Below are 72,089 nucleotides of genomic sequence, written 5' to 3'. Positions count from 1 at the left end.
TAAAAGTTTTGGGAATCGAGCGACAAAGATTGGATTAACTTTTTAGTGCATTCCAGGTCCATAGGATGGACTATCTTCATCCTCTGCAAACTCCTCCTCCAGCTTCCTCTTGTTCCTCCTCCTGTTTACTCTTGCTTGTATTTCTAGACTCTTTACAGCCCTGTCTGCAGCCCGAAGGCGTTCCTTGTCTAAAGCAAGCATCGCTCGTACCATGTTAGAACCTATCTTCATTCCCATATTTCTAAATACCTTGCACCTTACAATGTTGCCATCATTGAAAGTCGCAACAGCATCATACACACCAAAGTGAAGTGTTTCTATTCCAACAAATACAGTCTTGGGGATTCTCGACCATATAACACTATTTACACTTTTATTGGGGTTTTGAGTTTTTCCGTGAATACACTTTTTCAACAGTTCAGGTGCTGCTAAGTCTCTGAAAATAGGTTTTATCACCTCCATTATTGCATGAGGCAGACTATGCTTATGAGTGTACACTTCACCAGTTAGCAATCCTTTGTTATATTTACACCAACTGTCTTCTTCTTTGGGACACAAGCTATGTTGGGGATTTTCATCGTCTTTATTGTTTACAGTAATAACACATACCTTTGGCTTTCCAACATTTCTCCGTTTCTTAAAAGCCTTCAGAGGATCTAATAACTTTACTTTTACTCATTATTATACTTCAACAAAACAGAGACTCAAGAAACAGAATTAATTACGAATATTTTCGAGATAACGACAGAGTAAATAAACATGAAACAATCGACAGTCACACCAGCGATATATACTGAACCATCACAGGTTAGCCACAACACGTACTTTATCTCACATCACTAAAATGTACCTGATGAACACGGACGTTAATAATAACACCATTTGACAGCAGTTTAACAGCGCCACAGTGGGTCACGCCCATGTAGAACACATTTCAAAAAAAATTTAAAAATAGTTGTAGTCTTCGGAATTGAATAAATTATATATCTATTAAAAGGTAATAGCTTGCAGATTCAGAAAAAGAAAAAAAGTAAAAATTGAACTTTTCATGATTTTGAGCCTTTCCGGAGCCCCTTAACTAGAAAAACATTCACGGATTTTAACTAAAACACTGCAAAAGCTAAATACGTAACTAGCCGTTTTCTGTAGATGTACAGAGGCGACGGCCGAGGGTGTCCGTATGGACGACATTGGGACTTCGCGCTGGGCGGAAGAATAGCGATAAATGCAAGCTAAGTAAGGGGGCAATGCCATAGAGTACTCTTCGTGAAATCGAATTGGGATACCACCTAGACCTGCCAAATTATCTGTTTTCGACTCTTTCGCGTGTTTCTCTACGCCAGCGGGTCCTGTAGCGACGCTTCATTAGTCCGGTAGCCCATTTTCACTAGTATTTCTCTTTCTTTTCCTAGTTTATTTTTTCTCTTACATCTCATAGTGGTGTCACTGAATGAATGTGGTTGTGTGTCACGTTGCTAGACGGTGGTGTAGTCAGCTGCAGGAAGTCTGCGATTGCCATACAGATTCAGCAGCAGTTGTACAGAATAGCCAACTCTCGTAGTGGTCAAGTAGGCAAAGAGGTTTGCGCTACTTGTGAGAAATCCAACTGCGTTAGGTTGGTGGCGGAAGTGGCATCTTTGCGTTTTCCAGGTTACGAGGAGCGCGGAAGAGGCTGGAGAAGAAAAAGGGAGGTAATCGTCGCCGCCGCATGGTGATGATTTTACCAATCGATTTTCATCGACTATTTAGCCGTTCCTAACAGATTCTTTTTAACAGACAAGCATGTCAAGCTTCGTACCTCCCTCTTCTTCTTTTCCAGCCTCTTCCACGCTCCTCGTGGCGCGGAAAACCCAAAGATGCCATTTCCGCCACCAACCTAACGCAGGTCGATTTCTCACAAGTAGTGCAAACCTGTTTGCCTACTTGACCACTACGAGAGTTGGCTATTCTGTACAACTGCTGCTGAATCTGTATGACTATCGCAGACATTCTGCAGCAGACTACGCCACCGTCTAGCAACGTGACACACAACCACATTCATTCAATCACACCACTATGAGAGTTATGAGAAAAAATAAACAAGGAAAAGAAAGAGAAATGCTAGTGAAAATGGGCTACCGGACTAATGAAAGGTGGCTACAGGACCCTTTCACCACCTGCATCCCTTTATTCTTGATGTCTTCCCCGACGCCGTTGTCATCTTTCAGTGGAATATCTGTCCATGTCTCGGAGCCAGAACCGTGCTACAGCGGTTTGAGGAGCATTATGGTGAACTCACACTGATGTCTCGGCGACCAAATTCACCTGATGTAAATCCTACTGAACCCATATGCAGTGCTATCGGGCGCCAAAACCACAAACGCAAAACAGTGGCCCTTTATTTACATGACCTGTGCGTAGACAGCTGATGCCATATACCTCCAAAAACCTACCAACAACGTGTGGGATCGCTGATACGCAGAATCAGTAATGCATTTCGTTCCAAACTCGGACAAAGAAGCTATCAACCAGGTGGTCATAGTGTTTTGGCTCATTAGTGTATAAAAGGCAAACTTGGAAACTACATGGACAGACCAGAATTCGATCCCGCCACCTTCCGGTTTGGAAGCACGCACTTCATGAACTCTGGCACTGAACTGAAGCAGTATGGTATGACGTGGTCAAATTTATTGCCCAGGCTCAGTTCTAGTAGAGGCGCATCCGTGTTAGCGCCGTTGTTGCTACCACAGTTGGCAGCGCTGTGTAGTAAATTTCGCATCCTGGGTATCTCGAAATCGTCAACAAAGGTACCGTGTGCTCTCAATGAGTACTCTTTCTTCCTTTGCCATCTGTCTGATTGTGAGAGAGAAATAAAATCCGTCGTTAAACGACGAGTGCGTGGCTAGACCTGAGGCAGGGGCGTACCCCCAGTAGCTCCTCGGCGCCTGCGCTTGCCACGCCACGCAACCCGCGTGACCCAGCTGCAGTGCCCGCACGTGCTCCCTGGGGCGTCCCCCGCCTCAAAGCCAGATTAATGAGCCCGATAACGCGGAACGCTCTCTCTTGTTGTGAGCGCGTGTGAGCCGAGCCGCTACCTGTAACAGCGGGGACGCTCCTCTAATTAGTCGCGGCAACCACTTTCTCCTCTTATGCCTCCCTTTGCGCTGAATACTGTACTTCGTAAAAGATACAGAGCCTGCAGAGCAGGCATCTTTGTGATGTAAGAGAAAACACCAAAATTAGACTACCCCAGCTGAGGAGCATTAATAACATCCGTATGTCCGATGCTACCCGATACTGATAAAGGTTTCCTAAAGTATTTCGCCATTGTATCACAGGTAATTATTCTTTACTTTCCACTTAAAACAATAGGTCAGCAGCGGTGGAACTGCCTTTTTGAAATCATCTATACGGGGATGTAGGTTAAAATCCCAGGAATCATACCCCACAATCATTCATCCTGGTGGGTCTTCGGAGGAGAAATCGGAATTTCATGTGACGTGACACGTTAGAAACTGTGTGTGGTGTGACTGATAGAGTAAGACCTTTACATGCAGAAGGTTGTCATTTCGGAACTCGTTGAATGCTTTGCATCGTTTTAATTTCTAAATCTTTATCGAAATGACTTTGATCACTGTTTTCATTCATTTAACTGGTTCAAATACAAATTTTGTTTCTGTTCCTTTGTCACGTCATTTTAATCATCGCATGAAGATTTTCATTCGTTTTCATTTTTCTTTACATAATTTTTTTGCACTTGGAATTTTTGTAAATCCGAATTTCATTATATTTATCTATTATAATACTATAATAAAACGAAAGAAGCTAAACCGAAATCAGTATATAATATTAATTAAAATTACACAAACAGAGATTTCAAGTGGAAAAAGATTGATAAGAATTAAAGTGAGAGCGAATGAAGGAGTTGACATGATAATTAAAGCGATGTGACAAAGGACACAAATAAAAAATTACATTTAAATCAATTAATTAAATAAAAATAATAATCAAAGTCATTTCGATAAAATTTCAAAAATATAAATATTAATCTACGTGATTAGATTCTAACTCACGACCGTCTGCATGTGAAAGCCTTAACTGCTCTATTACACGATGCAACCAATCATATGCTACTGCTGTTTTAATGCTGTTGAGCGTTACGCAAAATTTTGGATGGTTTTTCGTCGGTTACTTGCGGACGAGAGCCCACCAGGGTGAACGGCTGCAGGGGGTAACATGTGGGATGTTAACCTACATCACCGTATACACTGTTTCAAAAAGTTCATTCCACTGCTGGGGACCTCTCCTTCAGATGAGTTAATAGTAACTTTTTAATTCGATGTGACTCATTTTTGGAGATGAATCCTTAGGGACATTCAATAAACATCATTAATATACTGTTCTCGGTTAATCCATGAAGCTTTTTAAGATGGTATTCTATTCATATGATCGATTCTAAATGTATACAATTATACTTCGAAAGATTAAATTATATAATTTCGAAATTGATCGTGTGTATTAACTTCCATCAACAAATCACTTATATGGATTCTCCAACAAGAGTACATTAACTCAAAGTAATTCAATATGTAAAGTAGCCAAGCAGGAAAGGGAACCCAGAATAAATTGAAAAGGAAATTAAAGTACAGGAGTAGAAACAAAAAGAGTAAGATTTGGTGATGACACACTGATTTTGTCAGAGACGGCAAAGAACTTGGAAGAGCAGTCGAAAAGAGTGGATTGTGTCTTGAGAAGTTCGTTGTAGACGCGGCTACGCAGCCTGGACGATTGACTCATACCACCCCCATCCCCAAGTTTTTACTGTACCTATTCATGATAATGCTATTTTAAACTACTAGGTTAATCTGAAGATACCACACAGGGGCGAAAAGCATCATTGCCGATAAATATTTTCCAAACAAGACTGCCTTATTTGAAGAAATTGATAACCGGTTGCTGTACCAGGCGCCCATCATGAAACCGAATGAATTTTAGTTGTAATGGCAACAGGTTAAAATATGAACCTCAGATAAAGCAAAACTACGACAGTAGAATGTACTCGAATTGAATCAGGTGATGCTGTAGCAGCTCAATTAACGAATGAGCCAGTAAAAAAAGTAGAGAAGTTTTAATGTTTGGGCTACATAAAATACATACTGGCAGTAGAAAACAAAATTTCCGAAAAAGAGGAATCTGTTAACATCGAATGAAAAGTTAACAGTTACCAATTTGTTTCTGAATGTGTTTTTCGATAGCGTAGTCTTGTACGGCAACGTGGACGTTAAACAGTTTTGACAAGAACTCAATGAAAGATTTTGAAATTTGGTGCTGCATAGGAGTTCTGAAGACTAGATGGGTACATCGAATAACCAACGAACAGGTACTGAACCGAATTTCGGCGAAAATAATTTCGGAACTTGATTAAAAGAAGAGACCGGTTGACAGCACATTTACTCAGGCACCGAAGAATTGTAAACTGATGTGACAAAAGCCGTGAAGGAAGTCATTCTGCTCGGGGCAGTGCAGCAATTCGACTTGGCATGGACTCAACAACACATTGAAAATCCTCTTCAGGAATATTGAGCCATTTTGTCGCTACAGCAGTTCATAATTGCGAAAGTATTCCTGGTGCAGCATCTTGTGCATGGACTGACCACTCTATTATGTCCCATAAATGTGCAATCGGATTCATGTCGGGCGATCTGGTTGGTCAAATATTTCGCTCGGCTTGTCCAGAATGGTCTTCAAACCAATGGCGATCAATTGTGGCCCACTGACATGGCGCAGTGGCATCCATAAAAGCCGGCTGGTGTGACAGAACGGTTCTAGGCGCTTCCGTCTGGAACCGCTTGACCGCTACGGTCGCTGGTTCGAATCCTGCCTCGGGCACTGATGTGTGTGATGTCCTTAGGTTAGTTAATGTTTAAGTAGTTGTAAGTTCTAGGGGACTGATGACCTCAGATGTTACGTCCCACAGTGCTCAGTGCCATTTGAACCATCCATAAAAATGAAGGCAATGAACATATGCAAATGGTCTTCAAGTATCCAAACGTAATGTCTTCCAGCAAATGACCGGTTAAGTTGGATCAGAGCACACAGTCAATTCCATGTAACCACAGCCGACAATTTTTGGATCTGCAGCTCTTGTCCTTTCTTTCCGAAATCACACTGGTTTTTTTTTCGTTATTACCCACTGTGTCATCATCATTGGGTTTTTGTTTATTGAAAACGGTAAAAAGTGAATATTCTAGGTTACAACTGATTTAACAAAATGAGTTCAGGTTGCAACTGATTCAATAATATGAGGTCAAAGTTTTTGTTCGTTTAGCTTCATATCATGATCTTACATTATATAGGTTTGCAGGACCAACTGAAGAGTGTCCTACACTGTCAACCTGTCATCTGCATACCAAACGACATAAATGTAAATTTCATCATCGATTTAACATAGCCCTTGGTTTTTAAAACACACACGACACACACGAGGTAGAGAAAGTATACAAAATTCAAATTCGCCACTAAATTGCCTCGGGAATAAATGAACGCCGACAGGCTTAGCAAACACAATAAAATAGTATTCACCGCGTTCTGCGAAGTAAAAAGGCGTTTATAGAGACAGAAATATATGTGTGCGGAGTCCTTGGGACCTAGAATAAGAAGGATCAGTCGCAACAAAACGTAAGTAGTAACAGTTATATACGCAAAGCATTATGACACGCCAAAATCACGTTTCTTGAATATCAAAGAATGCGCTAACCCGTCGAAGAAATTTATATTTAAATTGTTTGATAATAAATGAAAAGCACCAGTTTGCTTTTGTTCTACAATATTATTTTTATTGCTAACCGGTTTTCGGCTTACAAGGCCATCTTCAGACATTTACTGAGTATTATCACCAAAGAAGTTAAATGTTAGCAGACAACATTGGAAGAGAATTAACACATCTAGAGTGAAGTAGAAACATACAGTGAGTAACATCTTTGCAATGAAATAGTAAAAACTGAACAGCACATAAATAACAACGGAGTTGAGCCGGCCGAAGTGGCCGTGCGGTTAAAGGCGCTGCAGTCTGGAACCGCAAGACCGCTACGGTCGCAGGTTCGAATCCTGCCTCGGGCATGGATGTTTGTGATGTCCTTAGGTTAGTTAGGTTTAACTAGTTCTAAGTTCTAGGGGACTAATGACCTCAGCAGTTGAGTCCCATAGTGCTCAGAGCCATTTGAACCATTTTTGAACAACGGAGTTGACAGGAAAACCTTTAGCACAAAATAGGAATAGCATGCCTACATAACAGTTTCTATTAATAAACAAAACTAATGAAATAAGATAAAATTAGTACTAGGCAAGGCTGCATCAAGAGGTATGAAACATGGAGAGTGATACACAAACAATTAAAAAAAGAAGAGACAGTTGTCAATGTAAATACAGAGTACACGAGGAACTTAAACAATATCAATAAGATAAACAGAAATTAGTAAATGCAGGAAAATTGAGGTGTTTGAGGGAACCTACAGTTTGAGAGTGTGGTGGTACTGCATTTTAACATTAACACTATAATCAAAGCAGTGGCTGTATACCAGTTTACATTAAATAAATGAGCACAGTAAAATATGAACAATATTTGATGAGACAACTACAAGGGGAGTTAAACATGGACAGTAATACAAGTTAAAAGCAAACCCTTAACTAATGAAACAACAGCATATGTGGAATACAAAGACAACTGCAACAAATAAAACAACCTAATGACTACAGGAAAATGAAGATATGTAGGAAGAGAGAGTGTGGGAAGTAATGAACAACAAAGATGATTATACGAAGTTTAGGAGAGGGGAAGTGTTGAGTTGTGTCTGGTCATTTAGGATGAGATCTGGACTGTGAGCAAGATGTTTGTTAATTTCCAAGGCTTCCAGCAGGTTGAGTTTATGGCCTTTGTTTGCTAAGTGAAGTACATGGGACACTGGCTGGTAGTTGTGAACCTCACTCAGTACATGCTCAGCAAATGCAGAGCCTGAATTCTGCAACCTCCAGCTACGTTCATGTTCAGCCAGCCTTGTTGATATGTCTCTGCCTGACTGACCAATGTAAAATTTGTCACAATCAGAACAGGTGATTTTGTATACCCCACTGTTGGCTAATAACTGGATCTTGTCTTTGCTATTAAAAACACACTGGGCTGTAGTGTTCCTGACATAGTAGGAAACCCTATACTTGCAGGATTTCAGTGCTTTGGCTACAGTCTGTGATACCTGACCTAGAAATGGTAGAGTACACCATTTTTTGCTGACAGTGGATGGGGAAGCAGGTGGGGCATAGACGAGGGGTATAATTTTCTGCCAGTAAACTTGATGTCCTAATTAAGAGTAAGACTAAATTCAAACCAAAGCATGGTATTTCAAACTCTGTGGACCTGGTAAACAAGTTAAAAGGTATATCTGCCTCACACAGTGATAAATTAGTATCCTTTGATGTCAGCAGTTTGTTTTCTAACATACCAGTAGTAGAATGTATTGACATTTTGACAGAGCTGATGCACAAGTCTAATGTCAATCCTGTGGAATTGAATGACTTGAGACTGGCCACACAGACCTGCCTTGTACATAACTATTTCCAGTTCCAAGGAACTCTTTATAAACAATTAGATGGCTTAGCTATGGGTTCCCCTCTTAGTCCACTGTTGGCTGAAATATTTATGGACCATTTTGAACAAAATTTTTTAAAAACAGAACCTTTGAGTGCAAACATCAAATACTGGTTTAGATATGTAGATGATGTCCTGTGTATGTGGACTGGTACTACAAGACAACTCAACACATTCTTGAAAAACCTAAACAGTCAACATAAAAATATCCAGTTCACTATGGAAATTGGCAACAAATCCATAAACTCCTTAGATCTCACCATTGACATCAGTACACACACACATTGTTTCAAAATTTACAGTAAAACAACAACTACAGACACAGTAATACCTTCTTGCTCACAACACCCCATAACTCACAAACATGCAGCTTTCCACTCAATGGTACACCGTCTCATATCTATCCCCATGTCCATAGATGATTTTAAAACAGAGTTAGATACAATAAAATTTATTGCCTCAGCCAATGGCTACAATCCAGTTCTTATTGACCACATCTTGCACATGAAACTAAAACAGAAAATTATACCCCTCCTCTATGCCCCACCTGCTTCCCCATCCACTGTCAGCAAAAAATGGTGTACTCTACCATTTCTAGGTCAGGTATCACAGACTGTAGCCAAAGCACTGAAATCCTGCAAGTATAGGGTTTCCTACTATGTCAGGAACACTACAGCCCAGTGTGTTTTTAATAGCAAAGACAAGATCCAGTTATTAGCCAACAGTGGGGTATACAAAATCACCTGTTCTGATTGTGACAAATTTTACATTGGTCAGTCAGGCAGAGACATATCAACTAGGCTGGCTGAACATGAACGCAGCTGGAGGTTGCAGAATTCAGACTCTGCATTTGCTGAGCATGTACTGAGTGAGGTTCACAACTACCAGCCAGTGTCCCATGTACTTCACTTAGCAAACAAAGGCCATAAACTCAACCTGCTGGAAGCCTTGGAAATTAACAAACATCTTGCTCACAGTCCAGATCTCATCCTAAATGACCAGACACAACTCAACACTTCCCCTCTCCTAAACTTCATATAATCATCTTTGTTGTTCATTACTTCCCACACTCTCTCTTCCTACATATCTTCATTTTCCTGTAGTCATTAGGTTGTTTTATTTGTTGCAGTTGTCTTTGTATTCCACATATGCTGTTGTTTCATTAGTTAAGGGTTTGCTTTTAACTTGTACTTGTATTACTGTCCATGTTTAACTCCCCTTGTAGTTGTCTCATCAAATATTGTTCATATTTTACTGTGCTCATTTATTTAATGTAAACTGGTATACAGCCACTGCTTTGATTATAGTGTTAATGTTAAAATGCAGTACCACCACACTCTCAAACTGTAGGTTCCCTCAAACACCTCAATTTTCCTGCATTTACTAATTTCTGTTTATCTTATTGATATTGTTTAAGTTCCTCGTGTACTCTGTATTTACATTGACAACTGTCTCTTCTTTTTTAATTGTTTGTGTATCACTCTCCATGTTTCATACCTCTTGATGCAGCCTTGCCTAGTACTAATTTTATCTTATTTCATTAGTTTTGTTTATTAATAGAAACTGTTACGTAGGCATGCTATTCCTATTTTGTGCTAAAGGTTTTCCTGTCAACTCCGTTGTTATTTATGTGCTGTTCAGTTTTTACTATTTCATTGCAAAGATGTTACTCACTGTATGTTTCTACTTCACTCTAGATGTGTTACTTCTCTTCCAATGTTGTCTGCTAACATTTAACTTCTTTGGTGATAATACTCAGTAAATGTCTGAAGATGGCCTTGTAAGCCGAAAACCGGTTAGCAATAAAAATAATATTGTAGAACAAAAGCAAACTGGTGCTTTTCATTTATTATTATAATGTTGTTCTACCAAGAACCGACGGAAGATTCTGTTAATATGTTAAATTGTTTGGTTTGAAGATGACGAGCTATCAGAGCAGGACACCGTACAGTTGATCCTCCAAAACCAAAGAATGTAAGATCAAGGCAAGAACAAAAACCAACAAAAATTTCCTTTAGGCCTCACTTTGTTAAATGAGTTGTAAACCAAAATATTCACTTTTTACCGTTTTTAATAAACAAAAACCCACTGATGATGGCACAGAGGTGCTGAAACATGAGTAAAAAGAAAAAAGTGTCATTTCAAAAACAGGCGGAACCCATCTCCAGTAACAGCCGACACCGTTACGGAGCCCCAACCAGCTTGCCCAGCGCCTCGTTGACAATACTGCCAACAGGTCTTATCAACTGAAATTCTGCCACCTTCTCTTCAGATGTGGATGTGGGTGGTCTTCCTGATTTTGGAGGATTGTGAATGCTTCCGGTCTTTAGAAACTTGGTGATGAGGTTCCGAACAGCATAGCGATTTGGCATATTCACTCCTGGGAACTTTGTTGTAAATGCAGCTTCTACTGATGAGGTAAACTTGTCTCCATTGCGGAACCCATGCTCCACAAAAATGCTCTTTGTTCAAATGGTTCAAATGGCTCTGAACACTATGGGACTTAACATCTGAGGTCATCAGTCCCCTAGAACTTAGAACTACTTAAAGCCAACTAACCTAAGGACATCACACACATCCATGCCCGAGGCTGGATTCGAACCTGAGATCGTAGGAGTAGCGCGCTTCCAGACTGAAGCGCCTAGAACCGCTGGACGACAGCGGCCGGCGCTCTTTGTTCAATCGTCAGCATTATGACTTGGATCATAATGATGTCACACAAGACGTTGGTCTTCAATCAAACTCGACCTACGAACAAATACAAATACCTGGTCAAATATAGTTCAAATATGTTAAAAAATGGAAAATATTGTATTAATAACTGACAATCACATCACTCATTACATAGCAGACCACAATACGACACTGCATAGTTACTTTCAGAGCACCCGTTATGAGAATGAAATATAAGAAGATGAGAATTTAAAAAGTTTGTTATCCCTGAAAATACCATACACACGTATATTACACAACAAATATCCGACATTGTAAAACTCAATTTTAATTTTTCAATGAATAACAGCGCTCTAATATCCCATAGTTTCATTAAGGAAATCCACTGCAAAATTTTGATGTTGAGCAAACATTGGGTACTGTATAATAGAATATAGACACATGAAATAAAAACATTTAACGTCTCTTAGCAAAACACATACTATATGTGGTAAAAAAGGGAGAAAAGAATAATTTAACTGGATGATTGTAATTGCGTGGACAACGATTGTGTGAACTTTATGTAATAGAGAGAAAGCATTATGTGTCATGTTTTGTTCTTGTATAGAATTATGTACCGATTTTTTAAAGATAATATCTGTGTCGGCGAGTACTGAAACCGCCACAGACGCTACTTATTAAATATCAAACAAGGATGAGAATATGTCACAACAGGTATAAATAGTAGTGACCTAACATTAATTTCTCTGTCGTCTTCTTGAAGTTACGTGAGTAGGAAGAGCCTGTAACGTTATATTGTACGCTTGCATAGCATTCTTTTGTCAAGATTGAGAGACGTACGCCATTAGGTACTGACTTGTAAAGGTGTGCAATAATTTAATCTGCTTAAATGTCTTGAATAGAGCTACTTAGTGAAAACTTTTGATTTGTAATAAGCTTGCCTGGTATTTTATCCCATCCTTTTAAGACATTTTCAGCTATTTAAATATTATTCGTGGTGCAGAGCTGCGCTACGAACGAACGAGTCGCTGCCGCGGTGCATTCAAACTGCATTAAATGAAACCAATCATACCGCAAAGAAGCGGACAGGTAATAGTGAACTAAAATTATTTCTTTCAGCTTTCGGAATTGCAGGGCACAGCAGCAGATTTTATGATTTGTTTTCATCTACATCTACATCTACATTCATACTCCGCAAGCCACCCAACGGTGTGTGGCGGAGGGCACTTTACGTGCCTCTGTCATTACCTCCCTTTCCTGTTCCAGTCGCGTATGGTTCGCGGGAAGAACGACTGTCTGAAAGCCTCCGTGCGCGCTCTAATCTCTCTAATTTTACATTCGTGATCTCCTCGGGAGGTATAAGTAGGGGGAAGCAATATACTCGATACCTCATCCAGAAACGCACCCTCTCGAAACCTGGCGAGCAAGCTACACCGCGATGCAGAGCGCCTCTCTTGCAGAGTCTGCCACTTGAGTTTGTTAAACATCTCCGTAACGCTATCACGGTTACCAAATAACCCTGTGACGAAACGCGCCGCTCTTCTTTGGATCTTCTCTATCTCCTCCGTCAACCCGATCTGGTACGGATCCCACACTGATGAGTAATACTCAAGTTTTACAGGTGGACGCGGGCTGCCGATGATATATTATTAACTGTGCAAAAAGATAATTTACCTTCATAACCTAAAAGAAATCTTGCTGTGCGTAGTTCTGGTCTGGCAAAACATTATAGTAAAAACAGCTTTTTCTTTGATAATAATCTCATGTTCTCATGTTATTCGTGGTACTTATTGGTGTTTTAGTGTTAACAAAAATCCACTGCAAAATTTTGATGTTGAACAAACATTGCGTACTGTAACATCAGTTTTGATAACGAAATAATTTTCAGTATCCTTTTCAATAACTGTAAAGGAAGGAAGATATGTTGCACTTTGTGGCGAGTTACAGTAACGAAAAAATGTTCCTTTAATAGAAAGCCAGATCCAGAATAATAAAAACGTAATATATTTTGTTTTGTTGAAAATTAATGATCCAAAGAAAGTCACAGCACAGTACCACTAAAAAGTATTTCGTTGCTCTTTTCGTAGCAACATATTTTATCTCATACAGGGTGAGTCACCTAACATTACCGCTGGATATATTTCGTAAACCACATAAAATACTGACGAATCGATTCCACAGACCGAACGTGAGGAGAGGGGCTAGTGTAACTGGTTAATACAAACCATAAAAAAAAATGCACGGAAGTATGTTTTTTAACACAAACCTACGTTTTTTTAAATGGAACCCCGTTAGTTTTGTTAGCACATCTGAACATATAAACAAATACGTAATCAGTGCCGTTTGTTGCATTGTAAAATGTTGATTACATCCGGAGATATTGTAACCTAAAGTTGACGCTTGAGTACCACTCCTCCGCTGTTCGATCGTGTGTATCGGAGAGCACCGAATTACGTAGGGATCCAAAGAGAACGGTGATGGACCTTAGGTACAGAAGAGACTGGAACAGCACATTACGTCCACATGCTAACACATTTTTATTGGTCTTTTTCACTGACGCACATGTACATTACCATGAGGGGTGAGGTACACGTACACACGTGGTTTCCGTTTTCAATTACGGAGTGGAATAGAGTGTGTCCCGACATGTCAGACCAATAGATGTTCAATGTGGTGGCCATCATTTGCTGCACACATTGCAATCTCTGGCGTAATGAATGTCGTACACGCCGCAGTACATCTGGTGTAATGTCGCCGCAGGCTGCCACAATACGTTGTTTCATATCAAAATGGTTCAAATAGCTCTGAGCGCTATGGGACTTAACATCTGTGGTCATCAGTCCCCTAGAACTTAGAACTACTTAAACCTAACTAACCTAAGGGCATCATACACATCCATGCCCGAGGCAGGATTCGAACCTGCGACCGTAGCGGTCACGCGGTTCCAGACTGAAGCGCCTAGAACCGCACGGCCACACCGGCCGGCTGTTTCATATCCTCTGGGGTTGTAGGCACATCACGGTACACATTCTCCTTTAACGTACCCCACAGAACGAAGTCCAGAGGTGTAAGATCAGGAGAACGGGCTGGCCAATTTATGCGTCCTTCACGTTCTATGAAACGCCCGTCGAACATCCTGTCAAGGGTCAGCCTAGTGTTAATTGCGAAATGTGCAGGCGCACCATCATGCTGATACCACGTACGTCGACGCGTTTCCAATAGGACATTTTCGAGCAACGTTGGCAGATCATTCTGTAGAAACGCGATGTATGTTGCAGCTGTTTGGGCCCGTGTAATGAAGTGAGGACCAATGAGGTGGTCGCCAATGATTCCGCACCATACATTTACAGTCCACGGTCGTTGTCGCTCTACCTGTCTGAGCCAGCGAGGATTGTCCACGGACCAGTAATGCATGTTCCGTAGATTCACTGCCCCGTGGTTTGTGAAACCCGCTTCATCGGTAAACAGGTAGAACTGCAACGCATTCTCTGTTAATGCCCAATGACAGAATTGCACTCGATGATTAAAGTCATCACCATGTAATTGCTGATGTAGCGACACATGAAACGGGTGAAAGCGGTGACGATGCGGTATGCGCATGACACTACTTTGACTCAGTCCACCGGCTCTCGCAATGTCCCGTGTACTCATGTGTGGGTTCATGGCAACAGCAGCTAACACACCAACTGCACCCGCTTCTCCTGTGACGGGCCTGTTACGGACCCGTTTGCGTGCTACGACCATACCTGTTGCATACAGTTGGCGGTAGACGTTTTGCAATGTGCGGCACGTTGGATGCTCTCCGTCCGTGTACCGTTCTGCATACACCCTGCAGGCCGGCCGCTGTGGTCTCGCGGTTCTAGGCGCGCAGTCCGGAACCGTGCGACTGCTACGGTCGCAGGTTCGAATCCTGCCTTGGGAATGGATGTGTGTGATGTCCTTAGGTTAGTTAGGTTTAAGTAGTTCTAAGTTCTAGGGGACTGATGACCACAGCAGTTGAGTCCCATAGTGCTCAGAGCCATTTGAACCATTTGAACACCCTGCAGGCTTCAGCTGCATTTCGTCGACACTCGCCATAGATATCATCTCCGCCTTTTCAGAGTTCTAATACACCATGGCCACAGTTCATACAACACAACACTATCACAGACGTCTGGTAACACCGTGTACTACAGTTGGTCTGCGTGGGGGGGCGAATGCAGAATAACAATAGCAGAAGCGCTACATGCGGACACTGCGACAGCTAGACCAAACCACAACAGTGCACTACAGCCACACTCGTAAACACGGTCGTCATCGTAAACATGTCCCTGCAGATGCTGCTCGCCGACCGTGGCCCGTGTTTGTTACAACACGCAACTGAACGTCGGAGATTTCAAGCGTCAACTTTAGGTTACAATATCTCCGGATGTAATTAACATTTTACAATGCAACAAACGGCACTGATTACGTATTTATTTATATGTTCAGATGTGCTAACAAAACTAACGGGGTTCCATTTAAAAAACGAAGGTTTGTGTTAAAAAACATACTTCCGTGCAGTTTTGTATGGTTTGTATTAAACAATTACACAGCCCCTCTCCTCAGGTTCGGTCTGTGGAATCGGTTCGTCAGTATTTGATGTGGTTTACGAAATATATCCAACGGTAACGTTAGGTGATTCACCCTGCATATTAGTTGTTACGCGAGCATTAACAAAGCAGAGCCAGCGAAAAACAACATTCGGGTTTCGAACACGGGGCAGCGAAGTGTAAAGTTGTGCCGCTACCAACTGTCCCACAGCTTCGATTGACTTATCGTTTGCTAAAAGATGCATAAATTGTGGCGGAAACTGAACGTAAGTTTCTCAGAAAATATGGATAAGACGAGATAAATTTTGCTTATTTTGTCGCCTCTCCTTGGGAAGTAGGATGATGGCACTTGCCGTGTTGTCTTCGCAGGAGTATTGTTAAGGCACTGTTGCATCAGTGCTGTCCTTCATGGAGTAGGTGAAAAAGCTGCCTTTGCTAATTGGCATTTTCACGTAAGTGGATGGCTGTGGGTTAGAGTCCCACTGCTACTAGATGCGAGTGCAGTATGCTGTGGTATCGGCTGCGCCATCGATCTCGGTGCGCGATCTCTGGAACCATTGTGTAGGGTTTGTGTGCTGCGTGGAGACGGTCGAGTCAGGCGCGTCACGGATGAGGGCGCGGCTGTGCAGAGCGGGGCGGAATCTTAAAAATTAATAAGGGGAGGGTTGCACGCCGCTGGCGGACGGCCGGTTCTTTAAAATTCACTCGCGCACGCAGCCACTTCCGTGAGCGCTGGAAGGCGCGGCGCTGCACGGGGAAACTCATTAAAGCGGCCCCGCATAAAGGCGGTCATTTTAAAGTCAAATTTAAAGGCGCCGCCACCGCCGCCGCCGCCGCCGCTGCACCTGCCGGATCGTCCGTTCCAGGGGGCGTGGCGCCCTAGCTGCACGTCTTCCGCTCCAGTTACTCGACTCCTGGATCCAATCCTAGATGCCTGGTGCGCCACTCACCGACTGCGCCAACTGATACCTCATAGCAGAGTACCGCCACAACTCGTTCTCAAGTTTCAAGGCAGAAGGCTTTCACTGGATACGCTTTTCCAACAGCTCTGTAAACAGAAATGGATGCGTTTGGAGTGGTGCCGTAATCGAGAAGCTTGGACTACTGAAGAAAGACACCGAATTTTTTTCGGTGACGAATCGTTGTTCTGCATTATCCCGGATGCCTATTGTCGGGTGATGCTGAGGGAATTAGATTAGGAAATGAGACACTTAAAGTAGTAAAGGAATTTTGCTATTTGGGGAGCAAAATAACTGATGATGGTCGAAGTAGAGAGGTTATAAAATGTAGACTGGCAATGGCAAGGAAAGCGTTTCTGAAGAAGAGAAATTTATTAACATCGAGTACAGATTTAAGTGTCAGGAAGTCATGTCTGAAAGTATTTGTATGATGTGTAGCCATGTATGGAAGTGAAACATGGATGATAAATAGTTTGGACAAGAAGAGAATAGAAGCTTTCGAAATGTGGTGCTGCAGAAGAATGCTGAAGATTAGATGGGTAGATCACATAACTAATGAGGAAGTATTGAATAGGATTGGGGAGAAGAGAAGTTTGTGGCACAACTTGACTAGAAGAAGGGATCTGTTGGTAGGACATGTGTTGAGGCATCAAGGGATCACCAATTTAGTATTGGAGGGCAGCGTGGAGCGTAAAAATCGTAGAGGGAGACCAAGAGATGAATACACTAAGCAGATTCAGAAGGATGTAGGTTGCAGTAGGTACTGGGAGATGAAAAAGCTTGCACAGGATAGAGTAGCATGGAGAGCTGCATCAAAACAGTCTCAGGACTGAAGACCACAACAACAACAATGGCGGCGGAAGCCACAATGGTTTCACTCCTGGCCCCATGTTGTGGAGTGCCATCGGATATGACTTGAGGTCACGACTCCTACAGCGGAACGGTACTTTTTGCTCGCGTATCTGTCATTTCTGGAAACCCAGAATCTACTCTGTAGCAATCAACATGGATTCTGGAAACAGCGGTCGTGTGAGACCCAACTCGCTTTATTTGTTCATGAGACCCAGAAAATATTAGATACAGGCTCCCAGGCAGATGCCATTTTCCTTGACTTCCGGAAGGCTTTCGACACAGTTCCGCACTGACACCTGATAAACAGAGTAAGAGCCTACGGAATATCAGACCAGCTGTGTGGCTGGATTGAAGAGTTTTAAGTAAACAGAACACAGCATGTTGCTCTCAATGGAGGGACGTCTACAGATGTTAAAGTAACCTCTGGCGTGCGACAGGGGAGTGTTATGGGACCATTGCTTTTCACAATACATATAAATGACCTAGTAGATGGTGTCGGAAGTTCCTTGCGGCTTTTCGTGTATGATGCTGTAGTATACAGAGAAGTTGCAGCATTAGAATTTTGCAGCAAAATGCAGGAAGATCTGCAGCGTATAGGCACTTGGTGCATTGAGTGGCAACTGACCCTTAACATAGGCTACAGTAACAACGTACGAACTGCCGATCCAGCTGCCGTATCTACCACACGGATAACATCTCAGTCTCTCTCTGAATCTGTTTCTACATCGCTAGAGTGGGAGGTATTATGGTATCTCTGATCATGTGCCTGAAATGTATTGCGAATACATAGAAAGATGGATGCTTTATTGTATGATTATACGATAGAGGAACGAACACTGGTAGCAGTTACTTCTGTAAAATATCTGGAAGTATGCGTACGAAACGATTTGAATTGGAATGATCATATAAAATTAATAGTTGGTAAGGTGGGTGCCAGGTTGAGATTCATTGGGAGAGTGCTTAGAAAATGTAGTCCATCAATAAAGGAGATGGCTTACAAAAAACTCGTTCGATCTATACTTGAGTATTGCTCATCAGTGTGGGATCCGTACCAGGTCGGGTTGACAGAGGAGATAAAGAAGATCCAAAGAAGAGCGGTGCGTTTCGTCACAGGTTTATTTGGTAAACGTGATAGCGTTACGGAGATGTTTAGCAAAGTGAAGTGGCAGACTCTGCAACTGAGGCGCTCTGCATCGCGGTGTAGCTTGCTGTCCAAGTTTCGAGAGGGTGCGTTTCTATCAAATATATTGCTTCCCCCTACTTATGCCTCCCGAGGAGATCACGAATGTAAAATTAGAGGGATTCGAGCGCGCACGGAGGCTTTCCAGCAGTCGTTCTTCCCGCGAACCATACGCGACTGGAACAAGAAAGGGAGGGCCCTCCGCTACACACGGTTGGGTGGCTTGCGGAGTATAAATGTAGACGTAGAGTCCTCATCAGTTCACTCTCGCGGGACAGTATGGTGCTGACATTTTCCAACAGTACAATGTTCGTCCACACATGGCATATGTCTCTACGAACAGTGTACGTGATGTTGGGGTAATCCAGTGGCCAGAAAGATCCCAAGATCTGTTCCCGACAGACCATCCGTGAGGCACGCTCGGGTGTTAACTTCGCCCCGCCAGAGAGTCAGCATACAGGACAGCCAGGCTGTGGAGAACTAGTTACAACAGCTTTGGGCGAGTTTGCCTCAGGAAAGTTACAACTCCTTCATGAGTGTTTCGCATCCGAATCAGCGTATCCATCCATGCCAGAGGGGATATACCGTCAAACTGGTAAGTGGGATCATACTGCCAAGTACTTTGTAAGTCTCGCTGGAATTTGTGGTCACTGAAATAACACACACGGTTACAAATCGGTGAAGTTTGTTTCCTCTTTCTCTTCTGGGTGCTTCACTTTTTTATCAGGCGATGTTGATGGATTATATTTTTCCACATAAGTTAATACTTGCTCAAAACGAAATCTTACTGACAACGGACATATTGTTTACCTACAGATTGCTATTAATCAGTGTTTTGACTCCAGTCCACTCAGTTGGATAGCATCTTTTCTTTACCACCAGGTAGGTAGATAAAATTTTGCCTAAGTTTTCATCGTAACCAAAATTAATAACAAATTGGTTAATGAGAACGAAACAGCAGAATCAAATGTCTTTCTTAAATGCAAATCATGAATCGGAAATAATTATAGGTATATTTCTCAGGTCAGAAGAATAAAAAGATCCTGTGTTTTATTTACATGTGAAGTAAAGTTTATGGTATTACTGCCATTAATTCACAACAAATATTCTGATCCTGTACCTGTAAACGTTTGTATTCATAGGATCATTGAGTATCGGACTCCTTGAGACATTTTCAGTCGGTGTCTTTTGGTTTCGCAGATTTTCAGTACACACTGAAGATTGTCTCTGAATTTAGGGATGTTTAATGCATAAACTGTTTTATGCGCAACTATAGATGATGTGTGATGTCGGGAAAATGTACAGGCCTTGGAAATGGTGCCTGCCTACTTATCCATCTCTCAAGATGGATTTTGTGTCGTAACCTGACTACATATTAGGTAACACTGCACTTGACGTGTAGAAACAAGATGATTGGTTTAGTCCACTGTGCAACCCTAAGAGCAGAGCGCACTATGCAATTTTTCCCCCACGATAGACTTTCAGATCAAATTTCAGATCGAAAAGGGGGATAACTGTTGTATTTGAGAACTGGAGCACAGAGGCTACAGTAACAACGCACGAACTGCCGATCCAGCTGCCGTATCTACCACACGGATAACATCTCAGTCTCTTTCTGAATCTGTTTCTACGTCGCTAGAGTGGGAGGTATTATGGTATCTCTGACCATGTGCCTGAAATGTATTACACGCCCTGTACCATAAACTTCATGAACCCTTGTATTTCCTTGAGTGCATCATACAGAAGGAGTTTGTTTAGAATTACTTCTTTGTTAATAGTGCTTGGAGAAAATTTACATTTACCTGACAGTCACCTGAAATTTCATGCACTCATTACTCATAAAGTTCTGGCCCGAACTGTAGGCGAGGATTTACATACATCCATACAGGGTTTGGAGAGTATGTGCGTACGTAGAGGCTTATGAAAATTGCTATTAGTCCTCGACTTAAGAAATCTGCAAAATATTTGTTCAATAACAGTTTAAAAACTATTTTCTGAGGTCTATCTGTGTGGACTTCTGTCCTTTTTTGATGTATGTGAGCAGCCCACACAGTTTGTGGAATTACATCTCAGCCTTCGTGATACCATATAACGAGGGAACGGGTTAACCACTGAGTCGCACGTGACCGCAGAGGCTATTGTTTATGAAAACAAGTATCTCGAAGTCGTCTTAGCTTGTGTTATTATGGAGGTTAATCAACAACAGTGAAGTTGACTGCTGAAGACAAAGCGATCGGAGTTAATAGGTCATCTAAAACCGTAGAAGAAGTTTAAAGTGTAGGAGAATAATATACACGACAATCTATGGAAAAAACTAATATATACGACAATGTGTGGAACGAGTGAGAGTAAGAGAATTTATTGTGCAGGCTTAGCTGGCGGCATTTAACTGACAACGTCACAGCCAGGTCGGTTACGTATCAGCGACCTCTGAACTCTGCCAACGGGTCTATAAATAGCGGATCGCCCGCGGAGTAACTACGGCGGAAAGAGAATCATCGGTCGCAAGCCGTCCGTTCTCAAATGTCGAAGTTTTGTTGCAAACGGAGAGAGCACAACAAACAGCTGAAGACTTACAGCACGGCATGAACGATGGGTTGACTGATTCTGGCGTGTGACACGACCCCTATTGAGCTCTTGCAAAATGATCTCTGTGCTCAGTGGACGGTCGTACAAGAGTTCTCCTGACTCGTCTGTGCTCTGTGTACCATCCAGATAAGAAACATAGGTATGATGTCCTGTACGAACTCCAATATGTGTATCGGCACAGGTAGAAATGTGTGTAGAAATATACATCCAACCAAGTTAAAAATACTTATCTCTATGCTCGATTACATAGGCCAGGTTGATTGTTACGTGTACAAATTATTATTCATCTCTTATGATGCAAAATGCATTGAACAGATGGAATTGATTGCTTCCAACAAGATAAGGTGAGCGGCCGAAAGGCGGTCCCATTTGAAGATATGATCTCTACGACACGTGAATGTACCGCCTCGACGTAATTTGTAATTATATCACATATTTTTTCCAGCCCTTTGTCTGTCCGTCTGTTAAGATCGTTTTTCCCCAGGAATAGTTGTAGCTATCAAGTTGAAATTTATGTCAGGTACTATGGTCTACTGTATCTTGTGGGTGTGAAAGATTTTGGCTTCTGAGTCAATGTAGTCTAAAGGTACGGCCTTTTATGCACACACTTTATCTCGTAAAACTCACTACTCAAAACCTATTGCATACTTCCCGTCGACTCAAAATCCTGAAATTTGGCAAGAAGCAAGGTTTGAAAGTACAAGTAATTTTAATTATGTCTCATAATTTCTCTTTTCTTTTTTTACATTTGTTGTCCGTCTGCCTGCTAGTACGTTTATTAAGACCTCTTTTTCTCAGGAATGGGTAGAGGAACTAAGTTGAAATTTATGTCAAGACTAAGATCTACGGTCCTTTGGCGGTAGAAAAAATTTAAGTTTCTGGTTCAATGCTGTCAAAAGATACGGCTGTCTTTGAATCCTTTTTCTAAAATTAGGGGCGAAAGTATATCAGTGATAAGCTTCATTGGTGACACTGTGATCCTCAGAGAGAGAGAGAGAGAGAGAGAGAGAGAGAGAGAGAGAGAGAGGGTGAGGGAGAGGGAGGGAGAAAGAATTACATGACTTGTTGAGTGGATCCACTGAACACTGAATGTGGATTGAGAGGAAACCAAAGAAAGGAGAAGGTAATAAGGAGTAGTAGAAATGGAGCGAGTGTAGATACGATACCTGAGCAACCTATTACGGACAGGTGTGTAATGAACGTAGCAAAACAGCTCGAATTAACAGACTGTCGACGTGAGGTGATAATCTGTGCATGACGCATGGGCCCATAGTGTAGCAGGGATTAGAGAAGGATTTGTATTTGCGACGGCAACAGCGTCTCCGGTGAATCTTCAACGTTGTGGAGACACTGCACAAACGTAAACCTCCGCACAGGGCGCCTGCAAGGTTTTGACCACAAGATGTCACATCGCTTCCTCAGAGCCATATGGAGCGATCAGCAGTTTACTGTGAGCTGCTCATTAGAATATAAGGTATCAGAAACCTATTTTCAGCGTTTCTGAAAGGGGACAAATGACGTACATAGGTTTCAGCAGCCAACGGCCAACTTCGCATCCGGTGGCTTTTCTTACCTTCAGTCACTCATTGTATAACGAGCAGAATAACTAATCGTGTCCCATGTTCTCCCAGTAAATGAAATCGAACGTCATTTAAAATGTTTGCACCTCGAAAAAAAGGGGATAAATTGGAAGTAGCTATCCACAGCAAGAAATTTGACAATGTTTCCAACGAGAAAATGGGAAACAACTGAAATACATTTTTAACCCTTTTATCGATAGTTTTTAATGTGCGAGATTAAATTTTCACTATGCAATGGAGTGTGCACTCATTTGAAACTTGCTTACAACTTAAAATTTTGCACCGGATCGGGGCTGTAGCTTGGGACCTTTTCCTTCCGTGGGCAAATGTTCCACCGTCTGAGCTGCCTAAGTGCGACTGATGACCCACTCTCACAGCTTTACTTTTCTGGCCAGATGAGTCCCGATTTCAGTTGGTAAGAGGTAATGATAGGGTTCGAGTGTAGCGCAGCCCCATGGAGGCGTGGACCCACGTTGTCAAATAGGCATTGCGGCAAGTCGGCGGTGGCTCCACAATGGTGCGGGCTGTGCTCACATGGAACTGAGTGCGTTCTCTGGTCCAACTCAGTGGAGATGATTATGTTCAGCTACTTGGAGACCACTTGCAGCCAATCTTGGTCTTCATGTCCCCAAACAATAATGCAATTTTTATGGGTGAGAATGCGCCATGTCACCGGGTCCGAACTGTTCGCAATTGGTTTGAAGAATATTCTGAACTGTTTGAGCGAATTATTTGCCCACACAGATCCCCCGAAATGAATCCTATCAAACATTTGTACATGTACGATCGTCCTGTGTCTTTTTTCGAGGCAGTGTTTTTTCAATATGTTCCTTTCGTCACTGATTCTGCATATTTCTTACCAGTTTCCAATGATTTTTGACATACTTCGGTAACTAAATCTCAAATGCTTCGATACTTTTCTTCTTCAGCTGTCTCACTGTCCTTCATTCAATTCCACACAACGCTGTGCTACAGATATATGCTCTCATAAATTTCTTCCTCAACTTTGCTCCTACGTTTAATCCTTATAGGCTTCTTTTCAGGGAAAAATGCCACCTTTGCGTGTGCTAGTCCGCTTGTATCATCCTTGCTTCCTCTATGTGTTACTTTGCCTCCTTTCAATTTGCTACTTCATGGCCCTTATTTTTGACGACCTCTAATCTCATTCTGCTACCCCCTTACTACTTTCACCTTTCTTTGGTTCACTCTCAATCCACATTCAGTGTCGAGTAGGTCTGCCATTCATTCAATAAGTCACGCAATGCTTCCTCATTTTCACCGAGGTTAGGAATCTCATCAACGAATCTTATCACAGATATAATTTCACTCTTAATTTTAATCCCAATCCATAACCTTTATTTTTTCCGGCCATTCCTTCTTCGATGGACTGGGGAGAAGTCGGCATCTGTTTTATCTTTTTTAATCCGAGAACATATCTCTTAGTCTTTTGTTCGAATACATCCAACAAATAACAGAGGGCGCTGGATGTGAGTGCTACTATCAGATGAAGGATTTGGGACAGGAGAGAAGGACTTGGAAAAAAGCAAACAAGTGTCAGTAGGACTCGCGATCTCAGCCGTACAACCCAAATTGCGTACGAAAGTGTTTCTTCTGGAAACCACTTCGGGAGCTGCGTGTCGCTAACCTAACCCAGATATGCAACTAGGGGAAGAGGCCGTACAGTTTAACGTAGAAAGCGAACCACGTATTGGTGACTCCTCATGTCAATGAGAAGGGAAGGCTAGGCGAAACGAAGACTGAAAGACTCGTTATCTGGTCGAGGTACAATGTCGCGACCCCCGTATTTCCCAGGCACGCGCATTACCTCTAACCCACCAGGCCAAAGATGTATGTCGACAGTTCATCTACAGCTGTTTGCGAGTATCAAGATATGTGATATATATGTTCATTGTGGTACCGATAGCTACGATGCCACGGCGTAGATTGGCACTACTACGAGACACCGACGACAGCGCCCTCTAGCCGGTGCTGTGGAGCTCTACGAGATCCGCTTCAGATTCCGCCATTTTCATCAAGAGCAGACGGCCTGGAAACATCGCTTCAACCTCAGCTTGCTGTTGAGACTATGTACTAACTACGACGGGAATACGGTTTTGCACCTACGAGCTCTTCAGTTGTAAAGTTACGTATGTCATTGACTAATAATTAAATGTGCTTTCACGTAAAAAGCTGTACCGAGAATCTTACCTCTCCTGCTCCTGCTCACTTCCTACATACGGCCTAACCTTCAGTTACAGGAGCAGCCCCATGCGCCGCCTTCCAGGCGGGATACAATATTAATATCTATGATTGAATTGACTTTGAAGTTTAAATTATTTACAACGCGAATGGACCGTGGAACTTCGCATCTGATATAAATTTCAACTTGATCCTCTACCCGTTCCTGAGAAAAAGGAATCCCTTCAGGTGGTCGTATCTTTTGACTGCACTTACTGAAAAGCTCAAATTTCTGACACCGTCAAGGGAACGTAGATTTTAGTACTGGACATAAATTTCAAATGGTTACCTGTACGTGCTGTTGAGAAAAAGTAATCTTAACAGTCGGACGGATAGATAGACGGACAGACGACGACAAGGTGATATTGTAAAGTTTCGGTTTTTACCGATTGAGGAACGGAACCCTAGAAAATCTATTCATCTTTCTTCTTCAACTTTGTGTACCAAAGGAGAAAATCTAACGGCAGTAATAAACACTATGAACGAAACCATCATTAGGGTGAATGAGTCTATTCTGTAGTGATATAATTGACCCAGTGAGCATTCTTCTGAAATCAGAAATAATGTTAAAAACTCCTCTTGTCCCGTATATGTAGTACTGTGAATTACGATGTGTGAAAATTTAAGTACGGAAGAGGAGGTGAGCCACTTAGATCCTGGACCGCGTGAAGTTACCCTTGCACTATAGCGTAATGCTGTCAGGGTTAAGTGTTCTGCGGCCGTAACGCGAGCAGAATGGGAACGATCTTACCTAACCATAAATGATGACAGGTGGTTGTGCAGGGCACTGTATAAGAATCGGGACATTAATAAACTTTTCAATGAAATAGGCAATGTGTCGCTCCGCGGACATTCAGAGTGAAAGATATTAAGTCGTGGCGTTCAGTCTGAGTTGTGATGGTGTTAGGAACTTGGAAGTCTTGCCGCCCGCTCCCACGTCCGACAAACTTTACGCGGGGTGTGGTCGCCCGTAACATGAATGTTTAATAAGGTTAGGGTGGAGAAGAGGGGGGCGGGGGTTCAGCAGGCGTCGGATGCCAGCAGATGCACTTTCATTACAGTAATGAGCCGGGCTCACAGCTAGACACGCGCACCATCTGGCGGCCAGCAGGGCCAACTAATTACGGGCCGATAGAAAACTGCGCGCCTAATTAAAGTCGGGAAGCCGTCTGGATGCAGGTAATTTACATCTCAATCAGTGCTCCCTAATTACTTTCCGAATGAGGCAATGACAACGGCCGCATCTCCCGCGAATGGCGCGGTATGGCCCATGTACGTGATTGGAATACCAGCGTGCTCGATGTAGCATAATAATGTACCTCACGTTATGCTTTAAGCGTTCTACGTGTTGTTCCCATAAATATCAGAACTGCCTTAACACACACACACACACACACACTGCTGCAGTCTTGTCTTAGTTTTCTGTGAAATTTCGATTCAATATTGAGGTTCTAATATGTCTTAGACAGCTGTCTAATGATGTATTGGTGTCTGGGAAGGTGTCAAAAAACCAGATCTCTTACATTGACAACTAATAATACATTCCAATCAAATATAAAATTTGAAACTTGTCATCAGTTTTGCACGATGTTGTATTAGCTTCAAGCAGTAAACGGCCGATTCTTTAAACAATGGAACTACCATGTATAAAACAGCTTTAAACGTTTGGTTATTTTACAGACAGCTGGCCGCTGTGGACGAGCGGTTCTAGGACTGATGACCTCAGATGCTAAGTCTCATAGTGCTCAGAGCCATTTGAACCATTTTACAGACGAATTAACGTTTAAGTAAGCAAGTAAGTGAGAGAAGCGTAGAAAAATTTTGAAATTATGCTTGAAGTTCTTGGTAGTCTCTAAGTACTCTAATTATGAAACATTGGACGAAAATAGCGTGAGTAATTCGCGCTCCATTTTAACCGAAAGCTAGTTTCCCAAATATCTAAATATTCAGGATGTCATACGTCCTGATCTGTGTGTGGTAGTAAAGTGATAAAATTTTGAAAGAACATATGCTGTGTAGGTACTGTCCGACAAACTGAACAGACAAACAAATAATTAAAATTTCACAAAATTTGGATGATTTATTAAAGAGAAAGAGCTTAGGAACTGAGCAACTAACACGTTGATCAACCTCTGACCCCGATGCAAGTTATTACTCGGCTCAGCGTCTGCTGACGTAGTTGCTGGATCCCCTCCTGATTGATATGCTGTCCAATTCTGTTGAAGCTGGTTGGACGCCACTGCCCATAGTGCTCGAAACTTTCTCAGTCGGGGAGACATCCGGTGACCTTGCTGGCCAAGGTAGAATTTGGCAAAGACAGGGAGAAAAAACTCTCGCCGTGAGCGGGCGGGAATTGTTTTCCAGGAATTTAAGGCCAAGATGGCATGCCATGAAGGGTAAGAAAACGGGGCGCAGAATATCGTCGACGTACCGCTGTGCTGTAAGGGTGCAGCGGATGACAACCAAATGCGTGCCGGTATGAAAAGAAAAGGCACTTCAGACAATCACTACTTGTATGAAGATGGTATCTGTTCTTTCGGACTTGTCCAACAGAACAGATGCCATCTTTACATAGTTAAAGCTAACCGGCCATTGACCTCCTTCTGCGCGGATGCACACACGTTGCCCGAACTCTTACAGGACTTGGTAAGAATGTCTTCCAGGAGTAATGAGTGTGTTGGGTAGGGACACTACGAATGTAGTGTGTGGACATACAATGTGAGAATATGGGTCTCGCGGGAGGCGTGGGCGAGATAGTCGGTGCAATCTCACTATCCTCTGTGCCCTCGGTGGCTCAGATGGATAGAGCGCCCGCCATGTAAGCAGGAGATCCCGGGTTCGATTGGTGGCACACATTTTCACCTGTCCCCGTTGATACATATCAACGCCCGTCAGCAGCTGCAGGTATTAATATATAATTCTAATTTCGCTTCATAACTTCGCCGTCCACGAGAACAAGTAAAGAATTCCCTACAACATTCTGTATCTTCCAGCAACATTGGTCGGAGGCTAGCAGGGACGAGAGGATTACCAAGCGTAGGCCGCCGTTAACTGCACAACGGCTGCGTTTGGAGCGATGTCTTGACCAGCATGGACTGCTGACGAATGGCGTCACATTATTCTGCGATAAATCGCGGTTCTACACTACTTCAGATTACCATCGTCAGCGAACATGGCAGCGACCTGAGCAGAGGTTTTCCAGTGTGTTGGAGAAGCACTGAGATGTCATTCCTGGCGTCATGGAGGGGACGCCGTTCAGATGAGCCTTCAGGTCACGGTTCGTAGTGACTGACGGACTGAACTTTGACGGCACGACGTTTCGTCACGGACATCCTGCATCCTCACGTATCACCTCTCATGTGACAATATCGTGATGGCATTTTTCAACAGGCCAATGCTTGTCCACTCATTCCACGTCTCTCTAAGAACAGTCTGCTTGATTTTGAAGTACTGCTGTGGCCAGCAAGATCCCCAGATCCGTCCCCAATGGAACATTGCCGGCCACTGTGGCCGAGCGGTTGTAGGCGCTTCAGTCCGGAACCGCGCTGCTGCTACGGTCGCAGGTTCGAATCCTGCCACGGACATGGACGTGTGTGATGTCCTTCGGTTAGTTAGGTTTAAGTAGGTCTAAGTCTAGGGGACTGATGACCTCAATGTTAAGTCCCATAGTGCTTAGAGCCATTTGAACCATTTTTTGAATGGAACATTGTGGGACCGCCTTGCACATCCGTTCTTACCCAGTGCCAGTATACTGGATATCAAGTACCAGTTTCAACAGTTATGGGCAAACTTCCCTCAGGTGAGGATACAACTGCCTTCCCAACCGAATACGTGCTTGACTCAGGCCTGACGAGAGTGCACCGTCGTACTGATAAATGGGCTCATACTGCTAATTTCTTTGTAAATTTGACTCCACTTTGTAATCATTGAAATAGCATCTCACACCCTCTCAACCTCTGAAATCTCTTTTTGTTTCCTCATCCTCTTTTTGTTTCCTCATGCTTATACTTTCGTTGTGATCTGTGCCTGATCTTTTACTGTAGCCTGCAATGTAATGTGGCAAGGACCAATCGGATTTAGTTTCTTTTGATAGACTATCCTTATTGACAGGTCGTCTTCTCAACAGCCTTTGATGGTTTCAAGTGGCAGAAAATGTTCGTCCTAGGATAATACATAGTCGGTCAAGCGCATCCACTATGACCACTATTTGATGTTGATTACTTGGTGAAGCCTAGTGCTGTCCCCCCACGGCCTAGACCAATAGCTGGCTCCAAGTTAAAATTGCCCTGCATACTGTATACATCAGAGACAGAACAGCCAGTCTATATACCTGCCTTCCGGCAGCTTTTACCGACTCAGAGTAATATGTCTGGTACTTCTCTGTTGAGTGGTTCCCAGTGCTTTGCTCCAGCTCGCATAAAAGACAGTAGGCTCTAACGTTGAAGTAGACGAGAATGCAGAGCAACCTATCCCTCCCTACACAGTGTCATGCAGCAACGTTGAGTAATACGAGGGGCGTTCAGAAAGTCAGCTCCGATCGGTCGCGAAATGGAAACGACTATGAAAATCCGATAAAGCTTTGCACAGATGTGTTGGGTAGTGTCTCTAGTATAACCCCAGTTAGCATCACGTCGCTCTTCTCATTTCTGAGCTCGCAGTGAGTGCGTAAAGATGTCTAGAAAACAGTGTCTGCCGCCAAGTACGAGGGCCTGGTGAGAAATTTCGCCTGAAGCTATGCAGCTAACATTACATAACTGTCGTGCTGTTTCTTCTTCAAGACAATTCTCAGCCGCATTCTGCAGGGGCAATGAAGATGCTCCTGCATCGTTTTCAAATGGAAATGTGAGATTACCCACAATACAGTCCGCAATTGTCTCCCCCTGAGTTTCATCTCTGGTCACATGAACCGCTGTCTTTGAAGACAACATTTTGACACAGACAACGAGGTGTAGGCCAGCGTGGAGCATTGGCGGAAAGCACTGGCGGCTGCCTTCTATGATGAGGCTATTGAAAAGTTGGTACAACGCTATGACAAAAGTCTAAGAACGGCGACTACGTAGAGAAGTAGCTGAAAGGTGTAGCTAATTGTTACAAGTAAAACATTTCTGATGTTCACTGTGGTTTCAATTTGGCAATCAATCGGAGCTTACTTTCTGAACAGGCCTCGTACATCTCTTCAACGAATCGATAGAAATGTCATGGGACTGTTATCCCTAAAAAACTCGTTTAATAAAAGCAGCAGCCGTCCAACGAAGGAGAAGATAAAAAGAATCTCTATATTCATGATTCTTCTCTTCAAAGTCTTGACTTGGTTTATACAGAACTTAATGCATTATTGATGGTACATGTAATCGAAACACGAATTAAAATGTCTTAAGGGAAACTGAATCCCACAGGGATTTAGAATTCTGAACTATTATACAGTAAATTAAAGAAAATATATAAATTCTGGGCTACAACCTAAATTGCAGAATCTCATAAGCTTTCTCTCCGTCGTCGGGATCAATGTTCTGGTTGCAGAATTTGAATACGCTGCAAGGGCTTTCATTGCTATTGCAGTCGGCATGCTGTTAAATCAGAATTATAGCTTTGGTACCGGGCTACATTAAATTATGAAATCCATTAATATCTTTTCTGAATAATTCGTGTAATGTTGTTGTTGTTGTGGTCTTCAGTCCTGAGACTGGTTTGATGCAGCTCTCCATGCTACTCTATCCTGTGCAAGCTTCTTCATCTCCCAGTACCTACTGCAACCTACATCCTTCTGAATCTGCTTAGTGTATTCATCTCTTGGTCTCCCTCTACGATTTTTACCCTCCACGCTGCCCTCCAATGCTAAATTTGTGATCCCTTGATGCCTCAAAACATGTCCTACCAACCGACCCCTTCTTCTAGTCAAGTTGTGCCACAAACTTCTCTTCTCCCCAATCCTATTCAATACCTCCTCATTAGTTACGTGATCTACCCACCTTATCTTCAGCATTCTTCTGTAGCACCACATTTCGAAAGCTTCTATTCGATTCTTGTCCAAACTGGTTATCGTCCATGTTTCACTTCCATACATGGCTACACTCCATACAAATACTTTCAGAAACGACTTCCTGACACTTAAATCTATACTCGATGTTAACAAATTTCTCTTCTTGAGAAACGCTTTCCTTGCCATTGCCAGTCTACATTTTATATCCTCTCTACTTCGACCATCATCGGTTATTTTACTCCCTAAATAGCAAAACTCCTTTACTACTTTAAGTGTCTCATTTCCTAATCTAATTCCCTCAGCATCACCCGACTTAATTTGACTACATTCCATTATCCTCGTTTTGCTTTTGTTGATGTTCATCTTATATCCTCCTTTCAAGACACTGTCCATTCCGTTCAACTGCTCTTCCAAGTCCTTTGCTGTCTCTGACAGAATTACAATGTCATCGGCGAACCTCAAAGTTTTTGCTTCTTCTCCATGAATTTTAATACCTACTCCGAATTTTTCTTTTGTTTCCTTTACTGCTTGCTCAATATACAGATTGAATAACATCGGGGAGAGGCTACAACCCTGTCTCACTCCCTTCCCAACCACTGCTTCCCTTTCATGCCCCTCGACTCTTATAACTGCCATCTGGTTTCTGTACAAATTGTAAATAGCCTTTCGCTCCCTGTATTTTACCCCTACCACCTTCAGAATTTGAAAGAGAGTATTCCAATCAACATTGTCAAAAGCTTTCTCTAAGTCTACAAATGCTAGAAACGTAGGTTTGCCTTTTCTTAATCTTTCTTCCAAGATAAGTCGTAAGGTCAGTATTGCCTCGCGTGTTCCAACATTTCTACGGAATCCAAACTGATCATCCCCGAGGTCGGCTTCTACCAGTTTTTCCATTCGTCTGTAAAGAATTCGCGTTAGTATTTTGCAGCTGTGACTTATTAAACTGATAGTTCGGTAATTTTCACATCTGTCAACACCTGCTTTCTTTGGGATTGGAATTATTATATTCTTCTTGAAGTCTGAGGGTATTTCGCCTGTCTCATACATCTTGCTCACCAGATGGTAGAGTTTTGTCAGGACTGGCTCTCCCGAGGCCATCAGTAGTTCTAATGGAATGTTGTCTACTCCCGGGGCCTTGTTTCGACTCAGGTCTTTCAGTGCTCTGTCAAACTCTTCACGCAGTATCTTATCTCCCATTTCATCTTCATCTATATCCTCTTCCATTTCCATAATATTTTCCTCAAGTACATCTCCCTTGTATAAACCCTCTATATACTCCTTCCACCTTTCTGCCTTCCCTTCTTTGCTTAGAACTGGGTTTCCATCTGAGCTCTTGATATTCATACAAGTGGTTCTCTTCTCTCCAAAGGTCTCTTTAATTTTCCTGTAGGCAGTATCTATCTTACCCCTAGTGAGACAAGCCTCTACATCCTTACATTTGTCCTCTAGCCATCCCTGCTTAGCCATTTTGCATTTCCTGTCGATTTCATTTTTGAGACGTTTGTATTCCTTTTTGCCTGCTTCATTTACTGCATTTTTATATTTTCTCCTTTCATCAATTAAATTCAATATTTCTTCTGTTACCCAAGGATTTCTATTAGCCCTCGTCTTTTTACCTACTTGATCCTCTGCTGCCTTCACCACTTCATCCCTCAGAGCTACCCATTCTTCTTCTACTGTATTTCTTTCCCCCATTCCTGTCAATTGTTCCCTTATGCTCTCCCTGAAACTCTCTACAACCTCTGGTTCTTTCAGTTTATCCAGATCCCATCTCCTTAATTTCCCACCTTTTTGCAGTTTCTTCAGCTTCAATCTGCAGTTCATAACCAATAGATTGTGGTCAGAATCCACATCTGCCCCTGGAAATGTCTTACAATTTAAAACCTGGTTCCTAAATCTCTGTCTTACCATTATATAATCTATCTGAAACCTGTCAGTATCTCCAGGCTTCTTCCATGTATACAGCCTCCTTTCAGGATTCTTGAACCAAGTGTTAGCTATGATTAAGTTATGCTCTGTGCAAAATTCTACAAGGCGGCTTCCTCTTTCATTCCTTCCCCCCAATCCATATTCACCTACTATGTTTCCTTCTCTCCCTTTTCCTACTGACGAATTCCAGTCACCCATGACTATTAAATTTTCGTCTCCCTTCACTACCTGAATAATTTCTTTTATCTCGTTATACATTTCATCTATTTCTTCATCATCTGCAGAGCTAGTTGGCATATAAACTTGTACTACTGTAGTAGGCATGGGCTTTGTGTCTATCTTGGCCACAATAATGCGTTCACTATGCTGTTTGTAGTAGCTAACCCGCACTCCTATTCTTTTATTCATTATTAAACCTACTCCTGCATTACCCCTATTTGATTTTGTATTTATAACCCTGTAATCACCTGACCAAAAGTCTTGTTCCTCCTGCCACCGAACTTCACTAATTCCCACTATATCTAACTTTAACCTATCCATTTCCCTTTTTAAATTTTCTAATCTACCTGCCCGATTAAGTGATCTGACATTCCACGCTCCGATCCGGAGAACGCCAGTTTTCTTTCTCCTGATAACGACGTCCTCTTGAGTAGTCCCCGCCCGGAGATCCGAATGGGGGACTATTTTACCTCCGGAATATTTTACCCAAGAGGACGCCATCATCATTTAATCATACAGTAGAGCTGCATGTCCTCGGGAAAAATTACGGCTGTAGTTTCCCCTTGCTTTCAGCCGTTCGCAGTACCAGCACAGCAAGGCCGTTTTGGTTAATGTTACAAGGCCAGATCAGTCAATCATCCAGACTGTTGCCCCTGCAACTACTGAAAAGGCTGCTGCCCCTCTTCAGGAACCACATGTTTGTCTGGCCTCTCAACAGATGCCCCTCCGTTGTGGTTGCACCTACGGTATGGCCATCTGTATCGCTGAGGCACGCAAGCCTCCCCACCAACGGCAAGGTCCATGGTTCATGGGGGGGAATTCGTGTAATATCCTAGCATAAAACGTATCTCTGAACTTCGTGTTAATAATACACACATCAAAAAATGTTTTGCATCACCACGGTTCCAAGAATTCCTGAAGATAAATGTTGACTGTGGATATTGTATCACACACACAGTCCCTTTCAGAGATCTCACTAAACCCGACCAAAGATGTAAACAACCATGCATGAGCAGCGCCTATTAGACGGAGGGGGCCCGACAGCCGATAAGTTCCAGTCATTCCACCAGGGAGGAGGTTCACGGTTCATGTTGTCTGTAGTTCAACCATGCCCAGACGGTCAAAACCGCGGCATTGTTACTTTGCGCCAGGAATGGCTCTCAACGAGGGAAGTGTCCAGGCGTCTCGGAGTGAACCAAAGCGGTGTTGTTCGGGCATGGAGGAGATAGAGACAAGAACTGTCGATGACATGCTTCGCTGAGGTCGCCCAAGAGCTACTACTGCAGTGGATGACCGCTACCTGCGGATTATGGCTCGGAGGAACCCTGACAGCAACGCCACCACGTTGAATAATGTTCGTCGTGCAGCCACAGGACGTCACGTTACGACTCAAACTGTGCGCAATAGACTGCATGATGCGCAACTTCACGCCTGACGTCCATGCCGAGGTCAATCTTCGCAACCACGACACCATACTGCGCGGTACAGATGGGCCCAACAACATGCCGAATTGACAGCTCACGACTGTCATCGCGTTCTCTTCACCGATGAGTGTCGCATATGCCTTCAACCAGACAATCGTCGGAGACATGTTTGGAGGCAACCCGGTCAGGCTGAACGTCTGAGACTCACTGTCTGGTGAGTGTAGCGAGATGGAGGTTCGATGCTGTTTTGGGGTGGCATAATGTGGAGCCGACATACGCCACTGGTGGTCATGGAAGGCGCCTTAATGGCTGTACGATATGTGAATGCCATCCTCCGACCGATAGTGCAACCGTATCGGCAGCATATTGGCGAGGCGTCTTCATGGACGACAATTCGCGCCCCAATCGTGCACATCTTGTGAATAACTTCCTTCAGGATAACGACATCGCTCGACTAGAGTGGCCAGCATGTTCTCCAGACATGAACCCTATCGATCATGCATGGGACAAATTGAAAAGTGTTGTGATCCACCAACCACTCTGAGGGATCTACGCCGAATCGCCGTCGAGGAGTGGGACAATCTGGATCAATAGTGCCTTGATGAACTTTTGGATAGTATGCCACGACGAGTACATGCAATGCAAGTCGTGCTACTGGGTATTAGAGGTACCGGTGTGTGCAGCAATCTGGACCACCACCTCTGAAGGTCTCCCTGTATTGCAATTTGTGGTTTTCATGAGCAATAAAAAGGCAGAAATGATGTTTATGTTGATCTCTATTCCAATTTTCTGCACAGGTTCTGGAACTCTCGGAACCGAGATGATGCAAAACTTTCCTTTCATGTGTGTATAAAAAGATGTAGGGGGGAGGGGGGGGGGGCTTGTGCCTTGGAACGTTTTTCAGACATTGCCTCTAGCCATCTTTGTAATAGAAGAGTAATTATTATCTTACCTTTAATGTGCTGCAATCTTTTTCTGAAATTACGAGTACAAAAATTACTCCATATGTGAAAAAATGTTCCAAGGAACAAATATTCTGGTGAAATTTGAAAGTGATACAATCGAGAAAATCTTGTGAATACTGTATTTAACATTCTGTGTGTTACATTATTACTTTAGAAACTCTGAATAATCAGTAAGTGAAATCAAATTAAGTAGGAAAAAGTCAATTACAAGTTACATATATTTTGAAAAAGAAACTGTTGAAAATTAATACAAATTTCCATATTTAAGAAAGGTAAAATTGCGGCGATATTAAAGAAATTTAGTTTATTAGCAAATACCACATGTTCCATGGTAGAAGACATTCTTCCTTTTCGAGGACAAGATGGTGCGTGACCGACGAAGTAACGCTTAACTGCCCTCACGTTTCATAACCGGTTTTCAAAGTGTGTACTCTTTCAGAGGTACATTACTTTGCATACACGGATGAAATACGTTCAAGGAAAAAAATTCGCAACACGAAGAAGAAATCTGCGCGACACGAACGAAAGCTGGCAGACACTACCTAGGAGGAAGACCGTCGTGTTCGGTGTATGGTTCTGGCGCATCGTCCTGCACCGGCAGCAGCGGTTGTCGCTACAGTGACACAACGAACTGTTACAAATCGGTTACTTCAAGGACAGCTCCGAGGTAGACGACCTGTGTAGCGTGCATTCCACCGACCACAAACCACTGCAATTTGCGACTTCAGTGGTGTCTTGCGAGATCTCATTGGATGTCAGTGTGGTGGTTGCTGTGTTTCTTGATGAAAGATGATTCTGCGTCACTGCCAGTGATGGTCATGTGTTGGTTTAGAGGAGGCCAGTTAAAGAGGCCTGCAACGAACCTATGTGCTCCGACACGCTGGATCTTCTCCGGGAGATATGGTCTGGAGTGCGATTTCGTGGAAATCCCACGCACACTGACCAAATTTTCACGTCGCTCTTGCGATTCGACCTGTTGTGCTGCCTTTCATGAACAACATTCCTGGGGGTGTTTTCCAACAGGATAACGCTCGCCACATACCGCTGTTGTAGCCCAGCATGTTCTACATAGTGTCGACATGTTGCCTTGGACTGCCCGATCGGCAGACCTATCTCCAGTCGAGTACATTTGGGACATCGTCGGACCACAACTCCAGCGTCATCGATAAGCAGCATTAACTGTCCCCGTACTGACCGACCAAATACAACATGCTTGGAAGTCCATCTCACAAACTGACATTCTGCACCTGTACAACACAATGCTTGTACATTTGCATGCTTGCATTCCACACCCTGGCAGTTACAACGGTTATTAATATACCAGCATTTCGCATTTGCAGTGGCTTATCTCGCGCTTACTTTAACCTGTGATCTTACAATGTTAATGACATAAATACGTTGCTTAGACGAACGCGTTCCCGAAATTTCATTACTCTACATTGATTATTTTTTGTGTTGCAATTTTTTTTCCTTGAGTAGAAGTAATTTTTGGAATATTTCTCGTGGAGAAAGTCAGCTTTGTAGATAAAATACTTTAAAAGTGGATTAAAAATAATCCTGACTTCGAAACTTCCTGGCAGATTAAAACTGTGTGCCGAACCGAGACTCGAACTCTGCCTTTCGCGGGCAAGTGCTCTACCATCTGAGCTACCCAAGCACGACTCACGCCCCGTCCTCACAGCTCTACTTCTGCCAGTACCTCGTCTCCTACCTTCCAAACTTTGCAGAAGCTCTCCTGTGAACCTCGCAGAACTAGCACTCCTGGAAGAAATGATATTGAGGAGACATGGCTTAGCCACAGCCTGGGGGATGTTTCCAGAATGAGAGTTTCACTCTGCAGCGGAGTGTGCGCTGATTTGAAACTTCTTGGCAGATTAAAACTGTGTGCCAGACCGAGGCTGGAACTCGGGATCTTTCCCTTTCGCGGGCAAGTGCTCTACCATCTGAACTACCCAAGCACGACTAATCCCCGTCCTCACAGCTTTACTCCTGCCAGTGCCTCGTCTCCTACCTTCCAAAGTAAATATCAGCGCACACTCCGCTGCAGAGTGAAAATCTCATTCTGGAAACATCCCACAGGCTGCGGCTAAGCCATCTCTCTGCAATATCTTTTCTCTCAGGAGTGCTAGTTCTGCAAGGTTCGCAGGAGAGCTTCTGCAAAGTTTGGAAGGTAGCAGACGAGGTACTGGCAGAAGTGAAGCTGTGAGGACGGCGCGTGAGTCATGCTTGGTTAGCTCAGTTGGCCGCGAAAGGAAAAGGTGCCGAGTTCGAGTCTCGGTCCGGCACACAGTTTTAATCTGCCAGGAAGTTTCATATCAGCGCACACTCCGCTGCAGAGTGAAAATCTCATTTTGGAGTCCTGACTTCACTTGTCTGGAATGGTAACCCGTTCCGGTCAGAATGTGACCGTCTTCAGACTATTTATACTATGGTAGGCGGCGGCGGCGCATGGAACAGATCTAATGGCTCTACGAACAACAGCTGCTGAGCAAGGTTGCAAGACTTATTTTAATCCATTTTTAATGGTGAAGTATGATTCACTTCGGTGTGAAACAAATACGCTGTAGTTGCGTTTAGCTTCTAACTATGGTTCAAATGGCTCTGAGCACTATGGGACTTAACATCTATGGTCATCAGTCCCCTAGAACTTAGAACTACCTAAACCTAACTTTCCTAAGGACAGCACACAACACCCAGCCATCACGAGGCAGAGAAAATCCCTGACCCCGCCGGGAATCGAACCCGGGAACCCGGGCGTGGGAAGCGAGAACGCTACCGCACGACCACGAGATGCGGGCGCTTCTAACTATGAATCGTTTGAGATTTTGTATACTTGTCGTCAAATTTGGTTCATGAGTCCCGACATATTTTCACATCGAATCGGATATAACGAAAACGGGAATTTTAGACTCTTACTCTGTCTTAGATGCTCATTGGTACTTGCAAGGTTTTCGCAACTAATTGAGTAAAAATACTACATTTGTACTGAATTTAGAATAAATAATAGATGTGAAGAAAGCTGATAAAAGCCGCGCAAAACTCAAGGCAAAGCGGATGCGTGTTCTTAGCTTAGCTGTTACCGTCTCACCCACACCATGTTCATTTCTTGTGCGACCTCGTCCCTTCGTCGCATGCAGACTCTTACGATTCTGATTTAAGCTGCCCGCATAACTGACGAGGCTCCCCACTTAGTAGGGAGAGGGACTGCCAAATACAGGGAATTCCCAGCACGCTGGACTGCGGAATGCAGGCGCACAAGGAGATGCAAATTGTGGGCGGGAGGTCTGCAGGCAGCATAATCACACACGTCAGCCGCCGCCCCCGCAAGAAGCCGGCCAGCTGGGCAGGCCGCTTCGCCTCCACCAGCGGCACAGCTCCGACCGAGGCCCCACCGCCGCCGTCCACAGCTAAAAGCGGCCCGGCGATTACGGCGGTATTGGCGCAGGCGGCTACAGCCCCCAGCTATCGTCCCGGTCTCACAGAAACACAGCCGGGCGTGCCTACTGCCTGCCCGCCGGCTCGCAATTGTTTTGCTCGGCGCCGCCGCCCGTTACACGGCGGCAGAAATTCCTCTGACATTAGCTCGCCGTAAAAGTTCCGCCCGGAAAATTGGCTGCAGTGGAATTATTCCTGCCGCTACTGCCGACTGCGCCTCCTGTTCTTCCCTTCACGTTGTCAGACGTCTTCCCATTCTGTGCGCGTAACGGCAACAGAACGTTGCTCCCCGGCTGCAAAGCACTACAGTTTAACGGCAGCATCTCGAGGTTCCTGTTGCAAGTGGCAGTACAAGCATCTCCTGTTTCGAACTTATAATTCCAAGAATGGTAATTCGTAGAACAACAGGTTTTGGGACGAGAAGGGTTGTGACATTATTTTTTAATTCCAAATCAGTTCCAATGTTCCCTAACGAATCTTTTCTATCAGCTGTAATGCGACGTGAAAAATGCATCTTCTACATCTTCGTGTTTAGATTATAATATGACACTGTATTCTACATCTACATACATACTCCGCAATCCACCATACGGTGCGTGGCGGAGGGTACCTCGTACCACAACTAGTATCTTCTCTCCCTGTTCCACTCCCAAACAGAAAGAGGAAAAAATGACTGCCTATATGCCTCTGTACGAGCCCTAATCTCTATTATCTTATCTTTGTGGTCTGTCCGCAAAATGTAAGTTGGCGGCAGTAAATCTGTACTGCAGTCAGCCTCAAATGCTGGTTCTCTAAATTTCCTCAGTAGCGATTCACGAAAAGAACGCCGCCTTTCCTCTAGAGACTCCCACCCGAGTTCCTGAAGCATTTCCGTAACACTCGCGTGATGATCAAACCTACCAGTAACAAATCTAGCAGCCCGCCTCTGAATTGCTTCTATGTCCTCCGTCAATCCGAGCTGATAGGAATCGCAAACGCTCGAGCAGTACTCAAGAATAGGTCGTATTAGCGTTTTATAAGCGGTATCCTTTACAGATGAACCACATCTTCCCAAAATTCTACCAATGAACCGAAGACGACTAACCGCCTTCCCCATAACTGCCATTACATGCTTGTCCCACCTCATATCGCTCTCCTATGTTACGCCCAAATATTTAATCGACGTGACTGCGTCAAGCGCTACACCACTAATGGAGTATTCGAACATTACGGGATTCTTATTCCTATTCATCTGCATTAATTTAAATTTATCTATATTTAGAGTTAGCTGCAATTCTTTACACCAATCACAAATCCCGTCCAAGATATTTTGCATCCTCCTACAGTCACTCAACGACGACACCTTCCCGTACACCACAGCATCATCAGCAAACAGCCGCACATTGTTATCCACCCTGTCCGAAAGATCATTTATGTAGATAGAAAACAAGAGCGGACCTACCACACTTTCCTGGGGCACTCCAGATGATACCCTCACCTCCGATGAACGCTCACTATCGAGGAAGTAAGGTCTCCAACGAAACTTCTTTTGATACTTAATTCTCTTTGATTGTCAACCATTAATTCCATAAGAGTTCGCAGGTTCACCTCATTGGAGGGAGAACAGAAAGAGAAGCGAAAAATTCTTTACTGTAGTCTTGACCAGAAACCGTCGAAATACACTGAAGAGCCAATATAACTGGTACACATGCCTAATATAGTGTACGGTCCCCGCAACCACGCAGAGGTGCCGCAAGACGAAGTAACATGGACTCAAACAAAATGGCTCTGAGCACTATGGGACTTAACATCTATGGTCATCAGTCCCCTAGAACTTAGAACTACTTAAACCTAACTAACCTAAGGACATCACACAACACCCAGTCATCACGAGGCAGAGAAAATCCGTGACCCCGCCGGGAATCGAACCCGGGAACCAGGGCTAACATGGACTCAACTAATGTCTGAAGTAGTACTGGAGGGAAATGGCATCATGGATTCTGCAGGGCTGTCCATAAATTCCTAAGAGTACGAGGAGATGGAGAGCTCGTCTGAACATCACGTTGCAAGGCATCCCAGATATGCTCAATAATGTTTACGGCTGGGGAGTTTGGTGGCCAGCGGAAGTGTTTAAACTCAGTGTTCCTGGAGCCATTCTATAGTAATCCTGGACGTCTGTGATGTCCTGCCGATACTGCCAATGTCCGTCGGACTGCACAATGGACATGAATGGGTGCAGGTGATCCGACAGGATGCTTACGTAAGTGTCACCTGTCAGAGTCGTATCTAGACGTATTAGGAGTCGCATATCACTCCAACTGCACACGTCCCATAACATTACAGAGCCTCCAACAGTTTGAACAGTCCCCTGCTGACATGCAGGTCCACGATTGGTTCAAATGGCTCTGAGCACTATGGGACTCAACTGCTGAGGTCATTAGTCCCCTAGGACTTAGAACTAGTTAAACCTAACTAACCTAAGGACATCACAAACATCCATGCCCGAGGCAGGATTCGAACCTGCGACCGTAGCGGTCTTGCGGTTCCAGACTGCAGCGCCTTTAACCGCACGGCCACTTCGGCCGGCTGCAGGTCCACGGATTCATGAGGTTCTCTCGACACCTGTACACATCCATCCGCTCGATACAATTTAAAACGAGATCCGTCCGACCAGGCAACATGTTTCCAGTCACCAACAGTCAAATGTCGGTGTTGACGAGCCCAGGCGAGGCGAAAAGGTTTGTGTCATGCAGCCATCCAGGGTACATGAATGGGCCTTCGACTCCGAAAGCCCATATCGATGATATTTCATTGAATGGTTCGTACGCTGCCACTTGTCGGTGGCCTAGTACTGAAATCTGCTGCAATTTGCGGAGGGTTTGCACTTGATTCTCTTCAGCCGTCGTAGGTTCCGTTCTTGCTTGAAACTCTTCCGGCAGCAGCGATGTCAGAGATCTAATGTTTTACCGGATTCCTGATATTCACGGTATACTCGTGAAACGGTCGTACGGGATAATCCTCACTTCATCGCTACCTCGGAGGTCCTCTGTCGTATTGCTCGTGCGCCGACTATAACATCACTTTCAAACGCACTTAAATCTTGATAACCTACCATCGTAGCAGCGGTAACCGATCTACACCAGACAGTTGTTGTCTTATATAGGCGTTGCCGACCGCAGCGCAGTATTCTGCCTGTATAGATCACTGTATTTGAATACGCGTGTCAGTACCAGTTTCTTTGGCGCTTCAGTGTTAAATTTTGTATTTTTCTTCGTTACTCAGACAACCAAAGATATCATTTAACATGACGTTCAGCTAACTTCTGTGATTCGCTGGCTTTTGACGTGTCATTCTAATTAGAAATTACAAGTTTTCCGTATCAACACACTTTGCGATTACTGTCAGACAATCGGAGTAAGGTATTTTTCATATGCAGTAAGTTAAAAGCTCTCTTCATAATGGTTCAAATGGCTCTGAGCACTATGGGACTCAACTGCTGAGGTCATTAGTCCCCTAGAACTTAGAACTAGTTAAACCTAACAACCTAAGGACATCACAAACATCCATGCCCGAGGCAGGATTCGAACCTGCGACCGTAGCGGTCTCGCGGTTCCAGACTGCAGCGCCTTTAACCGCACGGCCACTTCGGCCGGCAGCTCTCTTCATATTCTTGTGGAAATATATCTCGTCGAACTGTTTTAAAACAAAGAGATATGATTTCCCACTTTTATCACTTATCCTACTTTACTTTTTCTAGTACATTGAGGCGTTCGCCTCCGCAGCTGAATAGTGGCAACACACAGCTTAGTCATTTGTAATTGCACCAGGGAGACCACATGACTGATGTCTCCCCTTCAACGGATGTATCACCAAATACACACAACTGTGGAGTCTGGAATATGTTCTACGACATTAACGCGAACTCTGGTGACCAGCAATTTTACACCACTTCACGGTGGCACCCGTGCTGGCCAAATATTGGAACTTCATTGAGAACTGTATTATCATCATGGAATCGTATTATGGATACTTTTCCCCCCTTCATTTTCATCCCACTTCATAAATTTTCTTTTATTTGCATCATAGCTTCTACGGCGTACAGTTTGAACAGCATGTGAGAAAGAATACGTACTTTCTTTACACCCCTTATAATCCGAGAACTTCTCTTTGGGTCATGGTTAGACTGAGTCAAATAAATAATTTGGTGCAGCTACTATTCTGAAAGAATGAAGTTGACAAAGGAGATGAATACATGTGACGTGCCACTCCAGATCAGTCATGAAGCTGATGGAAGAAAAGCTAATCTTTCCTTCTTCTTCAAATTTGAGAGAGACAGGCAAATAAAGTTAGCACCAATAATAAATATCATGAACATAAAACAGCACAGGAGTTGGCAGACAGACTCTGTGTTGTGTAGTGATACACAATTTGGGCTGCAGCCTGTCACCGAGAACTTGGCAGCGTACACGATGTACAGGAAAGCACATGTGTTATGTGTATAAAAAACTCATGATTTTATGGTGCTAATAATGAAGAACTGCAAAGAGTTTGTTTGTTTTCCCAGTATTTTATGTACCTCGTGGAGGTCTGGCTGTTCTTCGCGAAGCACGGGAATATTACTTTTCTGGATTCAGTATTCACTTGGTCAACGGCGCATCAGCGCAAGAAGCAGCTCGAAGCTCTACCACATTTCCTGCTTCGATTAAGATAATACACTGAAAACTTATAAATCTTATATGAATGTATGCAATGTCTCTGATGTTATAAACAGACCCTCTCTGTTATGCCGGCCGGAGTGGCCGAGCAGTTCTAGGCCCTACAGTCTGGAACCGCGCGACCGCTACGGTCGCAGGTTCGTATCCTGCCTCGGGCATGGATGTGTATGATGTCCTTAGTTAGGTTTAAGTAGTTCTAAGTTCTAGGGGACTGATGACCTTAGAAGTTAAGCCCCATAGTGCTCAGAGCCATTTGAACCATTTGAATTTCTCTGTTATGAAACTTCCTGGCAGATTAAAACTGCGTACCGGCCCGAGACTCGAACTCGGGACCTTTGCCTTTCGCGGGCAAGTGCTTCCAGATGTGCTGTTTCTGCAAGGTTCGCAGAGGAGCTTCTGTAAAGTTTGGAAGGTAGGAGACGAGGTCCTGGCAGAATTGAAGCTGTGAGGACGGATCGCGAGTCGTGCTTGGGTAGCTCAGGTGGTAGAGCACTTACCCGCGAAAGGCAAAGGTCCCGAGTTCGAGTCTCGGTCAGGCACACAGTTTTAATATGCCAGGAAGTTTCATAACAGCGCACACTCCGCTGCAGAGTGAAAATCTCATTCTAGACCCTCTCTGGCCCCGATGAAGTCAATTTTTGTTCTGTTACACGACAATTTTTTTTAAAAATATGTAGCGTTATCTTGGGAACTCTGTTGGTAAGTAAACTGAGGTGTGGTAATTACAAACATAAAGAAATGAACCATTGAGTTATCAGTTGGTTGGTTGGTTGTTTGGGGGAAGAGACCAAACAGCGAGGTTATCGGTCTCATAGGGTTAGGGAAGGATGGGGAAGGAAGTCGGCCGTGCCCTTTCAAAGGAACCATCCCGGCATTTGCCTGGAGCGATTTAGGGAAATCACGGAAAACCTAAATCAGGATGGCCGGACGCGGGATTGAACCGTCGTCCTTCCGAATGCGAGTCCAGTGTGCTAACCACTGCGCCACCTCGCTCGGTGAGTTATCAGTATTTCCTAGTGTGTATACAAGATAAATTTATTTTCAAACATATTTACTGACGAAATTTTGATGAACTCCCTGTTCCTATTAAAGTTCCATGTTTTGTCCATAGACTTCCACGTTCTGTCTCTAGACCAGTCAATCAGGCCGGACCGACCGTCATGTCATCTTCTGCCACTTGCATCTTCGCGTGCAGTATGGTCTGGCATGTGGCTAACACACCCCTTCCCCTGTCGTGAACGGATTTCTTAACATGAACCGCTCCCAATCGGTCGAGTGGTTCCCCAGTTGGCCTCACCAGTCCCCACACCAAGGAAAAGTCACTGGCAGTACCAGGATCCGAGCTGTGGTTCCACGCTCTCCTGTCTGCCATCAACACACAATAGAAACATGACACCATACCACACACACACCACGAGGAAAGAGGCCATTGTGCGCAAATGAACAAAGCCCCTTAGCCGGCTGAACCTCATCGGGATCTTCTAGCCAACAGTTGCAAACCCTACTTTATTTCACGTCCTCAACGGGATTTCTGTCTTGTACAGAGTGAGTCATTGCAAGAACTGGCAACCAAACAACAAACAACTGTGCAAGTTAGTGTGTACAACCTATGAGACTTGCGACATACCAAAAGACATTCTGGGAAATATCGTCCACACAGTTCCAAAGATAGCAAGGACAGATACGTACGAGAACTATCGCTCATGCATCCAAGTTGCTGACAAGAATAATTAACAGAAGAAAGGATCAAGAAAACTGAGGATCTGTCAGATGCCGATCACTTTGGTTTTAGGAAAAGTAAAGGCACCAGAGAGAAGTTCTGACTGTGCGATTGATAATGGAAGCAAGACCGAAGAAAAATCAAGACACGTTCATAGGGCTTTGCGACCAGGAAAAAGCGTACACCCTGTAAAATGGTGCGACATTTTCGAAATTCTGAGAAAAATTGGGGTAATCACAGGGAAAGATGGGTAATATACAATATTCACAAGAATCAAGAGGGAACGAATGTAGTCTTTCGCCACTACAGCTCAATCTATACATCGAAGAAGCAATGATGGAAACTAAAGACAAGTCCAAGAATGGGATTAAAATTCAGAGTGAAAGGATACCAATCAAAAGATTCAATGACGATGTTGCTATTCCCAGAGAAGATGAAGGAAATTACAGGAGCTGTTAAATGGAATGAACAATCTAAGAATACAGGACATCGACTGAGACTAAACCAAAGAAAGGCGAAAGTAATGAGAAGCAGCAGAAACGAGAGCATTAAGGAACGTGACGTCAAAATTGCTGATCACGAAGTAGACGAAGTTAAGGAATTCTGCTACGTTCGAAACAAAATAAACCATGACGGGCCAAGCACGGAAGACTTAAAAAGCAGACTATCACAAACAAAAAGGGAATTTCTGACCAAGAGAAGCCTACCAGTATCAAAATAGGCCTTAGTTTGAGGAAGAAATTTCTGAGAATGTACATACACAACTGTGTGGTAGTGAACCTGGGACTATGGGAAAACTGGAACAGAAGAGAATCATTTGCGACGTGCTGCTACTGAATAATGCTGAAAATCACGTAGACTGACAAGGTGAGGAATGAGGAGGTCCTCCGCATAATATGCGAAGGAAGGAATGGAACACACCGAAAAAGAAGAAGGAACAGAATAATAGGACGTGTGTTATGGCATCAGGGAATAACGTCCTTAGTATTAGAGAGAACTGTAGAGGGCAAAAAATAGAGGGGAAGACAGAGATTAGAAAACATACTACAAACAATTCAAGAAAAAATGGCTCTGAGCACTATGGGACTCAACTGCTGAGGTCATTAGTCCCCTAGAACTTAGAACTAGTTAAACCTAACTAACCTAAGGACATCACAAACATCCATGCCCGAGGCAGGAGTCGAACCTGCGACCGTAGCGGTCTTGCGGTTCCAGACTGCAGCGCCTTTAACCGCACGGCCACTTCGGCCGGCAAACAATTCAAGAGGTAGGTTGTAAATACTACTCTTAGATGAAGATATTGACAAAGGATATAAATTCTATGCAGAGCGCATCAGACCATTCAGAAGAATGATGATTTCAAAAATAAATAACTTAATAAAATAAAATTACGTGACTATATGGGCGAACACGAGTTGGAAACGGAGAGACCGAGTGAGATTGTAAAATGATGTTTTCTGCCTTTTTAAAGCATTGTACTTTTTAAGCTCGTTCATCTCAGGCTGGTTTAGTTATGGCGCTAATAACCAGGCCGCTAAGCACCCTAAATTCTCAAACACACACACACACACACACACAGAGGCGCAACTAATGGAAGGGATTTTCGCAAATGTAAACTAATGAGTTTTTGATGGGCTGTATAGAGTGCTTCAAACTTGGTCGCTTAAGCCTACCTCCTATTCCGTTGGACCACACGTAAACAGCTAGTATGGTTTCATTCATAGTGTTTATAGCCATTTTCAGCGTCTCTAGTACGGCACTCAGATATAACTGAAAGATTAAGTTTTGACATATGAACGTAAGAGACAATAAAGATGGACATTAGAGTACGCATCTACCAAGGGTGGGGAAGCAATTCGGCGCTGTACTTCGCAAATAAACAATACCTCATTCGCTTTAATCGGTTTACGGGAACGGTGGAAAACCTAAATCTGTAAGTCCCGAATGTTACTGTCTCGGTTCAGCGGAGAGCAATTACTTCGTAGTTATCTGGCTCCCGTCTTTTCGTCATTAAGTCACCGATGGTGTATGAGAAAAATAAGCTTATTTATGTTCCCGCGCTCTTTCGTTATGGGTGTATTTTTATAGTTTAAGTGAGTGCATTACTATACGGCTGCTTTAACTGCATGGAAGGAACATAACAAACAAAGTATAGCTTCTTAAAAACACAATAATAAGGTACTAAAACAATAACGGATAAATCTAGAAGAATGGATTTAGAGAGAATGAAAACTTAATAACTTCGTAACCTCCCTGTATGACGTGCTAGTCAGTTCTTTCCAAATGTTGGTCACAGCCGGTAAGACAAACGAAAATTTCGTCAGCTAAACCAGAGAGTAAGTTCGATACTAAACTGCTCCCTCATGTTTAAACTGAGTGCAGTCTTCCAAAATTTTATATTTGCACCAGCAACGATGACTGATGGATCTTGTCCCATCGGAAACCAATCAAGAGCGAAAAGGCCGGTCTCTTCTGCGGCTGGCAGGATCAGGGGGTTGGATTTATTAGTCTTGCCTCCTCATAATAACGCATGGTCATGTGCCTCATGACCGAGACCTCTGTATTTAGGGGACCGTACAGTGTGCCATAATGAAGAACGTTGCAGGATTCAATAGGCTTAAGTGTTTTCTTTTTTGTTTTTTTGTTTTTAGCTTTTTCGTCAGTTTTGTGACCGACTTGGTATTTACTGAATGTATTCCAGTCTCTATTTGCACCTACAGCTTTTTCCCTCTATAGCTCTCTACCATGGAAGCTGTTCTCATGTCGTCTCAAAACACATCCTTTCTTCCTTCTTCGTGTCGGCGTTTTTCACATCATCTCCTCGTAGTCGACTATGCGGAGAACTTACTCATTTCTTCTCAGTCCACCTTATTTTCAACATTCGTATGTAGCACTACGTCTCAAATGCTTGATTATCTTCTTTTCCGGTTTTCGCAAAGTCCGTGATTCACCACCATACAGTGCTGTGCTCAGAACGTCCATTCTCAGAAATTTTTTCGTGTTTTATTTTAGTTGACTACTCTTAGCTACGAATGTCCTCTTTTCCTTTGCTTTACCTTGCCGTAGTGGTAACAGCGGTTCCCGTCATATCACCGAAGTTAAGCGCTATCGGGCTTGGCTAACATTTGGATGGGTGACCGTTAGGTCTTCTTATCTCTGTCACAATCAGTGACTCCTATCATCAGAGGATGACACGGCAATCGGTCAGTACCGTTCGGCTTCCGAGGCCTGTTCGGACGGAGTTTAGCTTTTAGTTCAGTCTGATTTTTAAGCTCTCCTTGCTTCGTCCGTCACACCCCTTTGCTTCAAAAGTAGCCGAATATCTTTGTCTGCTTCGTTGTCTCTAATTCTGATATCACGTTTATCGCTAATCCCATTTTGGTTGTAACACATTAGCTTGGTTTTTCTCAGTTTTCCTGAAAATTCCAGTTCCGCCATTGCTTGTTCGATGTACGAACTAGCCAGTAGGAACTACGTCCGTATCTATGTCCTTCGTAATCTGAGGCTTTCGTTGTTGATCTCCCATTATCATTTTTCCCTGTTGGTTCTCGCTGTTCCTAAGTCGACAAACCCTAAGAACAGGTACTGATTTTTTCTGAATTCTTCCTTTCTTTAATAAATGTAACGTCTAGGACTGCTTCACTGATTCTAAAGCCAAACTAATAGTCATCTAATTTTGTTCCCCCGCTTCGTAGTGACCTCCATTGCACTCCTTTCACCTATTCGCTCTGTACTCATGATTTAACAGTGGAATACCTCATGCACTTTAATGATGAAGATTTTCCTTTTAGTTTCACCGAAGGCTGCGTTGATATGTAGCAAAATAATAGTCACATCTCAGTCTCCGAAGACGAAGCAGAGAGGCCTAAATATTGTAGATGACCTTTACAAGGCTCAGACGTTTTCTCAATGACTGACACATCTGTGGAGAGGCCTTAGCGAACATTTAGTCCAGCCGTTACAAAGAAAGACTACCGAATCATTCAGCTAAAATACAATCACATATTCGTAGAGATGGGAAAGTTACAAATACAATGACCGCAAGCAGTGGTCCACTGCGTGCATATTAAATGAGCCGGAAAACATAATATGTTAATTTCTCCAATAAAATTACGAGGGCTATTCCGAAAGTAAGGTCCGATAGGTCGCGAAATGGAAACCACGGTAAAAATCAAAAATGTTTTATTTGCAACAGTTAGATACACCTTGCAGCTACTTATCTCCATAGTCGCCGACCCGACTTAGACGTGTATCGTAGCGTTGTACCAACTTTCCCATACCCTCGCTATAGAAGGCAGCCGCCAGTGCTCTCCGCCAATTCTCTACGCTGGCCTACGGCTCGTTGTCTTGTGCCGAAATGTTGTCTTCATAACCAGCGGTTCATGTGACCTGAGCTGAAACTCAGAGGGAGACAATTACGGGCTGTATTGTGGGTAATCTCACATTTCCATTTGAAAACGATGCAGGAGCATCTTCATTGCCCCTGCAGAATGCGGCTGAGAATTGTCTTGAAGACGAAACAGCACGACAGTTATGTAATGTTAGCTGCATAGCTTCAGGGGAAATTTCTCACCAGGCCCCCGTACTTGGCGGCAGACACTATTTTCTAGACATCTTTACGCACTCACTGCGAGCTCAGAAATGAGAAGAGCGACGTGATGCTAACTGGGGTTATACTAGAGACACTACCCAACACATCTGTGCAAAGCTTTATCGGATTTTCATAGTCGTTTCCATTTCGTGACCGATCGGACCTTACTTTCGGAATAGCCCTCGTAATTTTCCTTCGTATTCTGGAACAACCGAGGTGCTTGTGAAGTTTGTGTCCATCGGTTGAAGTCAGAATAATTTCGATACACCCCCTGCGGGTCTGGGGGTTAGTAGGCTCGAGTTATTCCTGCCTGCCGTAAGAGGTGACTAAAAGGAGTCTCACACGTTTCGGCCTTTATGTGATGGTCCCCCGTCGGGTTTGACCTCCATTCTTCTAAATTTCCCCGAAGAGCGAGCAAATTGGGGAAGGGCACCTTACATGGTGCACCGTGTCCATCATGCGCTGAGATCTGCGCTTCCGCTCATTCCCCAGCTATTGGGCTACGTCACCGTCCTGGGTGAGTTTTCCTCCATCCACTGTGCGGTATCGTTTTCTGCGCTGACGATGATAACGGACTTGTTTGCACCCGATATACAGCACGATAGCCAGTCCGTTGTGATTGGGCTGCCATGTACCCTGTTGGTTGTTGCCCCCGGACTATACAGGGATCGCTCTGCTGATGCCTGCACCGTTAACTCCCCACGTATGCCAAGGGGTAGATGCCCGGCACCCTGGGGTGGCACCCATGGGGAAGGCCCCTGGTCGGTGGCATCAGGGTGGATGACACGCGATGAAACGTACTACACCTCTTACTGGTGGCCCAACGTCTCTAAGCGGTCGAGGTCTAACTACAATGCGAAGAAGTATGACCCCAAATCGTTTCCTTCCCTGGCCACACCATGGCAGGAATGCCAGGCTAAGGATGGCACTGAATCTTACTGCCCCCAGTACCTCGTATGTGCAAGAGTTGAAGGGGCATCATGTCGACGAAACCTCAGTTTTTTGTGGAGCAATTAGAAGACATGTTTTGGGAGGAGTAGGGATTGTCCAAAATGTGGTTGGGGTCAGTCATCCTCTGCCCAGTCACAGTCACTACTCGCCTGTGACAAGCTGGGGAATGTTTGTGTTGCCATCACCCCCATAAGAGCCTAAATGTAGTCCAGGGTATCATATCTCACAGGCATCTTTTTTTGCAGTCTGATGACGATCTGCGCGCCAACTTAGAGCGACAAGGAGTTAATTTCGTCCGGTGCATATATAGGGGTTAAAAGGATAATCAGGTAGCCACCGGTGCCTTCATCTTGGCCTTCGAGGGTGACATATTACCCGAGAAGGTTAAGGTGATGCTATACCGGTGTGACGTCAAGCCATACATCCCAATGCAGTGCTTTAAGTGCTGGAAGTTGTGGCATATGTCTTCCCGCTGTACTTCCAGCGTCATATGTTGCGACTGTGGGCGTCCATCACATCCCAATACTTCATGAGCCCCGCCTCCCTTCTGTGTCAACTGTGGGAGAGCACCACACCCCTTGGTCACACCAGTGCTCACACTCGGTAGAAACCTGCTTGATGTGGATAGCTATCGGCCCATCATCCTCATCAACGTTCTTTGTAAGCTGCTAGAACGTATGGTGTGTCGGTGGTTCGGTTGGGTTTATCACTCTATCTAAGTTTTAGCGCATGTCCCTCGTCCCTCTTAGTGCTTTTAGGCTGGAGGTTTTAATGTCACAGAGTAGCTGCCTTATCCGGTTTCTTCTCGTGATCAGTCAGCCATGGTCATCTGCTCTCTTATTTTCACCTCTTCTACCAGTTTTTTGCGCCTCTCTGATTTTCTTGTCAGTTTTGGTGCTTATTGCCCTTCTGTCGTCCTTGTGGTTTCTCCTTTCCTCCAGCTTTATGTTGTATGTCTTGTTTGTTTTACTCTCACCCTTGTGGAATTATTTTAATCGGAACAAGGGACCGATGACCTCGCAGTTTGTTCCCTTCCCCCCTATTTTAAACAACGAACCAATTTCGATACCTCCTGGAGTATTGTTAACAAGAAGTCCCTAATCGGCTTCGCCGTTGAAAGGAAAACATCCGTTAAAAGTGCCACCGTGGAAAAGCAGTAACCGAGAAAGATCATTTTTCTCGGTGTGGTCTTTCAGAATGGACAACTTAAGAGCCTAGAAGTTGCCTCCTTCGCAAGGCGTAAAAATCAGTCAGACAAGCGCAGTTTCCCCTGTAAGGTTGGCTATGCCACAGCATTCCGATAGCCCGAGAAGACAGTGAAAACATCCCACATCTCGCCCTCCAAAGAAATCTAAAGCTGTTCACACAAGTTCCGATATGGGCATGTTGATCATCTGCGACTGTAGGGGCCCTCTGCTCGTTGTGTTCCTCGTGCGTGGGGGGAAAAAAATTGTGGTAAGTTCCTATGGGACCAAACTGGTGAGGTCATCGGTCCCTAGGCTTACACACAATCTAACTCGAACTAACTTTAGCTAAGGACAACACACACACCCATGCCCGATCGATGGAGGACTCGGATCTCCAACGGGGGGGGGGGGGGGGGGGGGGGGGGGGGGGGGGAAGTAGACGCGTGAACCGTGAAAGGAGCCTAGACCGCGCGGTTAATTCACCCTGTGAGTTTCATATCTTTGGCGATCCGAAAAATATGCGTGGACGTCTGTTTCGGTCGGACGAGGAAGCGCAAGAGTGGGTGCGGCTGTGAACCCGTCAGCGTCTGACCGTGTTCCACAAACAACAACTGATCCTCTCGTCTCCCAGGGGGATAAAAGTATTTATGTCCGCCGTGACTATTCTGTGGTACCGTTGTGGTGGGTGTTCAGTTTTCATGTGACTGCTCCTTATGATTCAGTCTTTTAACAAATGTTCGAAATAAAACTGGTATGGTAGCATCTATGAAGACGTGGTAAGATGCCGGGCTAACATTAATTCAGACATCCTTTAAAACAAATTTATTAACAAACAGTTGTTACTCAACAGTTATTAAAAAACATTTTGTCCTATCACTTTTAATTTTTCTTCTTTAAAAGGTTAGCCATTATAAGGTTTACTCCTAATGTATAATATTTACGCTGATCCAATATGAAGGGTAAAATAACAGTGATACAGTAATTTAAAATTTGAGCCCAAAGCAATTATAACATCAATTAAAAGTTTCAGCTCAAGCTCGATAACTACTCGTGATAAAAAATTTAAAACCCTCAATGCTGTCTTAAAAATGCATGTAATAACCCTTAAACAAATTATAATAACAAACTGACAGCAATTCAAACCTAAAAACAATATTCAGATAAATCCAATTTAGCAAAAGCACTTGAAATACACAGCAACAAATTACAGTGGGAACCCCTTATCACAAGTGTTGTACACATCATTTTTTTCTCGTGCCACAATTTAAAATGTGCTCATTTACTGTACAGGAGTACCATACAGCGTGGAAACAATCCTTCAAATGTACACCAAATTAAGAGACGTGAACTGTACAAAACGTAATTACTTAACTCAAGAACAAATCTCCAGCTTCAGAATTCTTCCGCTGCTACCTCAGTGGGTTTACAGAACCGTAACCTTGCAATCAGTCGTGCCCACACTTCCTGGCTCAAATGGTTTAAATGGCTTTTAGTACTATGGGACTTCTGTGGTCACCAGTCCCCTAGAACTTACAACTACTTAAAACAAACTAACGTAAGGACACCACGCACATCCATGCCCGAGGCAGGATTCGAACCTGCGACCGTAGCGGTCGCGCGGTTCCAGACTGTAGCGCCTAGAACCGCTCGGCCACTCCGGCCGGCGAAGACTTCCTGGCAATACATTACACACATCAGTAAATTGGTGTGATAAGACCTCAAACATAAATCAGTTAGCACTGGTCCCACACATGCATACAAAATAATGGCCCCGCACAAAGGGAAACAAAATGACAAACTTGTAAAATGAACTGTTAAAACAAACAAATGACCTGTCACGTAAAAGTGGAACTAACGGAGCTCAACGAGGGCAGACTCAATTACAGTTTTGAAACACGAACAGCTACAACATACAGATTGGCAGGTGTTCAATAACGAAGTTACTCAGCTTCACTTGTAATTGTGCAATACTCGTGTGTCAATGCAACCAGGCCGCAGAAGATCTCCATCGGGCAACACCTGTATTGAGCAACCGGAGCGCTTGCATGCAAAGGGGGAGCTCCTTTCCAAATTACAGGTTCCCAAACTACAAGTAGGCCGCGCTGTCACTGAGAGTGCGGCCAAGTCGTTTTCCGGCACGTACACGGATTGTTCCCAGCACAGGGCCCCGCTCGCCACCTTCCTCTTGCCGCTGCTAATGCCCGTCTCACACGGAGCAAGATTCGCTGTAAGTTTCCTTGCTGGCACGCGCGACAGCTACCTTGCGGGCTCCGTCGTCTGCTAACGGGCTACCTTGCTGGGAAACTTGTAAGATTTCCAGGATAGCTCCGATGCTATTTTTCTTGTAAGGTTCCCTGCGTGCTACCTGCGTTGGCCAATCGTGAGACGTTTCGTTTGTGACGTCAGACGCGGAAAGCTTGTGCGGGAAGCCTTTGTTGATAGTCGCTTTTCTGCTGTTCTGAGGTGCGGTAGGAAATAATTATTAAATAATGGCACAAGCAGTGGTCCAAGGAAGCGATTGAAGCATTGATATGTACTTATAGGGAAGAACAGTGTCTGTACGTCGTGAAAAGCGCGAACTATTATAATAAACACCTACGTGCAGAAGCACTCGAAAGAGTTGCAAGTGCCGTGTGTCTTGTTCGACCATATACGACGAGCAAGAAGTGCTACAGCAAAATGAACAATAAAGTCGTATACGAGGTGCGGCTAGAAAAAAAACCGGACTGATGCTGGAAAAAACATTTATTTACAATTATTTACAATTTCATGTTATCTCCTTCAATGTACTCTCCTCCTCGGTCTCTACACCGCTCCATACGAATTTTCCACTGTTCATAGCAATGCTGCAGATCATTTTCGGTAAGTCCATACATTACTTCCGTCGCTTTTTCTTTTACTGCTTCAACAGTCTCAAATCTAGTTCCTTTCAAAGCTGACTTGACTTTAGGGAAAAGAAAAAAGTCACAGGGGGCCAAATCAGGTGAGTAGGGTGGATGATCTAAGATGGGAATGTTGTGTTTTGCCAAAAACGTCTTCACTGACAACGCACTGTGAGCTGGGGCATTGTCTTGGTGAAGGATCCATGACTTTTTTCTCCACAAATCGTTCCGTTTTCTCCGTACTCGCTCACGTAGGGTAGCCAGGACGCTAATGTAGTAATGCTGATTCACTGTTTGTCCCTCTGGTACCCAATCAATGTGCACAATCCCTTTGATGTCAAAAAAAAAAAAAAAAAAAAAAAAAAACAATCATCACTGCCTTGAATTTCGATTTTGACATTCGTGCTTTTTTTTTGTCGTGGAGAACCAGGAGTTTTCCAATGCATCGATTGGCGTTTAGTTTCGGGATCGTAAGTAAAAAACCACGATTCATCGCAAGTAATAACATTTTGTAAGAAGTTGGGATCACTTTCAATGTTTTCCAGGATGTCAGAACAAACCATTCTTCGGCGTTCCTTCTGTTCAATTGTGAGACACTGTGGAACCATTTTTGAACACACTTTGTTCATGTTGAAACTTTCATGAAGAATCTGTCTAACACTTTCCTTGTCAACTCCTGTTAACTCAGACACTGCTCTGATTGTTAAACGGCGATCTTGTCGAACAAGTTTACCGATTTTTTCAATGTTTGCATCAGTTTTTGCTGACAATGGTCTGCCAGTGCGAGTGTCATCACTGGTGTCTTCGCCGCCATCTTTAAATCGTTTAAACCATTCAAACACTTGTGTTCGCGATAAACAATCATCGCCGTACACTTGTTGTAACATTACAAACGTTTCACTTGCAGATTTTCCTAGTTTGAAACAAAATTTGATGTTAACACGCTGTTCTTTCTGTACACTCAACATTTTCCGACGCACAGACAAAACGTCAACTACTTAAAACAGACGCCACGGGCAGACTGAGTGCAGGAGGCAGATGAAACTCGAGCAGTAGGCGGAGCGAGAGTCACGTGACAGGCCACGCGACTTTCAGCCTTATTGCATTCGTTTTATTGTTTCACCAGTACTAGTCCGGTTTTTTTCTAGCCACACCTCGTATAAGAGTCATTATTGGTATATTTATAAAGTCAAACAGTAATGAAATGGTGATACTTTTCAAACAAAAGTAGGTGTTACGCGAACTATGAAGCATGGAGAGCACACCTTTTCCAGCGTTTCTCCTCTTAATCCAGTTTTTCGTCCATTCTTTCTTTCTTCTTTTCTCACTAGCATGCATTTCTGCATCGTTTAGCAGCAAAACAGCTAATAACGCCAGTTTGCTCGGAACCTCTGTACCTGAAGCAGCCATCTTCGTTCGATACAACATGTAGCCGATCACAACACAACTAGCTGCCGATCTTGCACCGTGGGAGAACTTCGGCATGGAAGATAGCCGGCTCCTTTCCCTGCAAGCCGGCAGGCATGCACGCCATCTCGCAAACTTGCGGCGAACCTTGCTCCGTGTGAGACGGGCTTAACTCAAGTGGACAAGAAACGTCGACATCCGCACCGCACTCCACGAGACCACTATACAAGAGAAGATCCATGACAAGGCTCCACGAGTTTTTGACAAGATCGATGCCCTTAGGGACGATGTTCGACAATTAGAATCGGTAGGAACGGTAAACCCTGCAAGATGGCACAATTATGGAGTACCGAAGTCAATAACGTTTCACCCCCCATAGGCAGTCTGTCATAACACGAGGAAGCAGTCACACATAACAGCCTAGACGCATCTCACCCTCCACAGCAGATAGACATCACCAAAGACAGCAGGCTAAAGGACCCATTGAGTGCCCAAGCCCAACTGGATGTGTAATAAATAAAGTGTTTTCCTTTTATCCTTACGTGCCATCCTAGAAGAATAAGTCATCAAGGATGATCTCTTCAGTCCACACTACACACTATATTTTTTTAAAAAAAAGCTTAACTCAAGACTCCCGTCGCTGCCCGTCACACGCCGCCTCGCGGATAACATTCGCACCACACCCATCTCCGGCAAATAGATTCTACACAACCAGCGATTCCAACGGAGAGGTACGAAGTCGAAATGTGGTGTCACCGCCAGACACCACACTTGCTAGGTAGTAGCTTAAATCGGCCGCGGTCCATTAGTACATGTCTGACCCGCGTGTCGCCACTGTCAGGATCGCAGACCGAGCGCCACCACAAGGCAGGTCTCGAGAGACTGACAAGCACTCGCCCAGTTGTACGACGACATTGCCAGCGACTACACTGATCGAAGCCTTTCTCTCATTTGCCGAGAGACAGTTAGAATAGCCTTCAGCTAAGTTAATGGCTACGACCTAGCAAGGCGCCATTTGTACCATTGCATGTATCTCAAGATAGTCTCACTTGTATCATCAAGAATGCTGTATACCAAAGAACGATATAAAAGTTAAGTGTTCTAGTAGCTACGTTCTTTTCTTTATCACATTCATTACGAATCCTGTTCCAGACTTCGCGCCAGTCGGCGTGTGTGCACGTGTGCCCTTTCGGCTACCCGTCACTGTGGACTGGCTGCCTTGTCAGTCCACTACACGAAATACACCAACACTTTGCGGAAGGTTTCGACGCACGGCACAAAAATCATGAAATGGCTAGATTACTAGAGGTTTGTTCCTTACTATACATTTGTGGAGAAAAGTGCTCAAAGGAACCAAGGAACACGGTGTCCCCTATTAGTGCCATTATCCAGTTTCCTCATTGCACTGCATGTGATGGACAGTTCTCACAGGTTACGGAATCCAGCACAATTAAGCAAGCCAAATTCTTGCAGCTCGTTTTCTCTGCCGCTTGTATCAGCTCCAGCTCGTGGCCGCACAGCGGAGGCGGCGCCAGCTGCCGTAGCGCCCCTATTGCGGTGGGGGAGGGGGGGGGGGAGGGGTGGTGTATCGCGCGCTGAGTGGCGCGCCGCCTCCGTGTGAGCTGAGCTGCGCCACTGTGGGCTGTCCCGGGGTGTGAGTGCAGGAGGCGGCGCGCGTGTCGTGCGCTCGTGTGTGTCGTGGCTGGGGCGCCAGTGGCGGTACGTGTGTCGGCTGTCGCGCGGACCAAGTGGCTGCGCACGTGATCCGCCTGCGAGCGCGGCGGCGCCACCTCTCAAAGGAGACCCCGTCCCTCCCCCAACCCCTCAAAAAGTTCACCACTTCCGCCCGGCTCAGCAGAGGTCGCCGCAGTCGTACACGTCACTTCACTCCGTAGAGCTCCTCTCTCAACTCCTGCATTCCTCTGGTGCCGAGCAGTTACCGATCATACTTAATGGGCGTTGGAACGCCCATCCCGACAATATTGAATTTAGTGACTTGGCTTCCCTGTATTTCGCGATCCACTGTAGCCACTGACATGAAACTTTTACACGGCATTAAACTGTATGTTCTGTGTCTACTGAACTGCAATCATTGCATTTCAGCCACTGCCTTCGGAAATACAGTTTTTTTAATTACATTGTTAAATCGTGTGTACTTTTTTGTACGTTATCCTAAATAATTTTAACTATAGATAACAAAATTTTCTTCTTTTAGTTCAGGAGACTTAAGAAATGTATGTTATTACTCCCTGAAAATTAGAATACTCTACTCAGTATGGTTTCTGGGATTTAGGGAAAAATGAAACAGAAACTATAAATTTTCAAGAACGGCTTATAAAGTTTCAAAACACTGTAACGCAATATATACTGCTACTACACTACTGGCCATTAAAATTGCTACACCAAAGAAGAAATGCAGATGATAAACGGGTATTCATTGGACAAATATATTATACTACAACTGACATGTGATTACATTTTCACGCAATTTGGGTGCATAGATCCTGAGAAATCAGTACCTAGAACAACCACCTCTGGCCGTAATAACGGCCTTGATAGGCCTGGGCATTGAGTCAAACAGAGCTTGGATGGCGTGTACAGGGACAGCTGCCCATGCAGCTTCAACATGATACCACAGTTCATCAAGAGTAGTGACTGGCGTATTGGACGAGCCAGTTGTTCCGTCACCATTGACCAGACGTTTTCAATTGGTGCGAGATCCGGAGAATGTGCTGACCAGGGCAGCAGTCGAACGTTTTCTGTAGCCAGAAAGGCCCGTACAGGACCTGCAATATGCGGTCGTGCATTATCCTGCTGAAATGTAGGGTTTCGCAGGGATCGAATGAAGGGTAGAGCCACGGGTCGTAGCACATGTAACGTCCACTGTTCAAAGTCCCGCCAATGCGAACAAGAGGTGACCGAGAGGTGTAACCAATGGAATCCCATACCATCACGCCGCGTGATACGCTAGTATGGCGATGACGAATACACGCTTCCAATGTGCGTTCACCGCGATGTCGCCAAACACGGATGCGACCATCATGATGCTGTAAACAGAACCTGGATTCATCCGAAAAAATAACGTTTTGCCATTCGTGCACCAAGGTTCGTCGCTGAATAAACCATCGCAGGAGGTCCTGTCGGTGATGCAGCGTCAAGGGTAATCGCAGCCATGGTCTCCGAGCTGATAGCCCATTCTGCTGCAATCGTCGTCGAACTGTTCGTGCAGGTGGTTGTTGTCTTGCAAACGTCCCCATCTGTTAACTCAGGGATCGAGACATGGCTGCACGCTCCGTTACAGCTATGCGGCTAAGATGCCTGTCATCTCGACTGCTAGTGATACGAGGCCGTTGGGATCCAGCACGGCGTTCCGTATTACCCTCCTGAACCCACCGATTCTATATTCTGCTAACAATCATTGGATCTCGACCAATGCGAGCAGCAATGTCGCGATACGATAAACCGCAATCGTGATACGCTACATTCCGACCTTTATCAAAGTCGGAAACGTGATGGTACGCATTTCTCTTCGTTACACGAAGTATCATAACATTTCACCAGGCAACCCCGAGCAACTGCTGTTGGTGTATGAGAAATCGGTTGGGAACTTTCCTCATGTCAGCACGTTGTATGTGTCGCCACCGGGCACTACCTTGTGTGAATGGTGTGAAAAGCTAATCATTTGCATATCACAGCATCTTCTTCCTGTCGGTTAAATTTCGCGTCTGTAGCACGTCATCTTCGTGGTGTAGCAATTTTAATGGCCAGTACTGTACTACTGTTACGACGTGATCAGACCCAGTGGACCGCACGCTTCTACATGTTTCCTCCTCCTCTGTATTCTGTCCACTGCTCCTATCCGCCATCCGTACACGTCTATTGACAGTTGGTTTAAGTCTTAATGGAGGCCATCCCCCCAACGCTTCTTGGGTCTCCCTGGGGGTCTCTTTCCTGTAGGTGTGAAATCCAGGAGCTTCCGAGGCCATCTGTGATCCTTCATCCGGGCCACACGGCCGGCCCACTGCATTCGTTTGGCTTTGACAGTTCCTGCTATGTTGGACTGCCGGTATAGTTCCTCAATCTCTTGGTTGTATCTGATCCGCCATTCCCCTGTACCTGCATCCAGAACCGGACTGATGATCTTCTTCCGAAGCACTTATCTCTCAAAAACGATGGACTTATGGAAGTCCTGTTTCCGGATACTCCATGTCTCACAGCAATATAGAACCACAGGCTGGATCAGAGTTTTGTACAGTCGAAGCTTGAGCTCTCTGTAGAGATATCTGGACCGAAGCAGCTATGCTAGGCTGTGGTAAGATCGGTTTCCTCCTTGTATTCTGGCATTGATCTCTGCTTCACATGACGAGTTCTCAGTAAAAAGTGCCCCTAGGTATTTGAATTCGTGCACTCTCTTGTAGGACTTCAAATGTTTCAAGTGACTCTGAGCACTATGGGACTTAACTTCTAAGGTCATCAGTCCCCTAGAACTTAGAACTACTTAAACCTAACGAACCTAAGGACGTCACACACATCCACGCCCGAGGCAGGATTCGAACCTGCGACCGTAGCGGTCGCACGGTTCAGACTGTAGCGCCTAGAACCGCTCGGCCACCCCGGCCGGCCCTCTTGTAGGACTGGTCTCCAACCTGCAGTAATTGTAGATGACCATCAGTCTGACAATTACCACGCGTCATAACGAGGTACTCTGTCTTGGCTTCTTTATGTTTAGCGAAAATTTGCTGGCAGCCTCCTTCAGTGCTTTGGTCATTTGCTCCAACTCTTCTTCAGACCTAGAGAGTAAACAGATGTCATCTGCATAGGGTAAGTATGCCAGTCTCTTTTCTTCGATTTCAATCCCTTCGTTCTCTTGGAAGGTCTCGCGTGCGATCTTCTCGAGGGCAAGTTGAACAGGATAGGGGACAACCCTTGCCTGAGTCCTGTCACTGTTTCAAATTCCTCAGTTACGCGATTTCCCATCTTCACCTTCGCACGTGTTTCGCTCAGACAGATCTTTATCAGATTGATGAGTTCCTCTGCCATGCCAAACTCCCTTAAACAGCTGAGCAGGCTCTTGCGATCTATGCAATCATAGGCTTTCTTAAAGTCAACGAATAAAGACTCTAAAGCCAGGAGTCAGTGATGCTGTTACTGCTTTTAATGATGGCATTACGTAATATATGCTTTTTTTTATTTTTAGTAACTCAGATGCACCTTGCACCATACTGTATATCATCCTGTTGGTCTTTTTCCAAGTTCCTTTTTTCTTTTCTTCTTTCTGGACTCCTTGGTGGTCAACTAGGCTGCATACCCGCTTTATCGATGCGATCCTTGTCCATTCGTTCAAGTTCTCAGATGCAGTTCGCTCCAGGATTAATTCCCATAAGCTGTAACACTTTCACCCTACCAATGTTGCCATCATTAAGAGCAATAACAGCATCACTGACTCCCTGTTTTAGAGTCTTCATTCCAACAAAATCATTTTTTGGTAAGCGAGTCCATATAAGATTATTGGACGACTCATTGGGATTTTGAATCTGACCATGCAGACACTCCTTCAGTAATTCAGGATTTGCCAGGTCTCTGTAAATAGGTTTTATGATATCCATGACTGCTGCTGAGATGGAATGTTTACGGCTGCATGAACTGTTTGAGTACTGGGCATTGCGGTAATTGCACCATCAATCAGGTCCAGGAGGGCAAAGGTGGTGAACTGGGTTTTCATCGGTTGACAGTCTGTGGAAGAAGGTAGCCCACACTGCCTGCTTCACTTTCAACATATCCTCTGTATTATTTCTAATGACCATACCACAATACTGCTGTAGATCATCAATCATTTTGTCTGTCAGCCTGCCTCTTATGGTTCGACATACAACGCGTGTTTATACTATGAAACGATACAGTGCTACCATTACAAACACGTAATTTATAACATAGCAGTCCACAGCCTTCTATATAAAAAATTACCGATTTTATTGGACCTTGAAGTAATGCACGTAAAAATTTTAAAATTTTCGACCGGTGTAGATTATGTTGAATAAAATAAAATAAAATACTTACCATGTGAGTTTATAAGTGATATATAGGCCTATATATCATTTTATTCGAAAAATGGCAAATTTTATTATGAGTTAAAAATCCGAAAGTGTGAAAAAAATTTTTTTCCGTTTTAACTTCCATTAAGGACTGACGTATTTAAAAATGCAATCCTGTATTTAAACATATATATCTCCAAAAGTATCACAGCTAAGATGTAAAACTTGACTATTATGTCCAACACAACGCTCGATATTCTATGCAATTTTTGTTTGAAAATGCGTGTCGATATACATTTTATAAGGGTTTGAACTTTTAATTTGTTACTGTCGTAAACTAAACAAGAAATAATACTGAAATTTCACAGTTTACATCCGAATAAGTGGCTAATAAAACGTGTGGAACAGATTTTTATTTAAAGTAATAGTTGCTTTGAAATTAATTTTTTCAATTTTATGTTCCTCGGGACTGCTCTGTTTTTCTCAAATTTTGAAGGAGAACTTTTCTCACAGGAAAGATAACGGAAAAGTAATTCTTAAGAACTGTACCGATTTCAGGATGTTAGCTTTCATAGTTCCTGAGAAAAGGCGCATTATAGCTCAATAAAATCAGTTCCTGGAAGTCCGCATTTAAAGTTTTTAATTCAATTTTTGTCAATATTGCTATACCTCTAGTGATTAATGCTGTCCATATCCATAATCTTTATTCTCTTCCTCGTGTTTATGGAGTAATCTCTTCGGCTACCTCCTTTGCCTAGCCAACTTTTGAGTTTTTCCTTCTGCTGCCTGAGCTTTGTCCAATCGCACTTCATCGATGCTTCTGAATATTTTCAGTGTGAATGGACCTGGATGGTAGCCTAGTCTCTTGAGGCGCTTAATCCTACCCAGATTTCCACTACTGAACACTAGACAGACAACACATGTAGCTATCTTCACAACAATTGAGGCCACAAATACTGTTTTTGGACAACACATCCATATAAGGCGTTCGTAGCTCTCATTTGCATTCTGTGTTTTCCCATGTTCATGTTTTTTAGCAGTTCAGGATCAAAATGAATTAATTAATAGATCTAAAAGATAAGATTTTTTAATGAATCAATAAGTAAGCTTTTTAAAAAAAATCTCACGAGATAGATAAGGATGCTTCTCAACTTGAAACAGAAAAATAAAATAAATGAATACACTAAGACGATCGAACAGTGACTCAGAGAGCATCCCAGCATGTACACAGCATCATCAGTTCCCTCACTAATTTTCTTCTTCGATGAACTAAGTGACATTGCCGAAAATTGTTTTTCACACTTAGGAGCAGCAGCTGTAACAGGTCATTTAAATTTTCTGTATCTTTTACATGTAAAATTCGACATTTCCTCACTTTTTTGGAATATGCGTCCACTGTTATGACCCATTTCAGCAAAACAGTTGGATACATACGAAACTAAAAACTGAAATAAGTTTGTAGCACTTACTATTAAAAAAAACACTTTGCAAACAAAGGAACGAGCAAGTATTAACTTTATCACAGCGTTCTGTACTCATCTACACTTCGTTTCGATTGTGTGAACGAAGAATTAAAGCAAAAACAAAAAAAAACAAAAAATCTGGCGTAAAGGAGGTATTGATCATAGCATAGAAAGAGGGTACGTGGCAGGCGCAGAAGCCCATACAAACTTGTTTAAAACGTATTTCTAGCCACAATTATGCAACTTTGCGACGTTATTCTTAAAGAATCACTATAATGAATTACGCAATTAAAACAATTCCAATTTTCTTTTTTTCAAATTTTGCCCAACATCCGCCCTTAAACGTTCGTTCTTGCAGAAACGATATCGTTTAACGCCTTAAGCTGCTGTTCAGTTTATTCTTTATTGTGCCACCAGTTTCGGTGAAAGACCATTATCCAGCACCTGTTCTACGCCCATCATCGTTACACTAAAATTTAAAACGAAAAGTATGTTTGAAAATTGTATTAAAAGTACACGTAATAATTATAGACGTTTGTTTAGAGCAAGAGTTACAGAAAATCGAAATTATAATATTTTTAAATGCTTGCTGATGCAGAGATGGATGCATAGAATCATAAAACCTTTAGCGTGAAACATCGCTAATTTTTAAAAGCTGTAGATTTAGTTCTGATCAACTGGTCCTCATTATTAGTATTATATTTGTAACAGGATACCAAGAAAAGTTTCAAAATATTGTTTTGTTTTTTAGTTCGAGGGGTCCCTTCAGAGGGAATTTGGTTCTTTAGCATAATGCGAAAGTGTTTCTGCCTCTTCCATGAGATCCACCTACCTACCTTTCCCTGCTTTATAGAAAACAATAACACTATTTTCAATTTTATCTGCTAAATGCTTTTCATCTCTAAAATGGTATAATAGATGTAAACGTGACGTCGCATGTGACCATGTGATGATATTGTGGTGTCACCGCCAGACACCACACTTGCTAGGTGGTAGCTTAAATCGGCCGCGGTCCATTAGTACATGTCGGACCCGCGTGTCGCCACTGTCAGGATCGCAGACCGAGCGCCACCACACGGCAGGACTCGAGAGACTGACTAGCACTCGCCCCAGTTGTACGACGACTTCGCTAGCGACTACACTGACGAAGCCTTTCTCTCATTTGCCGAGAGACAGTTAGAATGGCCTTCAGCTAAGTCCATGGCTACGACCTAGCAAGGCGCCATTAGCCTTAGATAGCTTGTATCTAAAGAGTCTCACTTGTATCGTCACAATCTCCAGATGTCTCATCAAGAACGATGTATACAAAGGATGGATTAAAGTTAAGTATTTCCAGAAGCTACGTACTTTTCTTTATAGCATTCATTACGTATCCTGTTTCAGACCTCACTCCATCCTTCGTGAGTTAGCGCGTGCATCTTGGCCGCCTCTTTCAATTAGTGTGCGTAGTGTTGGCAAGTCTGCCGACACTACAGATATGGTGTACATTCATTGACATATTTTACACTTCATGCTGTTCAAAGTGCCTAAATGTATACCTTGACGATACTTTTAAGTGGATTAATGATATCCGGAGCTGGAAACTTGCTGCTGAATTCCATAAAATGAACATTACATACCAGCTCTGACCCACGTTGTTACCCGCGGATTAATATCTGTTTCTCACAAATCACCCAGGTATGTATTTATTCCAATCTTATGTTAGTCCTTCTCTTCCTTCCCCCCTTTGTGTCATCCCTTGCAACTCCTCTCTCTGTCCACCTCGTCCCCCTTCCCCCCACTGTCTATCCAGCTCCTCCTCCCCATGGTTTCTGTCTGTTTTCTCCTCCCCCTATCTGCGACCATCTCCTCCTTTCCCCTCCCTGTCTGTCTCTTAGCCCCTTCTCTCTCCTTATTATTACCCCCATCCAAGTACGAGGCTGGTAGTTTTAACTCCCACATTATTTCTTTCCAAGTCGTAACTAATATGGGTATCAAATGTGGTTAAAATGGTAACAGGACTTTACCTGTGCACACACCTATATTTAAAATATTTCACAACTATTTGCACGCATATTTCACTTCTATTTCCAGCGAGCTTCGCCCTGCAGTTTCATTTTCATGCAGTTCAATGTTTATGACGCCGTATCTACTGAAAATGTGTCATACAGTGACATGATTTCGCTGGTATATTCAGTGGTATACGTGTACACTGTCTGCAAAATGCTTCGCGAATACAGTCAGTAGCAGAGAAGTAATACATTAAAACAACAGGTTTCATGAGGCAGTTTTACTGCATTACATATATGTATATACCTCATATTATTTTGTGGTCGTTGGCACGGAGAAAAAAATTCATAAAAGACTGATATTATCTATAAAGTTCGTTGCGAGTCACAAAGTGCTCTCATTCTAAAATATTGGATGAATTAAGTGTGGGCAATCACCAGTCGTCGGTTCAAATGGCTCTGAGCACTATGGAACTTAACATCTGAGTCATCAGTCCCCTAGAACTTAGAACCACTTAAACCTAACCAACCTAAGGGTATCACACACATCCATGCCCGAGACAGGATTCGAACCTGCGACCGTAGCGGTCACGCGGCTACAGACTGAAGCGTCTAGAACCGCACGGCCACTCCGGCCGGCCGAGTCGTCGGTTACACTCCTTTCTCACCCCTACGCCAGCCCCTTCGGTAGTTAGGTATGTGTAAGGTAGCATGTGTGTTAATGCAGGGTATAAGCTACCGCCATTAAAAATTTCATCCATATCCGTCCAGCCGTTTCAGCGTGAAGAAATAATTCACACACACACACACACACACGCGCACTCACACACTACCCCCCCCCCCGCCCTCCCCAATCCCCATACCCACACACAAACACAAACACTTTTTAATTTATAACATTTATAAGCAATTATGACGTAACAAATTATTATACAAGCATGTTGTCACATACTATTTTGCTATAAGTCAACTTTTGAAAGACTCCCTGAGACATGTCGTAACGTCGTCTCTAGGGACAGTAATTGTCTCGATTCACAGAGGAAGACGGACAACACGTTTCTGCAGGTATGCTGCATACAGCAAAAGCCACTCGTTGATGATCAGATCCCACAGAGATGCCAAGTTCCGGAGATACTGCGCGATACCTTTCCCCCGGTTACAAATAATTCCACACATTTTCTGTCGGATTAAGTTCATGTGATTCAGCGGGCCACTCGGACTGCGATACAGCGGCTGACTTCTTCAAATAAGGGACATGTGAACACGGCTGCTTCATCTCGGTAGGCGGGAACCTCCGCGGCTGACGCATCATGAAGATGTAGGAGAAAGGGGAAAGACTTGGTCCCTAGCTATGTTGAAATAAATATCGAGGTTCCTGAATGAGATTTTCACTCTGCAGCGGAGTGTGCGCTGATATGAAACTTCCTGGCAGATTAAAACTGTGTGCCCGACCGAGACTCGAACTCGGGACTTTTGCCTCACGCGGGCCAGTGCTCTACCAACTGAGCTACCGAAGCACGACTCACGCCCGGTACTCACAGCTTTACTTCTGCCAGTACCTCGTCTCCTACCTTCCAAACTTTACAGAAGCTCTCCTGCGAACCATGCACAACTAGCACTCCTGAAAGAAAGGATATTGCGGAGACATGGCTTAGCCACAGCCTCGGGAATGTTTCCAGAATGAGATTTTCACTCTGCAGCGGAGTGTGCGCTGATATGAAACTTCCTGGCAGATTAAAACTGTGTGTCCGACCGGACTCGAACTCGGGACTTTTGTCCCGAGTTCGAGTCTCGGTCGGGCACACAGTTTTAATCTGCCAGGAAGTTTCATCGAGGTTCCTGTTCAAGGTAACCTGAACCAGTGGATCCAAGGAGTGGTACGGAAAAATCCTAAAGTCATTACGTCCGGCCAAAGCTACTCATTTGCCCTCTACATAATGCGGGTTAAACGTGTCATTGGGTCGTTGGTGCACTCGACGTCTCTCCTCTATTGGACAAAACAAAATCGAGATTCTTTGGACTACCCTATAGACTTCTTGTCAGCTGCTGTTCAGCTCCTGTGATCTCTGACACACTGATGACGTGCAGTCTTACGAGTCGCTGTGAGAAACAGGCTTATGTGAATTCAACTGCATCCAATTCCCTTCGCTCGAAATGAGGTTGCGGTGGATTTGCATTTAGTGACGGCAGAAGTTCCTTTCGACATTAAAACCGACTGTTATTGACAAGCTGTGACACTTCAAGCATACAGACCCATCTGGTGCGTTTAGAGAACATACTGCTTGCTCTTTCCAAATTTCTCGTAGTAGTATTAACTAATCATTTCCTCTTGAGACACATGAGTTCGTTTTTCGTTGCGTTTGGGGAGGTTAACTGTTGGATCCGCATAAAGTACAGTCAGACGCGTTTTCTTTAGGGCCTTCCTGAAACACTGCTGTAATCAGATACAAGTAATTCAAACGGTGTACAGGAGCAACCAGTCACAAACCGCTTTTAGATTACTGTATTTAGAAAGTACCATTACGTGTTGCTAAATGATACAATTCTTCATCAGATGGCTTCCTTGATTTCGTCAAAACATATCTTTTTTTTATTTTAATTTTATTTATGAACAGCCTCAGTTGCACCGTTTACCCAGAATTTACCTAGGTTTCAGTCGGGATAACCCAACCTTCTTCAGATTAGCAGTATCTACTGTTTGTCCATAGTGGACATCGTCAAGCTAAAACTACAAATCCATAAATTATCGTCAGACTGTAAAAACTTATCTGGCACTGCCTTGGCCCCACTTCGCGACCGCGATGCTGCAGCCACGAGTGTTGTACTAGAACTGGACAAACGGTAGATACTGTTATTCTCAAGAAAGTTGGGTTATCCCGAGTGAAACCTAGGTAAATTCTAGGTAAACGGTGCAACTGAGGCTGTTCATAATTAAAATTAATATTTATACAGTTGCTGACAGGGCCGCGAAGTGTTGAAGACATTTACATCTTTTTTGGTTTACCGCAGAGTTGCCCTAGGGTAAACAGCAACTAACAGTTTCGAACGTGTACTAAAGATGACTGCGCCGTCTAATTGTGTTATAAAGCATATTAAATGAAATCTCGATCTGAAATATTCCTTTCTACAATTTTTTCCAACGACTCTTATTCCTATTGTTGTTGCCGTTCATTTACATTGGGTTTTCATTATTAAACCCTCTCGGTGGGCAACAGAAGAAATCACCAGCGCATATCAAATATTTTGACTTACTTACAATATATGAAAAACAAATACAGTATGTTTACAAAGTAGGTGAGTGCCAAACGTGCTACGATGCAGTGATACATTACAAACGTATGGCCTGTCGGGAAAGGAAGCGCATATTGAAGTACGAAGTGAATATTCAAGTTCTGTTGGATTTAAAACGTATTTTACATTAAATGTAAGACCTGAAATACAGTGAAATAAATTAGATTTAGTGAATTATCCTAAGTAAACTCACCAGTAGCCGTAAAACCGTGTGTTTTGACGGCTGCACGAAAGCCAGCTGACGGTGTATCAATTCGAAACCAGCAACGGTAGTTTTTGAATACAGTTAGCTAAAATGGATTTTTCGTTGGATGCTGCTGTACATCAACTATTTGTTTCTCATTACAAACAGGATTTCCTATCATGTCTATTTTTTTTAATGGTACAAATGGGTTCAATATTTTGGGTTGAATAGCTAATATTAATGAAGATAACACTTGGCTTTCACAGTAACCTATGTTACGGTAATGCAATACCTAGTGGCCATCACATCAAACGCGGCAGGTGGCTTGGTGAGGTCTCCCTATGACCAAGGGTGGTCCTCCCTCCCTCCCTCCCTCCCTCCCCCCTCCCTCCCTCGTGATGAGGGGCAGGCGGCCCTCCACGGCCGCCCCCGTCAGACGATCAGAGACTCATCAGCGAGTCGTCGAGCGCGACCCGCTTCGTTCCAGCGTCTCTCCTAATGAGGCAGATTCAGCTGGCTTTCCCCCCACAAAGAACCTGCCGCAGCATCACAGAGACAAATGCACAAAGGCATTATCTGCTCTGGGGGGAAGAACTAAGACTCTTTTTCCAGTGGCGTTCCTGCAGATGTTTTACCTTCTTTACTGGGATTCATAAAACACCATTAACTGAAATCTGACACGCTACTCTGAAAATATTGCAATCCCGAAGCGACAGCGAGTAGCAAAAACATTCATTATATGTAAACTGAAGGTGGAGGGGAATCTTGATGGCAGCTGCATTGGGACTTGAGGAGGAAACATCGGCGAAAATGCCTGCCGGACCGGGATTCGAACAAGGGATCTACTACTTTCTAGGTACACTACTGGCCATTAAAATTGCTACACCAAGAAGAAATGCAGATGATAAACGGGTATTCATTAGACCAATATATTATATTAGAACTGACATGTGTTTACATTTTAACGCAATTTGGGTGCATAGATCCTGAGGAATCAGTACCCAGAATAAACACCTCTGGCAGTAATATCGGCCTTGATAGGCCTGTGCATTGAGTCAAACAGAGCTTGGATGCGTGTACAGGTACAGCTGCCCATGCAGCTTCACACGATACCACAGTTCATCAAGAGTAGTGACTGGCGTATTGTGACGAGCCAGTTGCTCGGCCACCATTTACCAGATGTTTTCAATTGGTGAGAGATTTGGAGAATATGCTGGCCAGGGCAGCAGTCGAACATTTTCAGTCTCCAGAAAGGCCCGTACAGGACCTGCAACATGCGGTCGTACATTATCCTGCTGAAATGTAGGGTTTCGCAGGGATCAAATGAAGGGTAGAGCCACGGGTCGTAACACGTCTGAAATGTAACGTCCACTGTTCAAAGTGCCGTCAATGTGAACAAGAGGTGACCGAGACGCGTAACCAATGGCACCCCATACCGCCGGGTGTACGCCAGTATGGCGATGACGAATACACGCTTCCAATGTGCGTTCACCTCTATGCGACCATCATGATGCTATAAACAGAACATGGATTCATCCGAAAAAATGACATTTTCCTGTTCGTGCACCCAGGTTCGTCGTTGAGTACACCATCGCTGGCACTCCTGTCTGTGATGCACCGTCAAGGGTAACTGCAGCGATGGTCTCCGAGCTGATAGTCCATGCTGCTGCAAGCGTCGTCGAACTGTTCGTGCAGATGGTTGTTGTGCTGGAAACGTCCCCATCTATTGACTCGGGGATCGAGACGTGGCTGCACGATCCGTTACAGCCATGCCTGTCATCTCGACTGCTAGTGATACGAGGCCATTGGGATCCGTTTTAGCCTCCTGAACCCACCGATTCCGTATTCTGCTAACAGTCATTGGATCTCGACCAACGCGGGCAGCAGTGTCGCGATACGATAAAGCGCTATCGCGATAGGCTACAATCCGACCTTTATCAAAGTTGGAAAAATGATGGTAAGCATTTCTCCTCCTTACACGGGGCATCACAACAACGGTTCACCAGGCAACGCCGGTCAACTGCTGTTTATGTATGAGAAGTCAGCTGGAAACTTTCCTCATGTCAGCACGTTGTAGGTGTCGCCACCGGCATCAACCTTGTGTGAATGCTCTGGAAAGCTAATCATTTTCATATCACAGCATCTTCTTCCTGTCGGTTAAATTTCGCGTCTGCAGCACGTCATCTTCGTGGTTTAGCAATTTTAATGGCCTGTAGTGTAGTTGCGTTAACCGCTGCACCACCCGGACACAGTGTTTATCGCATATGCGCGGACTATCTCGGCACTCCTTTCGCCCCCCCCCCCCTCCACCCAATCTGCGCCGCCATCTGCAGTCCATGTCCATATCCTTCACGGTCGCTACTTTGCGATTCCCGCAGGAGGTCAGACGCAATTGTGCATCCGCACTGAAGTAGGTGGGTTCGTTACCCATCGAGACGAATCAATTAGATGAATGCCTGGCGTTTGTTTCTTCCGACATGTCCGA

This window comes from Schistocerca nitens, chromosome 6, assembly GCF_023898315.1.
Source record: "Schistocerca nitens isolate TAMUIC-IGC-003100 chromosome 6, iqSchNite1.1, whole genome shotgun sequence".
NCBI classification, from domain to species: Eukaryota; Metazoa; Arthropoda; class Insecta; order Orthoptera; family Acrididae; genus Schistocerca; species Schistocerca nitens.
The sequence above is the reverse complement of the archived record's forward strand: the minus strand, read 5'-3'. Positions refer to the sequence as shown.